Source organism: Phalangium opilio, unplaced genomic scaffold, assembly GCF_054372755.1.
Source record: "Phalangium opilio isolate 3A_F unplaced genomic scaffold, DU_Popi_V2 ptg000061l_1, whole genome shotgun sequence".
NCBI classification, from domain to species: Eukaryota; Metazoa; Arthropoda; class Arachnida; order Opiliones; family Phalangiidae; genus Phalangium; species Phalangium opilio.
Genome location: NW_028324178.1, coordinates 9,184,064 through 9,256,152, shown reverse-complemented (window position 1 = coordinate 9,256,152; position 72,089 = coordinate 9,184,064). Strand labels below are relative to the sequence as shown.

At 37.5% G+C, this 72,089-nt stretch overlaps 3 protein-coding genes across 4 annotated transcripts; 2 read left to right on the top strand and 1 right to left on the bottom strand.

Moving 5' to 3' along the window:
- The first annotated feature begins 16,727 nt into the window (after positions 1-16,727).
- LOC149665043 (ATP-binding cassette sub-family C member 2-like) lies at positions 16,728-20,350 on the top strand. The gene is made up of 8 exons (XM_089842039.1): positions 16,728-16,757; positions 16,869-17,393; positions 17,872-18,071; positions 18,237-18,363; positions 19,042-19,340; positions 19,435-19,559; positions 19,607-19,766; positions 19,836-20,350. Exons 1-8 carry the CDS (start codon positions 16,728-16,730, stop codon positions 19,945-19,947), a joined length of 1,578 nt encoding a protein of 525 aa, XP_089698165.1. The 3' UTR covers positions 19,948-20,350.
- Positions 20,351-29,708: 9,358 nt separating this feature from the next.
- On the top strand, positions 29,709-37,168 carry LOC149665041 (uncharacterized). Of its 2 annotated transcripts, XM_089841929.1 has the most exons (4): positions 29,709-29,921; positions 30,018-30,083; positions 30,162-30,509; positions 36,744-37,168. In XM_089841929.1, the coding sequence occupies exons 1-4, from the start codon at positions 29,728-29,730 to the stop codon at positions 37,021-37,023; spliced, it is 888 nt and encodes a 295-aa protein (XP_089698055.1). In that variant the 5' UTR covers positions 29,709-29,727; the 3' UTR covers positions 37,024-37,168. The 2 variants fall into 2 exon arrangements, with proteins under 2 accessions (XP_089698055.1, XP_089698054.1); XM_089841928.1 differs by having other exon boundaries at positions 30,018-30,509.
- On the bottom strand, positions 30,573-32,525 carry LOC149665042 (uncharacterized). The gene has a single exon (XM_089841854.1). It carries the CDS (start codon positions 32,523-32,525, stop codon positions 30,573-30,575), a length of 1,953 nt encoding a protein of 650 aa, XP_089697980.1.
- Positions 37,169-72,089: the final 34,921 nt, after the last annotated feature.

The window sequence follows — 72,089 nt, the reverse complement described above, 5'->3', positions numbered from 1 at the left end:
AATAAGTCATACTGAATAGCGTGAAGCCAATATGCTTTTGCAAAACCCACAGTACAATAGGTACGATATGGATGTAATTACATTGACGAAAATCTTATTGCATTATATGAAAAACATAACGTAAGAATTTACTAGATACTTGTAAGTCATTTACTGAAGGTTTTAACGTACCCGATTTTTCAGTTGGCAATTTTTAAATAAGGAAGACGTCATTGGTAGTGTTAAAAGATTGAATCAGACTATCAACCGAAAACTTTCAGAAAATATGTTTACTGCGATTAAGCTTGACGTATGTATAGTGCAAATTAAATTATGACAGCACAGAATCTATTTCTTTCGCTCAAGAGGCGATGTTAATAGGCTTGTCTCCCGCGGGCTCCGTCTAATGTTGCCTCTTGGCGAGAATAAACGAGACTAATATGGCGGCCCCGCCCCTGTGCCTTGGATTCTCTCCAATTAAATATTGGAATGGTCTATTATTAATTAATTTGGAAACTGCTGATTTGTATTTACACTAATTTTTGATTACTTTCAAATATAATAGTTTGATAAACGTTCATAAAAGAGCATCGGGGCAGGAAGGGAACTATCAACTGTTAGGCTATTTTGATTATCTTGTGATTTTTTATCTGCATAAACACCTTAAATAGTTGATTGTTAATTGGAAAGTATTCCGAAACGTAAATTTGCTGTAGTTTTTCAATTAGTAGGTGTGCTGGAGCACTATATACCCGTAGTTAATCCTGAAGAAAAATTTGTGGAAACTGTTATTTTTTAAGCATTACAAGAGGGTGTGGGAAATTCGATTTAAAAAAGACGAAACGAAAATAGAAGAGTAAGGCTTACTTGCCTCCACAGTATACTAACTCAAGGATTTTTTGATTATGTTGAGATTGATCAAGTGAACCACTTTGAGTTATAAAGAATGGGAAAATAATTTTTAGAAACTTACAGGTATTGGATACATTTATGTCGTTCTATTTCCTCAATCCGAGTTGCGTAATGACGCATGACGTCTCACCACCAATATCAATATCAGGCTACAGGATATTCAGTACAATATCTCGGGTCAACAACGACTTGGCATCAACATCTATTAGCCTACTAGGAATGAATTCTACTATTTACATTTATACTTTACTAGCTCTTGTTTTTGTATCTCAAGTACTACCCGTTTAAAGAATGAGAGAATATGTTGTAGCAGTTTGTTTCGGATGATGTGGCTCTTTTCATCAAATCTTTTATTAAACTGTTAAGTATTTAATTTTTTCTACGTACATTCTTAAACTTGTCCAAACAAAATCACTCATTTAATGGTATCGTCTAATCTGGTATACTGAACCCCGACTGTTAAATGAGTTTGCAAATGATAGGTAACAGGAAGAATGCGGATTACTCCCTCTACACAAGCCATTCTTATTGCTTACAACATGGCTTTGAAACCACTGTAACATCCTAATTGCAGGCAATCTGGCCTCTTTGGGACGAACACTACCAGCGAGGATTTTGGTTGGATCGTGGATTCTGGCCACGTTTATTCTCATAAAATCATACCATGGTTCGGTGAAAAGCGAAGTTTTGATTTCAAAATCAGAGTTTCTGAACACTATTGAAGATTTAATAAGAAATCCCAATATTGTACCTTTAATTTTGAAAAATGGAAAGCTAAATAAAATGATCAACGTAAGTGCAGGTCATAAATCAATTAAACATGATCAAACATTAAAGTCTTGACTAAACACAGAGATCTGACACTGTGTACAAGAAGCTTCGAAAGCAAATGGCTTTAAATGGATATTATTACGATAATTTTTATGAAGAAAACGTCACCGACATCTTTCTGAAAGGAGAGGGCGTTTTATTGCACGAAATTAAATATATTGACTCTGTCATTTTTAGAATTTACACTCAATTGTTTAAATCGAAAAGGGTATTGCACATTGGAGAAACGGAATTCGAAACGACAGCTCTACATTTGTTATTCAACAAGAAACTACCCTCAAATGTCATTGAAAACCTTAAATATCTGTAAGATCTTTAGCTTTGTTTTGGCATGTGACGTCTCGAAATTATCTGTAATTTGGTTTATGAATTTGAAAAGGTATAAAAAGCCCTTGTCAATAACCGCGAACGTTTAATGAAATGAGCTAGGGAGTAATCACTATCAATTTCTCTGTACACCGATTAAAGATTACATGTACGCATTGTCAAGAGTAAAAGTGCTTTTACAGCGTGCATGAAGTTCGTTTAGTAATGTCAATACTGCGTGTGTAGCGTTTAAATTATTTACATCCAAACTCAATGTTTTTATAAGTGGGTTGTAAATCTATCGCTTTAGTACATTTGATTAAACTTATTTGTCTTTTTTATATCATAGCATATGCAGATTTATTGAAACTCGTCTAAACGAACCCAGACGGAAGGCCATTTTGTTTGGATTTGGAGACTTACTTCATACGGAAAAAGACAATTATATCAATGGACCAAAAGCAACGAGTTTTGGATTTCTTTCATCAGTTTTCTTGGTTCAACTTTATGGAATAATACTCTCACTTATTACATTGTTCATAGAGATGTTTAAAAACGCTTTGATACCGTCTTAATTATTACAAAGTAAGATTCATTAGCTTCGGTCATTTGGGCTACAAAACCCATATGCTTATCAATGAATAATTTTCACAAAGTAAGATTCACTATTACGAAGTCAAGTTTGGTTTAATGAATTTCTTTGCTAAAGAAAGTTCTGGTCTTAGAAGCCTCATGAGTGCAAGGAATCTGCAGCACCCTACACGATGTCAGTATTTTCGACTGGAAAAATAATTTTTAGTGAAATACGATTTTCCCGTCACGGTTTTATTTGGCCTGAAACTATAGAGACTTTATAAAATTCGGTCGAATAGGATAGCGAAACGAAATCAGCACTGTTTTTATTGCACAAAATGTTATCTAATTTCCTTTTCACTTGTAAGCAGGTCCAACACAAAAAAGCGATGCGAAACCGCGTCTTTCAAAATTAAACCATAGCGCAATGAAATACGAACTTCATAGAAATGATTTCTCTATTCAGCCATTGTTAAGTATTTTGGAAAATGTTGAAAGAAAAAAAAAATATTTTTAATGTTTTTACAAACAATTTTAGTAATCAAAATTATTTTGAGTAAAAATAAATTGTGCTGGATCTTTTTGAGGTCAAAAAAACAAAATAAGCAATGCAAACCAGATACTATGCCATATCTTGAAGGTCATTTTATAATGTATGCTAATACCCACATGTTTGAGGACTAACATAAGTCATCGTGCACAGATCGTTTTTCAAAAAGAACATGAAGGTTTCTCAGAACCCAATAGTACTGGTTGATAAATCAAACTAGATCATATATAATATAACTGTATATTGTACTTTCGAAACTAAGCTCGTTTTATAACCCTGTTAATGAATCTTAATTCAATTTTTAACCCTTTTCCACTTTCTTTATTGACATATTTGTTGAACTTGGAAGCTGAAGTTTTTCAATCCATGGCAATCTTAAAAGTAGAAAATTAAAAAACCGTAGTTACGCAATAACATCGATACCTTACAATTAAGGTTTGATTGAACAAGTTAGTAGTGTGTGACCTTGAGAAGGAATGCTAGGTTTTATGAAGCCCACTCCTAAGTACGTTACTCAACATAGCGTACCTAATTTGTTACGGGTGAAGTTTCGGGTGAGGCCCCAAGAAAAACGCCATTACTCCATCACTGTAATTTTTTGGAGAAAGGAATGTTCCCTTTTTTGGTCACTTTCAACCATAAAAAATTTAATTTTATTTTCAACATTTAGGTTTCTTCATTATTTGTTGACTTTTATAAGGTTAATTTCATACAAATTATGCATTTTACTGCTCAGTTTTAACAGGCGTTGCCCAACATCCCATCCCAAACATTCGCCCACTAACATTTATTCACGAATACCGATTTCGATAAGTTGCAACATTAACCTAATCTTTAAAGTAAATGCAACCTTTCCATTGTTTGAAGAATGAAGCAAAATGTCGGTGTTCCTTATTAGTTTGCGCTACTTATTGTTGTCAGTTTACCGTTAGTTTCAACACACTAAATCGTAACATGTTGTTTTACATTTTTGTTCTTTATGAGTCACCAACTGTACAACTATCTACTCCTTAAAAATTTACTATAAACTCTATGGCTATTAGGCCTTTTTTGTTTTAGCTGGCAACCACTAATTTTTAGGGATGAACCGGTACCGAAACCATATCGGTATCGGCACCGATACTCAGGGTTTCCCGATAGTATCGGATCGGTTGGTTCGATACCGATACTCGTTGAAAATGCGTTATATGACGCTACATGACAACTAGAAAAAAATTTCAATATCTGAACTTCAGTCAATTGATAAACCTCACACATATCGTTTGTTTTTTCGGCCTTGGTCCAAACCAAGACGTTTTTATATAATCTATGTATGTCGTCCACTGAAAATCTTTAACATAACGGTTGTACTTCAGAGCAGAAAAATTAAATTTAAAAATGAATTTACCTAAAGTTAATCAAGGCAAAAGTGCTGCCACAGACTTACTGAATCGGTCACAAAATTATGACAAATTGGGCAAGGGAATTGTTCTATTACTTTTGAATGTATAAGTATGAAGAAAAAACAAAAAAACCATGCCATGGTCTTAAATACGACTGGAAGTCGTTCTTAAGAACTTGTATGCAATGGACGCACTTCTTTTTTCTACTATTTATTGCTTCTTAAGATAACTTTGGCAAAAGTGCTGCCACATCTCAGACTAACTGAATCGGTCACAAAATTATGACAAATTGGGCAAGTGAATTGTTCTATTACTTTTTCCTAAATTTCTGAACAATGTAAAAGTATGAAAAAAAAAACAAAAAACCAGGCCATAGTTTAAAATACGACCGGAAGTCGTTCTTAAGAACTTGTATGCAATGGACGCACTTCTTTTTTCTACTTTTTATTGCTTGTTAAGACAACTTTGGCAAATGTGCTGCCACATCTTAGACTTACTGAATCGGTCACAAAATTATGACAAATTGGGCAAGTGAATTGTTCTATTACTTTTTTCTTGAATTTCTGAACAATGTATAAGTATGAAGAAAAAACAAAAAACCATGACATGACCGGAAGTCGTCCTTAAGAACTTGTATGCAATGGACGAACTTCTTGTTTTCTACTATTTATTGCTTGTTAAGCCAACTTTGGCAAAAGTGCTGCCACAGCTTCAACTTACTGAATTGGTCACAAAATTAGGACAAATTGGGCACGGGAATTGTTCTGTTACTTATGATTTCTGAACAATGTATAAGTATGAAGAAAAAATAAAAAACCATGCCTTGGTCTTAAATACGACTGGAAGTCGTTCTTAAGAACTTGTATGCAATGGACGCACTTCTCTTTTTCTTCTATTAATTGCTTGTTAAGACAACTTTGGCAAAAGTGCTGCCACAGCTTCGACTTACTGAATCGGTCACAAAATTAGGACAAATTGGGCAAGGGAATTGTTCTATTACTTTTGAGTTTCTGAACAATGTATAAGTATGAAGAAAAAAACAAATAACCCGGCCATCATCGCTGCGTTTCGGTAGGGTCGTCTCTAGAAAAGAAGCTAGCCTCGCATGCAAATACAATGGTGCTAGGCGGCTGCACCATGAATTTATTCATTTAAACTTGAAATCCCGCCCCCATAAGTAACAAAATAGCAATATGATTGGCACATTCCATTACCATAAACACAACTCCATTATGTGATTTCACTGTGTCATTCTTACTTATGGCTCACTTACGTAAATAACTGAATTTAGTTTTTTTACATCGCCTATAAAAATGGTGTTCAATGTCACAAATAGTTAAGAAATAATTCTCAAAATCCATATACCTTTGGTAGCTGTTAAAGGGGTGAGAACAGAGTTTAGAACTGGAATTAGTGGAATTTTTTCAGGAGATTATGAGTGATCGCCATTCTCAGATTCTGTGTCCGTTTCAGTTCTCGCAACACTTCTAGGATTTCTCTTTTTCCTTTTGCCGCGTCCAGTTTTATTTTCAGTTGTAGAAATAAGCGTCCCCTTAACATATTTGACCATTGTTTCCACGATTCGTCAAAGGTTTCTCAAATAATTGAAATAACGAACATTATGTACCATGAGAACGTTCAACATAAATTTTAAAATAATTACCTTAGGTTATTATAATGGTGATTTCGAAAGTTTACCAATTGTCTATAGATGGCGGAGTTTCTTTCATCGCTTGACGTGACGCAACCTTATCACCTGGCCAGTAACATTTCGTTTTGGGATCCCAAGAGTGCGGTACGACAGCCACGCCACCATGAACGAACTCAACAAGTTTAAAGTTACCGCCCATAAGTGCCTAAAATTCGTAGCAACTGAAAAGGTTTAGAGGAACAAACTTATGCATACATGCATCGATTAAATTTTAAAATTGCAAGTTTTAACTTTTCAAAGTGATAGTTGTGGGACGTTTACACATTTATAAAATATCCGCCCTACCTTTCATTCAGTACAGCTATGTAAAAGTCTCCTTACGACGAACGCATTTGAGCCATCTATCGGGTATTTAATGGCTTTGGCCATTACTTGACAAAGAGTCCACTTCATCAGAGCAAATGTTTGGGTTACACGGTAGACACCGACTCTGGATGATTCACACAGAGATGTAAAATACTCTTGAACTGTCAAGAATTTTCTTCCGACTATTAGTGTTTTTGAGGTGTCATTTTCATCGGAAGTGATGTTTTCAATTATTACGATTGAAGAATCTTTCAATATACAGCTGTGAACTCGCTTTGAGGTTGACAGTTGATAGTCTTGCTGCATAATCTTCTTGTACTGAGGATTACAGCATCCCTCTAAAAGTGGCCCAGTCTCGTGCAACATGTGTTTTGTTTACACTTCGGCTATCAATTCTTCTTTCCTCGCTTATACGATTAATGGCCTGTTTTAAAGCGTGACCTGTGTTGGCTATTTTATTTTTCAAAGTAAAGAGATATTTCTCGAACTGATAAGCACTAAAAGAATCTAAATTGCCATACTTTGTACAGTCTCTAGCTAAATGGAGTAAGCCATGCGCATTATAAGAAATAAGATGTTTGCCATAAAGAATACCAAAGGTTTGCACGAAATACTTCAATAGCTCTGCAGAAAAATTAAGCATTTCAATGTTTTGCTCGGGCATTGCCATAATACGAACGGCCACATGTAGAGTTCTAAACAATTCATAATGAGCTTTAGGAAGTATATTATGCAAAGTTATGATTCCAGAATAATGTAAAAATTGACGAAAATCGGTAGCTTTAAATCTGTCTAAGTCTTTCAATGACCGAGGCTTCCTCACAAATACTGAACATGTCACAGGAGCTAAAGATGCCAATCGAGAGGATACCTCTAATATCTGATCTGGTCTCAGTTTATAAAGTGAGTTTTTGCCCTCACCACCCATCCATAATTTCAAAATTTTCTTAACTACTCCTAAACAAACAAGGTGCATATAATCTAATGGGAAGTCATCGACTATATCAATGTTTGTTAATGTTTCCAAAATACTGGTTCCGTGGTGGTGACCTGGCTGAGCTTTTTTGCTAAAGTTAGCGTCTGTTCGTAACTCAAACTCAACTAACGGGAAACATAGCCTTTTCCTACGCCTTACGCCTGCCTAGGTGCACTTATCGCAACCATAGTACTCATTGTGACCCTTAACTTTCCTTATAAATGCCCTCGCTGGAGTGTCACATACAAATCCAAATATCTCGACTGATTTTGTTGCACCATTTAAAATAAAACCGTTTTCTACCAGATATGAGGCTTCGGTCACTAATGAAGATAAAAACTGAACACAGCTATGAGGTTTACTCAATCCATGATATAGTCCGATAATAAAAGGCTTCGAGTTTGGTATCGTTGAGATTGCTCCTAATATTGGCCAAAAATTACTTCCCTAGTAACACGAGTGTTCCGCGTTCGAGTCGGTTCGAGGTAGATTCGTCGGTTTATGGTCTAGTCGTTAGTTACGACTAAATTCCGACTCTTATCCAACTTCAGTTGCCAACTCCGCTTTGCAGTCGGCCGTGAGAACAATAAAATAGAGTTGGCTGATAGTTGTATTTTAAGTCGGTTAAGGTAATGAAGGATTAGGTCGGCTGCTCGACTCGTTACCAACTAACATGCGTTTCTATCAAATAAAAGAAAACAATAAGGGTCTAGAGGTCGACATATCCGACGGCCTACCGATCACACTGAACATTTCAGATTTCGTTGCAATGAAGCTTCTTCCGCGTTTGAGTCGGTTCGAGGTAGATTCTTCGCTTTATGACCTAGTCAGCACTTACGACTAAAGTCCGACTCTTATCCAACTTCAGATACCAGCTCCGCTTTGAAGTCGGACGTGAGAACAAACAAATAGAGTTGGCTGATAGTTACATTTTATGTCGGTTGGTGTAAGAAAGGATTAGGTCGGCTGCTCAACTCCTTATTTTTATCAAAATAACAACAAGGGACGAGAGGTCGGCATATCCGACTACCTGCCGATCATACTAAAGATTTCAGATTATGAAGCTTCTTCCGCGTTTGAGTCGGTTCGAGGGAGATTCGTCGGTTTATGTTCTAATCGGCACTTACAACTAAAGTCCGACTCTTATCCAACTTCAGTTACTAGCTCCGCTTTGAAATAGGACTTGACAACAAACAAATAGAGTTGGCTTATAGATACATTTTAAGTTGGTTGGTGTATGGAAGGATTAGGTCGGCTGCTCAACGCCTTACCTACTAACGTGGGTTTTTATCAAATTTACAACAAGGGTCGAGGGGTCGACATATCCGACTACCTACCGATCAATACTAAACATTTCAAATTTCGTTATTTTAAGTATAAGAAAATAATATATAGCTCCCTATAAGTATGAAACTCTCCATTTAAGCCATGTAAAAAGCATTTTCTTCCATTGCAATTTGTAAAAAGATTCTAATGCCACCTATTAAGAGCTTTTGGCGTTAAAAAGTTGAAATATTTGTTTAGAAAATTTTCAAATTTTATATCGTAATTAAATAGTTAAAAGTCTTGAAATTATTATTATGATAATTATAACTGATTAAGTACATTGCAAAATTATCATAATAAATTAATAGTTGGCGCCTACACTGGTACGAGGTAAGGTGTATCTTGAGTCTCTGCGGGCGCAGCGATATTTCCCCGGCCCATCGTGCCTACGCCTTAGGTGGCGGCGGTGATTTCGCCCCCTTTTTACTCGTAGTACCGAAACTTCTCTCACGGGGCATAAAAGCGTATGCGCGCCAAATTTGGGAGCAAAGGCTGTAGTATGAAAATGTACTACGTTTCATACTTATAGGGAGCTATATATTATTTTCTTATGTTAGCAAGTATTACGCACAGTGAAAAACAATATCAATGTATCTAAAATGTATTTAAAAAAATTGTGTTCTTTGTGAAAAATAATTTCAGTATAACTAAAGCGCATTTCGGAGCAACAGGTTTGAGTGAGCACCTATAATGTAAATTAAATTTAAAGGGGAATTTAATTCAATAGACCCAAAAGAAAAATGTCTATCGGTAATCAATCACGAGCCTAGTTTTGATCTTATTTTGAAGGAGTACCTAACCCTACAATTTAAAGTTTACAGGGACATCCATACTCTATCCCGACTTGGAACCAATTAAGATATATTTTCCCGCAAGGGGTACGAGTCATATATGAAGATCTTATGACATCAAAATAAATTAATCAAAAATGTCTTGATTAGAATCAAGACCTAAAAAGCATCGATAAGACTGAGGTTATCACTTGTCTGAAGGATCAGATATTAATTTTTCTTTTTAATTGAAACTTAAATGCATGCTTAAGAAAAAACAACGTTCCAATACCGTTTTCCGTTGAAATAAATTATTTTACTGGTAATCAATTTCAAAAGTTTACTTATCTCGGCTTTTCGACCACAATTCCATTCCCCGAAAACATTTTATCATTACATTAATTACTTTTGGGAGAGTACGTGTATGGACTTGTTTTTTAAAAGGTTCCTAAAGACGTTACATTCCCATTCGTGACCGGCACGCTTCGCAGTGGAACATTTTAATTATTCTAAAACCAATGGCGCCAAATTCAATAGGGACAGTAACATTTTTACTCGCGGTTTTGCAAAATGATGTAATATCAAGTGTACTTTAGTCAACCGTCGTATTGTTCTTTCTCATAGTTCAGGGCATGATCAGTGTTACTGCCCAATTTCTCTCTCTAGTTTCTAACAATGGTTAGAGACTATTTGATATGGCACGGCACAACGTTATATACATTTGTTAATTCTAAGTAGCACAAAAGGAAAAAAATCCAATTTTTTTTTATATTTTGGTTTGAATTAAATAAACTCATGATAGTAGTTATAACGAACAGAGAGTCAAGAGAATGGCACCGGTAATGAGCAATTGAGCAGCAAAAAGAGAGGAAAGTTTGCTTCAAGTTAGCATATCGACATGGTAGTGAAAATGGTAATCTAGAATTTTGTTCGTTCAAACCTTAATATATCATGAAAAATTTATGTGAGGAGGCGGCACTACCAAGAAAGATTGATTTTGGCAGATAACAGCGAAAAAATTATGTTCTACACACACTGGGAGAGTTTCAAGGCCGAGGTCGCACATGATGAAATTTCAACTCCAGTTTACATCAATTTTCCCTGGTCGTACTAGTAGCAGGTTAAGCTATAGTTTGCTCAGGTTCTGTTAGTCTCGAAAGGGTAATATAGTGCTTGAAACTTATAAAAGGTTCTTGTCATGGCTAAACAGACCGCTATTACAGTTTTTTATTCTTTTATAGACTATTTTGACACGTTATCTCCCAAAAGTAATTAATGTAATGATAAAATGTTTTCAAGGAATGGAATTGTGGTCGAAAAGCCGAGATAAGTAAATTTTTAAAATTGATTACCAGTAAAATAATTTATTTCAACGGAAAACGGTAATGGAACGTTGTTTTTTCTTAAGCATGCATTTAAGTTTCAATTAAAAAGAAAAATTAATATCTGATCCTTCAGACAAGTGAAAACCTCAGTCTTATCGATACTTTTTAGGTCTTGATTCTAATCAAGACATTTTTGATTAATATCTGTTCCTTCAGTCTTCATTTTATTTAAGAATGTTAAGAATCTGTTTAACATTTTTAAAATCTGTACTAAGCAGAAACATATATAAAGGGGACCATAAATTTAGCTCGATTAGACATTTATTTATAATGATACTTAAAAAACGTAAATCGATAAAAGTTTGTATTCTTATTGTAATTAGCATAATACAATTTTTTACCCTAGAAATAGGACCAAATTGACAATTTTAGAAAATTTTTAAAAATGCTGATTTATGTCCGTTTAAGCTTTAGCTCAAAATTTTCATAAGACCAATATGAAATTCGGATATCCTTAAAACTTCACAAAGACGATCCGAGATTGTCAATTTCAAACTTTTTTGTAGCTTAAACTAACGTCTGTTTGATATTAAGCTTAAAACCTTAAACAAAATATAGTCAGGGCTACCCTAAAAGTTCACTAAGATGATCCAAGATTGTTAATACGCCTAAAAAGTGCCATCTTCAAAATATGTAGCCATGGAAAAGAGAGCGTGATCGAGTGGGCTATGGTAGTGGTTGGAAGTCGCGGTGGTTAAGACTCCAGGCATAGCCGACTCCATCACGCACTCGACAACGCAAAGCAACTCGCGCCAGCGTGGGAAATAAGGCGGTGACACAGGGCAAATGGCCAGTTTAAAAATTGCCTGGTCCAGTTCAAAAATTAAATCGGAGGGGGGGGGGGTCAGTGGTCCACGAGACTACTAAGAAAATTCAAGGGTAACCAGACTCCACACATTAAAATTCTAATATTTTAATTATCCACTTCTTTAGTTTAGCAGACGACGTGCTCTGGTCAATGGTCACAGACCAATTTATTCCAAGTCAGGAAAGTCGCTGGCCTAATGTCCAGTTTAAAAAATCCTTATTTGGTCACGGACCAGAAAACTCACGTAAACGCGACGCGAATGACGAAAACTAAGTATTTTCCGACTGAGGAGAGGCGAAATAGCCCGGCCTCATTTTAAGTCCCCCCTTGTATTTTGAAAGTGTGACTGGGTCTATGGCGCGCGAATACTTAGGCATCTTATACCTTCTCCCTAGTAAACTAGATATCGCTCCTTGGTAAAACTTTATATAACTAAAACCATAAGTTTATAAGATATGTTCCATAACAAGGTTCATACAACTTTTGGAAAACAAATTTCCCTGAGATTTCCAGGGTTTTCCCCATATACTTCCCTGAGTTTTTCCAGGTTTTTCCCGTATATGGAGTATCCTATGGAGCAAATGTTAACGAAGGAGCGAAGGGGCAAATGGGACTATTACATAATCAAAGGATATCCCCGTATCTCTAATATAACCAGAGTTACGAGCTTCCAAAACTTAGTGTAATGTTAATCCTATGGAGGAGGCAAAGTACCTACAAACACCCGGGGCAAGTACCTACAAGCACTCACAAGCACCTACAAGTACCCGGGGCAAGTACCTACAAGCACTCACAAGCACCTACAAGTACCCGGGGCAAGTACCTACAAGCACCCGGAGCAAGTACCTACAAGTACCCGGGGCAAGTATCTACAAGCACCCGGAGCAAGTACCTACAAGCACCCGGAGCAAGTACCTACAAGCACCCGGAGCAAGCACCTACAAGCACCCGGGGCAAGTACCTACAAGTACCCGGGGCAAGTACCTACAAGTACCCGGGGCAAGTACCTACAAGTACCCGGGCAAGTACCTACAAGTACCCGGACAAGTACCTACAAGTACCCGGGGCAAGTACCTACAAGTACCCGGGGCAAGTACTTACAAGTACCCGGGGCAAGTACCTAGAAGCACCCGGGGCAAGTACCTACAAGCACCCGGAGCAAGTACCAACAAGTACTCGGAGCAAGTACCTACAAGTACCCGGGGCAAGTACCTACAAGCACCCGGAGCAAGTACCTACAAGCACCCGGAGCAAGTACCTACAAGCACCCGGAGCAAGTACCAACAAGTACCCGGAGCAAGTACCAACAAGTACCCGGAGCAAGTACCTACAAGCACCTGGCGCAAGTACCTACAAGCATCCACAAGTGCCTACAGGCACCTTCAAGCAACCACAAGTACCCACAAGTACCTGCAAGCACCCACAAGTACCTACAAGCACCCACAAGTACGTACAAGCACCCACAAGTACGTACAAGCACCCACAAGTACCTACAAGCACCCACAAGTACGTACAAGCACCCACAAGTACCTACAAGCACCCACAAGTACCTACAAGCACCCACAAGTACCTACAAGCACCCACAAGTACCTACAAGCACCCACAAGTACCTACAAGCACCCACAAGTACCTACAAGCACCCACAAGTACCCACAAGCACCCACAAGTACCTACAAGCACCCACAAGCACTCACAAGTACCTACAAGCACTCACAAGTACCCACAAGTACCTACAAGCACTCACAAGTACCTACAAGCACCCACAAGTACCTACAAGTACCTAAAAGCACCCACAAGTACCTACAAGTACCTAAAAGCACCCACAAGTACCTACAAGCACCCACAAGTACCTACAAGCACCCACAAGTACCTACAAGCACCCACAAGTACCTACAAGCACCCACAAGTACCTACAAATACCCACAAGTACCCACGAGTACCTACAAGCACCCGGAGCAAGTACCTGCAAGCACCCGGAGCAAGTACCTACAAGCACCCGGGGCAAGTACCTACAAGTACCCGGGCAAGTACCTACAAGTACCCGGGGCAAGTACCTACAAGCACCCGGGGCAAGTACCTACAAGCACCCGGAGCAAGTTCCTACAAGCACCCGGAGCAAGTACCTACAAGCACCCGGAGCAAGTACCAACAAGTACCCGGAGCAAGTACCAACAAGTACCCGGAGCAGGTACCTACAAGTACCCGGGGCAAGTACCTACAAGTACCCGGGGCAAGTACCTACAAGCACCCGGAGCAAGTACCTACAAGCACCCGGAGCAAGTACCTACAAGCACCCGGAGCAAGTACCAACAAGTACCCGGAGCAAGTACCAACAAGTACCCGGAGCAAGTACCTACAAGCACCTGGCGCAAGTACCTACAAGCATCCACAAGTGCCTACAGGCACCTTCAAGCAACCACAAGTACCCACAAGTACCCACAAGTACCTGCAAGCACCCACAAGCACCCACAAGTACCTACAAGCACCTACAAGCACCCACAAGTACCTACAAGCACCCACAAGTACCTACAAGCACCCACAAGTACCTACAAGCACCCACAAGTACCTACAAGCACCCACAAGTACCTACAAGCACCCATAAGCACCCACAAGCACCCACAAGTACCTACAAGCACCCACAAGCACTCACAAGTACCTACAAGCACCCACAAGTACCTACAAGTACCTAAAAGCACCCACAAGTACCTACAAGCACCCACAAGTACCTACAAGCACCCACAAGTACCTACAAGCACCCACAAGTACCTACAAGCACCCACAAGTACCTACAAGTACCTACAAGTACCCACAAGTACCTACAAATACCCACAAGTACCTACAAGTACCCACAAGTACCCACAAGTACCTACAAGTACCCACAAGTACCTACAAGTACCCACAAGTACCTACAAGTACCCACAAGTACCTACAAGTATCTAAAAGCACCCACAAGTACCTACAAGTACCCACAAGTACCTACAAGCACCCACAAGTACCTAAAAACACCCACAAGTACCTACAAGTACCCACAAGTACCTACAAGTACCCACAAGTACCTACCAGCACCCACAAGTACCTACAAGTACCTAAAAGCACCCACAAGTACCTACAAGTACCCACAAGTACCTACAAGCACCCACAAGTACCTACAAGTACCCACAAGTACCTACAAGCACCCACAAGTACCTACAAGCACCCACAAGTACCTACAAGAACCCACAAGTACCTACAAGAACCCACAAGTACCTACAAGAACCCACAAGTACCTACAAGCACCCACAAGTACCTACAAGCACCCACAAGTACCTACAAGCACCTACAAGCACCCACAAGTACCTAAAAACACCCACAAGTACAAGCACCCGAGCTCAAACGCCATGTTTTTCTTGCTTAATATCCCTCTAACGGCGTGAATCACGACAAAAACGCCGTAAGTCCAATATAAAAAATTAGGGCTAATATGCGTGTCTCTAACAGTGGTAAAACGCCGTAATTCCAAAACCCAAAACAACGTGAGTCAAAGTATGTGTTAACAATGATAAAAATCAATACTTAAACTTAATTTATCTTAATAAAACTAAGGAAAGGCACATCTATGGACTATTATCTTTCATTTAAGATGGTTCCCAAACGTAACGAATGATTAGCATTCTTTATACACTAGCGCAATTAAGGTCATATTTCAAAAAAATCCCATGTTATCTCTATGGAAAAATATAGTATTTTTCACAAAATGTCGGATTCATTTTATGGATTCTAAAACCACTCTTAACAACTTTTTTCTTTTTAGAATTAACTATTAATTGGATCTCTTTGAAATTTTAACCTCATAATTAGGGTCCAAATTTTAGTTCACTTGCAAAATTTCAAAGCAGCAAACACAATACGAAAAAAGTTACGGCCACCTTTAGCATTAGAGGCAGTATCAAGTCTTATCTAAGAGAGCGACCGCTCTCCTAGAATTAACCTTTTAATGGTTTAAAGCTTGAAGGAGAGAGTAATGGAGTGGAAACCCCCATACCTTAAGCGTTGCCTTTGTACCCCCACCTACGGCACCATAGTCCTCCCATCATCCCCAGCGGTTAGGTAGGGTCGTGCCAGACGAAATTGTAAAGGACGCTCCCTCTATCTCAAAAATAGAAGCTAGTTCTCATTCAAATAAAATGGCGCTACGCGGCAGCACTTAGCAATCGCCTACGGAAGGGTAGGGGCGTGCGCGAGGTACACTGGTAGAGATATGGTGCCGCAGGTCGCCCATCATCATTTCCAATCCATCTGACTCCCTTATCCCTGTTTAAAGTAACGACGAACAATATCCCATGGGAAAAAGCTGGTGCCATTTCAAAACGTACCGTCGAATCAGACTTGTAAATAGGGGGTACCAGGGAGCCTGTGACACCCAAGAAAATTCACAGGACACCCTGAAAAAATATTTTATGGGGGGTCGGGTACCACCCGGGTACCCTGAAAAATTCGGTGCGATGAGAACTCTCCCCATAACTTCAGACCAAAACAGCGCTCAAAAAAGGGTGAAAATAAATTGGCGAATATTTACCCTCAAATTTGTAGCCGGAATGCATCCTTCTCTCCCTCAAATTTTTTTTGGGCTTGCTCCCTTACTCCTTAGCCTCTGTTCCCTTCCCCAGGCGAGATGTGACGCAGTTTCTAGGATCAAGAGTTCAAGGCTCAGTTGTCCACTAGGGAGCCCCGGGTACCCAAGAAAATTGGGCTTTGGGGGGTCGGGAACCCGCAGGGCTACCGAAGAAATTATCAATATTTACAAGTCTGCGTCGAATGATACAAATATGATAAGGCGCGTGCGTATATTTCCCCCCTTCCCCCTTTTTTTTAGTGAAAAAGGAGTCTTCGTGCAACCCAAGGAAAATCCTCACATGAAGATGAGGCAAAGCTCATGACTAAAGAGACACTCAAAGAAGGAAACGTATGCGCTCTATAATATACGAGGAGAGTTTGGACGTTTCTTGTCTATTTGAGAACTAAAACTCTCTACACACATATTTTTCCTCGTGATAAGGTTATTGCGCATTTGCAGATATCCGTATCAAAATACAAACAATATTTTAAAGCCTACGGTATAACATGGTACGCGATCTTCGAAGCAATAATCACCGGTGTTGTAGTCCTTAATTTCACGTCAGTGTACTGGCTGTCTTTGTGGTGCGCAGACTCCAAGAAAGATTTTCAAGCAAACCTAGACTTGAAGGCAACCCGTATAGCGGTCTTAGTCGCTCTTGGTCTAACCCAAGCCATTCAAACATTTTTGTACGTTATCATCAGCGTTCTTCGCTGTCTACGAGCTGCAAACTGTCTACATGGGAAAATGCTCGATAGAGTATTTCGCTCTCCCATGTTCTTCATCGACACGACCCCCCTTGGAAGGATACGCAATCGCTTCTCCCAAGATATCGACGCCCTAGACCAGCAATTTTCTGCGATGTTAAGAGCAACCAATGTCGGATTGATATTTTTAGTTGTTTACGCCTTAGCAATTGCAATATATTTACCGTTATTCATAATTCCCTGCATTGTCGTGTTAGTTGGATACCTTTTACTTCAGGTAGGAACTCGATTTTAGTCTCCAGTCATAAGTAATTATCTAGTATCACCCTCAATATTAATTGTTGTGGTTAAACACGGAATTCGTAACGATTATGGGGTAGCCACTTTTGATTTTTAGTAATCTGGGAGTTGGTTGCATTGGAGGCTATGGTAAAATAGAAAACATAAAAATAAACATTGAAAAAAGGCTATATTATTTTGGGCATTTAATGATCTTAATAGGCATTACAATTACAGTTTTATTAAGCGTAGAAAATCCCTAAAAGCGACGGGAAAGATGACTTGGTGCCACGACTTCTTAACCCAGCGAAATAACATTCCTTGAATTATTAAATCTTAAAATGTTTTGTCTTTTACGTATTTACATGTTGTAGAAGGCACCCGCATCTTAACCGCGGAGTGCTCGAGCCCACTTCTGGAATGAATTACTTCACAATATATCATTTAAACCGAAGCTTTTCCCATATATTTGGCAGCGTTTCTTGATGTCGAGCAATCGTCAATTCAAGCGGATAACCAGCATGAGAAATTCCTTCTTGTTTTCGCATGTGGGAGGATCAGTGGCTGGCAGCACTGTCATCAGAGCGTGTGACGCCGGACAGAACTTCGAAGGACACTTTTTAAAACTGATCGACGAATGCACTGCCGCTAACTACATGATGAACATGGCACAAAGGTAATTTTGCAATTGCGTCAATAAAGCCTGGTTTCAATCGCGTCTTTTTCGTTTTGGGATGACAGCCTGCTATCCGCACCTACACTTCATTATTACCTTTGGGTTGAAACCTTAATGTGGATGCAAAGCAATTCGGACATTCAATAAAATGCAATTTCTTTCCAGATGGCTGACAGTACGACACAATATCTTGAGCAATTGCTTGATGTTTTGCACCGCAATTTTCATCATTTTGAGCAAAGAGACTCTGTCATCTGATTTTGTAGGATTGATCTTGGCTAATGCCGATCGGGTAAGTGGAGACGAAGCCAGTATGACAAAAAATCAGCTGGTTTTTCTTTTAACTCTTGAACCTAGCTTGATTGTGAAAGATCTCAAAAGTGGGACGAATGAAAAGGACTAATTAACAAAGAGATGGAATTGCATGCGGGGGTTTGAATGACAGATTAAATGAGCAAAATATCACAGCAACCAGACGACAATGTAATTTTAAACCTAGGGCCGCATTTTTGTATGTTTTTCTTTATTTTTGTAGATTGTAGAAGCTATAGTTTGGATAACATTTTGATACGTTTTCAAGAAACCGTTTAATTGTCATTTCATGACATGGCATTGACAAGCTTTATTACTTTTCCGAGTGACGTAAACGCCACGAAGGGGTACTATAATGTATGTGTAATGTCAGGATGGTAACACCTCCTGGAAAGAGGGTACGAAATTTAGGAAACGTGCATGACCAGGTACCCCATCCCCTACTTGATCGGAACTTTTGTTTTAATTTGTATGCTTAAGGTGAAATATCATTATCATTACACTTAAGGCTTTATCAGGTCATATTTATGAATGAAATATATTATTTTTTTTAATTTAAATGTCTCACGAAAAATTCCCCTGAGTATTAAATCACCAAATTGCGCTAATTATTCATTTTCTGCAAATTAAGTACTAATTTAATATTTTGATCTAACAGCTTGTGCAATACCTGAAATTCTTCATCGCTGGCTCTACGGTTTTTGAATCAAATCTCGTCTCCATAGAAAGAGTTGACGAATACTGTCGTTTGGAGTCCGAGGCCGAGTGGGAGAAACCAGAATCACAACCACCTACTGACTGGCCTCAACGAGGACAAATCATATTCCAGAACTACAGCACCAGATACCGCAAAGGATTGGATTTGGTCTTGAAGGAAGGTGGGCGTGTTGGGGCGGACAGGTACCGGAAAGTCGTCGCTGACGCTGGCGCTCTTCCGTCTCATCGAAGGGGTGCACGGTTAGATCGTCGTGGAGGGATTGGGCTTGTCTGATTTTCGTTCGCGACTGACCATCATCCCCCAAGAGCCCGTCCTCTTCTCGGGCACGCTCAGACTCAACCTGGATCCTTTCTGGCAAAAAGACGACCAGCAACTGTGGGCCGCCCTGGAATACTCGCACCTGAAATCCTTCGTGACGTCACTCGAGCAGGGACTGGATCACCCCGTGGCCGAAGGAGGTAACAACGTGGAAGTGGTCAGCGTCAGTTGGTCTGCTTGGCTCGAGCCTTGTTGAGGAACACCAAGATCCTGATCTTGGATGAAGCGACGGCCTCGGTCAACATGGACACCGACGATCTCATTCAAGAGACCATCAAGAAGGAATTCGCCAACTCTACCATCATCACCATCGCCCACAGAATAAACACCATCTTGGACTACGACAAGTTGGTTTACCTACCTATTAAACCGGCTTAAAATGATTGGCTAATTTTATGTTACTCAACTCTTCATAGGGTGATAGTTCTCGATCAGGGCCGAATTGTGGAATTCAACTCTCCAGCTGCTCTCTTGAAGAATGGGCAATCTTTGTTCTACGATTTGGCGAAAGGGGCCAAAATAATCTAGATCACTTTTAAATTAAAAACTTTTAATGTTATGTACAGTCATAAGTGGATCATGTTACAGCTCCCCATAAGTACTGGACGTAGGTTATGCTTTTGTAAACAGCGTTTTCTTCCAAGACATCCAAGCCCGCCATCTAGCTCAGTTTTAAAGGCATAGTTTGCCCATTAACCTGGATCTGGAGTTACCTTAACCTTCGAAAGTTCCGGTTGATGGTCATTGCTGTCAGACCGCCGTCAGTGTCGTGATTAGTGTGAAGCTTGTTATTGCGTAATAATTTTGATTTAGATTGACTTATGTTTCTTTGCTATTTGGGAAAAACGCCTAGGATCAATGTAGCTAATTACAATCGTCGCATGCCCAAATGAAAGATATTAAAAGCACTTAACCGTACGCGACTAAAACGTTTTGTAAAACTGAAAAATATTGACCAGCATCTTTCGCAAACGGGAAACGTTAAAGTATTGTAAAAAATTGTAAAAAATTGTCGTACTTAAAAAAAGGAAAACAAATTTCCATGTCGACGCACATTACCTAATACCTATAATTAGTAATAAATTGGTTTAACTATCCCCGCTAAAAACCTTAAAATCAGTGGAAGCTCAGTGCTGTATTAGGGATGCATTATAAATGTTCTAGCATGATGAAGGCTATTTTGAACATTTGAACTCGTATTAATTTCCTTTTCAACAAAACCGTTTAAAAATCGCGCGAAATACCTATAGTCCGCCAATTATTTTTTAAAATCGGAAAAATAAAGTAGACTTCTACTATTATATTCACAACCCAACACTTTGTATGGAACAACTTGTTTCCTTTCGCGGTCTTCTCTCTCAAACCTTTCCTCATTGGCTACCACTTACTTCCGTTTGCTTGCCCCTCTTTTTAAAAATTTATTTCGCAGCAAAATCATTCCTCTGGTTTAGTTCACAAATTCACCGCTGCGTTTCGCATATACCCTTTCCTCTTCAGTGCTAGGAGACAATTCTGATGCACAGCGATGTTATATCGTCCAGTACTTCTAGGGAGCTGTAATATGATCCACTTCTGCTTTTATACTTGGTTTAATTGTGTATGGCAGACATTGGGATTGCTGCTCAAACAAAGTAAGGGTTATTGTAGATTTAATGGATCTCAAATCAGGCCAAACGCAAAAAGGCGTCCAATTCCGCTTAATTCTACTATTATATTCACAACCCAACACTTTGTATGGAACAACTTGTTTCCTTTCGCGGTCTTCTCTCTCAAACCTTTCCTCATTGGCTACCACTTACTTCCGTTTGCTTGCCCCACTTTTTAAAAATTTATTTCGCAGCAAAATCATTCCTCTGGTTTAGTTCACAAATTCACCGCTGCGTTTCGCATATACCCTTTCCTCTTCAGTGCTAGGAGACAATTCTGATGCACAGCGATGTTATATCGTCCAGTACTTCTAGGGAGCTGTAATATGATCCACTTCTGCTTTTATACTTGGTTTAATTGTGTATGGCAGACATTGGGATTGCTGCTCAAACAAAGTAAGGGTTATTGTAGATTTAATGGATCTCAAATCAGGCCAAACGCAAAAAGGCGTCCAATTCCGCTTAATTACCAAGTAACTCAAATAGAAAGAAAATCGATATTACACTTAATTCCTCAGCTTGTTTAATGTAATGTTGTTTGTCGGCGTACTAGTGCTTATATTCAAACAAGACAATGAAAACAATAGTTTTTTTAGTTGGTGAATCACAAATTGCCTACGCTTTCCTTACTGCACACTTCCTGTTTTTTCTGTTTGCCTTTGCTTCATATTAGTTAGAAACTGAGTGATAATCTTCATTTGACTTGTATTTAATGAATTGCAGTGGCAGTTCAAAGTGATCTACCCAATATTTTTGCATTTCGTATTGTGTGGTCATCTTGGTTGTTATCAGTTTTGGTTATTACCGTCTTTGTTTCCAGTTACATGAAGAGCGACTTTTCAGTCAAATCATATAACGTATTAGAAACGGCTAGTGATCTTTTGAAATATCCAAACATAACACCGGCTTTAGTTAGATATTCCCCAGAAACTAAGTTACACTTTCATCAAGTTAATGAAGTATGAATTACGGTAAACGGTTGTTTCTCTTTCAAAAGGATGGAATTCCGGAATTAGTAGCAAAGACTTTCAAGACTCTTTGTTCCACAGAATGGCTAAAGTTGACAAGTACGAAAAGAACCAAATTCTAGATGGCCTACAATATCGCAAAATTGCATTATTTACTCATGTCAGTGATTTGAAACAAAGCGTCAATAAATTTGTCAAGAAAGACAAAAATTACATTAAAGTTAAAATTCGGAAATCAACAAACAGTGTTGAAACGTTCCTGGAAGTAGTTAAGATACATCGCTTTGATAACGCCTCAAATACTACTGAAAATATACTTCAAGGGTAAGTCCGTAAAGGCATTAAGTTCGTAATTGCAACGTACAGAGAATTTACAGGTCTATTTGCAGGATCATGAGAGTTTTCGAAACCAAACCGTTCGCCTACATGAACAGAGATCAAGGTTACATCTTGGATCGCATGTTATGGAAAACCCCGCAAGAAGAATTTCACAGTTTTAACGTCACTTCAATTAGTGGCGCTTTTCTCTTATACGTTTTGTGTTTGTCAATTGCTTTGATGAGTTTCATCCTCGAATTATTACTATTTGTACTTTGCAACGCGAAAATTAACTTCTGGTTGCTGTAAACAAACAACCGTAATTAAAATTATGACCGATATCTTCATTTTTAACCGTATAAGTTGTGAGTTGAACTTGGGGCACGAACGTCTGGATACAACTTCTATAATTTGAAAATTTCATCGAGTTTGGTTTATAGTTTCATGTTTAAAATGTTCAGTATACATTTTATATTAGCGTTGTTGCTTTGGGTCGGATTATGAACAATACCATATGGTTGCAACGCAGGTATAACTAAAAATAAGATTGGGAACAATGTTTTGTAAGTTTGGCATTTCAACAGTCTGAGTTGATCCACTAAATATTTCGTTACTTTGAGTTATCAGTCTAAATGAACCTTTGTGTAGTACTTATTCCGTGTACAGACAGTGTCCCATTTTATATCACCTACATAAATATTTAAAGTATTAAAAATAAAATAGAGGAACCTTTAGATCGTTATTTTTAATTCATTTGTAAAGCGCTTTGCTGTCAAAACACGTCTCAGTCAGGCTATATCCAAATGGTGAAAGCATGTTACCCATAAAAGACTTAAGAATCAAAAGAAATTAAACGCACAATATTTACGGTTCTAATGTTTAATAATAATAATATAATAGCGTGCAATAATTTATTCGAGGTTAATAATAAACCATTGCGTGTTTAATTTTGAAAACCTACAGAAGGTAAAATTCCTATGAAAGTGAAATAAGATACACTTCAATATACACCATTACATCGATAGAATTTGGTCGTGGAAACAAAGCCGCATTCAATAATGCAACGGCCTTAGAAAAGTTCGGTAAAAAGATTGTTTAAATATTTACTCAAATTCCATGTAAAATAAGGTTCAAAAATTTATAAAGCATAATTCTAAAACGTCAATTTTGTAGGGTCTCCTGTTCTTAAATTCGCCGAGGATTTTGTAAAACTTTTAGAAATTTTTTAGAATTGTCGCTCTCGATGTTAGAAGTAAACAAAATTTGGTAAGAAATATTTTTTGAATACTTTAAATTGTATATGAACCTCGTTTCTACTTCATTTTGCCTTATAAATTTCATTCGGTTTTCTAATTTCGCAGACAAAGACAATTGATCGTTTAACTAATCTATTATGGATAAACCAGTTTTGAGCAGCTATTACCAGTAAGGCTTTTTGCCGTTTCTAATTTCAAATATATTTTCTCGTTTTTATTCATTTAAGTTCTCATTTTAATTTCAGTTTTAAAAATATAAATAAAACGGTAGTCATATTATTATTGGACAATGTAAGTGCGTGTCACTTTTGTAACCCTTCATTTAAATATCATGGCCCAAGTATTAATTAGTAAAATTTTCCTGTTATAAATTAAATTTACTTATTTGTCAAATGTTCTACAAAAAATATTAAGAAGCGTTTGTTGAATTTGGCAACGCTAATTATGCATGGATGGTCTTGCCTTCAAGAGAAACCCCCGGATAGAATTTTTACTCTTAATCGAAAGAGAATTTAAAATAGTGAATATATCAAGTGGAACCGTGTTTCTAAATACAACATTAAAAAAGATACGAGCAATTAAGTTTCCGTAATGGCTCGTATATATGGACACTACCCGTTACGTTTTCCCACGAAGGACTAGAAAGTACCCCTTTTGGACGTCTAGTACCACCTGACGGATTCATCCAATGGCGTACTTCCCAGTGCGTCGCGGAAAAGCCTAACGCGTAGTGTCCATTACGGAAACATTATTGCTCTTATCTTCTTTACTATTGCAGATAGAAACATCGTTCCAATTGTTAAATTAATTTTTTTAAACACTCTTTTGATGATAAAAGAAAATATTCTAGTCCTAAGTATCCCTTTGAGTAATCCAGATATTCATGATTTGCTTAGGAACTTGACGAATTTAATACCAAGAATGATTTTGTTACTGGCATGTGGTATTTCTTATACAATTTCTTGAAACACCGGTTAGGAAGTACCTAGACCTTTTTCTATGCCACTTTTAATTTAACAATCACGTTATGTGTTTTCAGAAATATAGATGTTTTCAGCAAGACAGCGAGGGGGAGTACAACAACTTGTCGCAAAGTAAGGTTCAAATAGCGTTGTCACCCTTTACTTTATAAAAACGTCTTAGTTACTAAGAGTGTCATTCAAAAATTATTTTTAAACAAGTTTTTTGTGCTCTGATCTATCGGTTTTTTCGCTTCACGATCAAACTCAATTAAAAGTGGGCGAAACTCCAGTGATATTGTCATTCTTCGAAGTTTTTCTGTTTACGGGAGAACCACCCATGAAACTCGTGACATCATTATCCTTTCTAAGTTTCGAAATACGGGTATATTAATTGTTGGAAAGTTTTCTCAAATCAAGTCATTGAGAGGGTTTATTTTCAGCTCGTTGGTTACTTCGTATTAGTAATATTTTTGTGTCTTCGTTAAAATGCTTCGTTTCATGGTTTACAATAAGAAAATTTCAAGATTTGTTGAAAAGATTTAGAACGAAGTTTCCAAGAAATAATAGAAGCACGAATCATCGAAACGCTTTACCGAAACAGCAAAATATAGATTCGATTAAAAGGAGAGAGTTTAACCTATATGTTTGGTTTAATTGTGTATGGCAGACCTTGGTATTGCTGCTCAAACAAAGTAAGGGTTATTATAGATTTAATGGATCTCAATTCAGGCCAAACGCAAAAGGCGTCTAATTCCGCTTAATTATCAAGTAACGCAAATAGAAACAAGTTGGGAAAGCCAAAATATTACCTCTCCGAGTGGAGATGACTATCACTACCCCTTAAACAACCTAAATATATGCATCTATCGCTTTTTTTAATTCTTTGCAAGTGCAGGAATTCAATTTTAAAATAGTCAATTGCTGTGGAAACTCTACTCTCTCGCTATACCTCAACCGTATTCTTAGTCTACCAGTATGATTTGTAACATTTGTCCATATCAAAGCTGAATCATACCTCGCCACACAAAAAGCAAATGTCCCCAAAACATGGAAGCCACAACCCAATCACACATAAGCTAGGCTCCCACTTAACCAAAATAATTATTAAACAGTTAAATACTCACAAAGATTGGCAAAATCAATCTCCTTCAGTAATACGTAGCGCTTAAATATATTATTTTCCGAACAAAATTAATCGAGCAAATTTAACGTTTAACTTCTGCCTTTGAAATTCTATCATCAAAGAGTGATTCAACTGTTTAAAAAAAGGTTTTTTTCGCAAATAGGGCGCTATCATATCTACCGCAATTCCGTCATATTTAAAAAATATACATACGGAACAGTCTGTACCAAGTACCCAAGCATCCTTCAATAAACGCCTGGCAACATTGTGGTACGCATGGTACAACTAAAATATAGGATGTGTATTTATCTTTCGACTCACTCAATCGCTTCAACACTTACAGAGAGACGAAGTATTGAAATCCATATTATGTAGTGAATTTAAAGGTTGCGTTTACGCTATATATAAATGTAGTAAAGCTGAATTAAAAAGTAAACACCAAATTTGAAATGTTAATATCAAAAGATGTTCTTGGAATATTGAGATGAAACAGAGCTTTATAGCTACACAACTACTAAAAGAATCGTAATGCCGAAAATTATTTAAAATATTTCCATTTAATATTCTGCAAAAAGGAAATGTTATCGTTTTGTAAGAGATCTTATCATCCTACTCGCTTTATATTAACTTTGATATGCGTGTAGTGTTTCGATTCAGATGTAATCTTCATTACTCGTTCTATATAAACTCTCACTTGTGTCACTTCAAAGAAATAAGTTTATCTTTAATATTTAAATAAATATAATTATTTTTAATTATTTTAATCGCCAGTAAATAGCTTTAAAAATAGTTAAATCGTTTAAAATAAAGTTGTTCATAATATCTTTAGAAACTTTGCTAATATTGACGTTTAAAGTGAAGGGTACCCTTCTTGCCCGCTTTCTTCAAATTTTGGGGTATATATACGATCCGTTTCCATTATAACAATAGATAAAAACGCATTCGCGTGAACCTTTGGTGGAAGCCCTGCCATTGGGAGGCTAGACGTTTCTCGTAACCCTAGCTGATCGCCGCGTATATCTTAAAACCAAATAATAGATAAAAACGCATTCGCGTGAACCGATGGTGGAAGCCCTGCCATTGGGAGGCTAGACGTTTCTCGTAACCCTAGCCGCTCGCCGCGTATATCTTGAAACCAAACGATGACGAAGGAAGAGAAGCCAGAATGGACTGACTGGCGTCCATGTGGAATGGACAAAGACCTGAAGATGGTGGTGCATAGAAGCTGGTGTCAATGTGGAATTGACGAAGAACAGAAGATGGTAGTGCATAGAAGCTGGTGTCAATGTGGAATTGACGAAGAACAGAAGATGGTGGTGCATAGAAGCGGGAGTCAAGGTAAAATTGACGAAGAACAGAAGTTGGTGGTGCTTGGAAGCAAGCACGTACAGACTAGTGTCCATGTGGAGTGGACGAAAACCAAAGCTGGTGGTGTTGGAACTCAAGTAGAATAGCCAGAGGAGACAAACCCAAATTTCCGTGAACTGTCAATGCAGTCCGGAAATTGGGAACACGTTTGCTCCGATACGCAAACTGCGAACGCGGACACGTGGGGTCTGACAGACAGCATCACAGACACAGACACACACACACACAGACAGACACGGCCGGTGTAATACCTCTCACGTGACATACGTCACTCGGAGAGGTAAAAAACTCTGCAGCTTAGCCCTATACCATAAGGACATCATCTCTCTAAGGGCCCAAGCGCATCTATTAGCAAAAACATCTAGTTCTGCTAGATGTGACGTAGATTTTGTATTGGGGCTCCTTCCGAATTTTTCGTGAAATTCGCGGGAGAGAAAAATAATTTTCAAAATCAGCCGGTCGGGGTCTAGACGCGAGCTCTGAGATAACGCTCCCAAGCGGTTGGGAATCAAATTAAAACAGGCGGGGAGGCGAGAGAGGAAGGACTGAGGGGAAAAAATAAGTAAGAGAATTTCCAGAATCCCCCAGCTCTCTCAGACACAAGAGGTAAATTCGCGCTTAGTAAAAATCACGAAGAGCTGTCGTGAGAAATCTTTGAAGGAGGGAAAATGTTCAATGCCGGGTTACTCTGCAGCGAATGCGCTCGGCCTCTGTTTAGGCTATACAATTATTATACCACTTGAGATGAGACGGATGGCTGACCAAATAGGACATACATACATTTCAACCGTAACATAGAATCTTGGGCCCTTAGAGAGAGATAATGTCCTTATGTTAGTACTTAGTTTTCACAGTGATGTCAAGTATTTAAACTTCGGGTCACGCCTAGGGTTCAACTTCATTATTTTTACCTCTCCGTGTGACGTAGTCCAGGAGAGGTTCTGTAACGGCCGTGTCTGTGTGTGTGTCTGTCTGTCTGTGTGTGTGTCTGTGTGTCTGTCTGTGTGTCTGTCTGTCTGTTGTTACACCCACGTGACCGCGTTCGCAGTTTGCGTATCGGAGCAAACGTGTTCGCCATCTCCGAACTGCTTTCACAGTCACGGAAATGGCTCCTCTACTTGAGTTCTCACACCACCATCTTCTGGTCTTTGTCCATCCCACACGGACACCAGTCTGTTCTTACTGGCTTCTAATCACCACCATTTTCTGTTCTTTGTCAATCCCACACTGACACCAGTCTGCACTTACACTGGCTTCTAACACCACCATCCACTGGTCTTCCGTCTATTCCACATAGACACCAATCTGAATCATCGGCTTCTACTCCATTATCATCGTTTGGTTTTAGGATATACGCGGCGATCAGCTAGGGTTACGAGAAACGTCTAGCCTCCCTAAAGTGGGATCGCCACCAAAGGTTTTCGCAATTGCGCTTTTTCCTTACTATTATAATGGAATCGAATCGTATATATACCCCAAAATTTGAAGAAAGCGGGCAAGAGGGGTACCCTTCACTTTAAACGTCAATATTAGCAAAGTTTGAGATGATAATAGGTATAACTTTATTTTAAACGATTTAACTATTATTAATGTTAATTATTGAAGATTAATATAATTAAAAATAATTATATTTATTTAAATATTAAAGATAAACCTCTCGTACAAAGAGAGATTATCACTGCCTCCTGTATCAACCAAGGCCCGTGCATGCGATATATTTCCTTCATTGCCTCCTATATCTACCAAGGCCCGTGCATGCGATATATTTCCTTCATTGCCTCCTATATCTATCAAGGCCCATGAATTGTGATATATTTCATTCATTGCCTCCTATATATATAAAGGATGAGGGCAAAAGTGTTTTCATTGGATAATTTTGTTTATATAATCTTCTCGACACGGAGAGGTAATATTTTGGTTTTCCCAACTTGTTATATTATTTACATTAATTTTTCTGGCCTATTTCTGAGATAGCGTCTGTCTACGAGATCGTTAGCTATGTCTGTCCGGATTCGCATCCGATGTTTTGGAATTACAAAAGGAACTCTTATCGTGACTTATGTGTATAATTTACGAGATATGACGTGTCTTTAATCAAACGTTGCGCCATTATGATATATGATTAACAAAATATCTAAATTTCAGCTTTTAGTATCCCTTTTGAAAATATCACACACACCCATACACGTTGCCTTTACATTTTGTCACGTGATTATAGGAGCGCGTGATTTTGAAATATTTCACCCCCCCCCCCCCAAATCACACGCGTTTCAAAATTGCTAAGCCTAACTTCAGTTTCAAAATTGTGTTCCAAATTTTTCCTTAAGTCAACAAAATTTTCCAGCAAAGGTAAGACCTTCAAGTTTCTATATGAGCGGCTAAATGTGCGCCTGTTTTTGTTATTATCAAGTTAAATCAACTGAATAAATTTCCCCCTTTTCCAAAATTGTATGTTTTACTCCAAAATATTGCTACATTTTCTAAATAATTGCTAATTAGCTTGTTTATTGCCACCTTTTCTAAAATATTATTCTATCTTAAAAAGAGGCGCACTTTTAGCCACTCGTGACTCACATCACACCACAGTGACCACACGTATTGTGGTTGCGTATTGTGAAGTTGCTACTCTGCTGGGTCTGGTAGGCACTTCCTGCAATTATATCAAAAATGGGAAAATATGCCAAGAAATTAGGAAATAAACCAAACTCACGAATGGCGCAAATGGTTAATAAGGCATTGGGCCGTGAAGTATGTAGAGTGGACCAGTTGGTAAGAAAAGACATAACATATGTAGCTACCCCGCCGAAGAAGAAACTTATACCATGTTATACCCGTCTAATTTCACAACCAAAGAAGCAGAAGTAAGTAGAAAATCAATCGTGAAAGTAGAGTTAGAAATCAAATTTGGCTTCCCCCACAATTTTATAATGTTGTCTTGGTTTAAAATTCACTCTTAGGAAAATTTCTAAATGTGAAGACAATTCCGTTACAAGAAAAAACCAATTTTCACCGGAGATTCCTAGGTGCTCTAGAACTCCAAGCCCTCCATTGACTACTTCGTCTAAAAATTTCTGGAGTAAAAGCACTGTGGAATATTTTAGGGAAACACCTAGTCCTCCTGATCAAGACCAAGATGATGACAAAACACGTTTACCCGTGAAGCAGCAAGAAAAATGTCCTGCTAAACAATGCAGGAAAGCTTGGACCGGGGATGAAGAAGATCGTTTGTTTATTGGTGTTGGGAAATATGGTGTTGGTTCGTGGTATAAAATTGCCCATGAATTCGGAATTAAAAGATCGAGCAATCAGCTGTATGGAAAATGGAGGAACTTTTCTAAAGGCAATAATATGTTAAAGGTTAAAATGAGGGTTTTAAGCAAACCACTTTCACACGCAATATTGAGTCCAATTTCAAACGCACAAAGTGCAATATTTAATTGGACAACAGGGTAAATAATTGCATTTAAATATAACGAGTTAATATTTAAACTATGTTTGCTTATTAATTGCTTTTAAAATTTAGTTTTCCAAATACTGGCACCACTTGTTTCATGAACAGCGTAATCCATGGAAAAGTGAGGTCCTTGAGCATCCAAAGTCGGAAAAGTTAGATCCGGATCCGGGATACTGAAGCATTTATAAAAGAAGTCGCCAAACACACGCGCCACCATGGAAGGACAGGAGACTTCGCCAAAATCTCCCGTAAAGGAGGACGGTGGCGGTAGTTGATTCTTAGAGCGTATAAAGGTCCAAAAACGTTTAGGGTACATTGCGAGGGTTTCATGAAGACCCGCTACATAATGGTCGTAAGCGATACGCGTTCTACGTCGTAAACCATTGCTAAATACTTTGTAAGCGCTCCAATCCGACTCACGTTGTCTTCGTTTGGCTTTATTAAATAGCGAGTTCTTCACATGACTTTGATGCACGAGGTCACCAGTGATCCAAGGTGATCGTTTATTGCCTCGTAGCGTAGTGCTTGGAATATTGTCCTTAACAAGAGCCCAAAAAAGGTCCAGGAAAAGGTCCCATGTTTCATTGATGTTTGTCGAGAACGCCAACTCCCATGGAGCATATCTGACTGAGTCTTGTAGATCTGCCGAGACGATGTTTTTGTAGTTTAGTATAGTTCTGTTGACACGCTGAACGAAGTTACGGGGAAGGTCCAATACACCAGTGACAGCGAGATGATCACAGCCAGGAAGGTTGTCACGGACCAACGTCTCTCCCAAAAATCTAATGTCGTTAACAAAGACTAGGTCTAGCCTGCTAGAGCCACGAGTTGGTGCTAATACAGTTTCCTGAAGACCCAAGTCAGTGATCGTGTCGAAGAATAACTGTTCAGCAGCGGATTTCGGAGAAGGGTGTAACCAATCAATATCCATGTTAAAGTCTCCCATCAAAACGAAGAGATCATGCGGAGGTAGAGTTTCATGGAGCTGACCAAGTAGGTCACACATCGTAAGTAGAGTAGACATAGAAGATCTAGGAGGTCTATATAGGCAGCCAACAACAGCAGAGCGAGTCCCACAACGAAATGACGCAAAAACACCCTCGATGGGCGTACCATCTTCCGCTATTAAAAGTTCCTCAGGAATCTCGATCGGTAACGGACATAAAGAATCATGTAGGGCAAGCAGTACACCACCACCTCTAGTGGGTCGATCCCGACGAAAGATAACATAGTCTTGGGGGAAAATTTCCGAGTCTAAAATGGAGTTGTCTAACCACGTCTCAGTGAAAGCGTAGATATCAGTGGGAGTTGAACACAGTTGTAATGAAATGTCCACAAGCTTGTTCCGAACACTTCGCACATTTGAAAGAACAAATGTAATTTTCTTAGAACGAGATGGCCCCACAGCGTGTGGTAAGCTGTCATCACTGGATGAATCTGGCACAGCAAAAAACGAATCACTAAAGGCCGGAAGTGAACATGTTGGGCAAGTGTATGGTTCATCCGAAGAGCTTAAACGAAGGTATTCATTCTTGCACATATTAACGCACTTCGCGTGGAACCATCTGTGGCAGTGTGGTGCTTCGCAAAAGATACCCATCTGATTATCCCGTACCGTCTTATCGCAATGCCCACATTTGGCAGTCAACGCCGGACCAGGATTGGATTCCACGTCCCCGCATCTATCTAGGCCATTAAAACGTACTGCCAAAATCGGAAAATCGTCGTGATGCACATCTAAAATAGATTGGAGTGAAAGCGAACGAAAGCGACGTCTATGTCCAATCTTATCGTCGAAAAGTGAAGGGGAGTATTTTTCCAATGGAGCATAGTAATGGGCAATATCCTGAAGATGCACGCTAGAGCACTGTAACCGTGTTTCCTTGCAAATACAAAACCCGTGGATGAGGTAGAGAACGATGAGAACTCGAAGAAAACCGCAAGTAAAAGAAAAAAACCTGGTACTGGAAAGTGAAGCCTCTAAGCCCCCACGCCAATTTGGGGGCCGCATTACAACTTATCCAGTCCACTCAGCTAATTTAGGCAAATAAAATGTCTAAAGTTATGAAAAATACTAAAATTTAGAGCTAAGCCTAACAAAAATTGAAAAAGTATTTGAAAAGTAAAATTTAAAACCGAGCGCGAGCGAAAAAACATGCGACCACGCGGCACGAGACATAAATACCAATCAATTATTTAAAAAATGGGAAAATATGCCAAGAAATTAGGAAATAAACCAAACCCACGAATGGCGCAAATGGTTAATAAGGCATTGGGCCGTGAAGTATGTAGAGTGGACCAGTTGGTAAGAGAAGACATAAAATATGTGGTATCAGGTCAAAATATCGAAAATAAAATGTCGAATGCTAAAATAGCGTGTTGATTTCGTCGAAACAAACAATAGCGAAATGCAATAATAGCGAAAACAAAAAGAGCGAAATGCAATAATAGCGATAGCAAGGTTAGAGAAGTGCAACAATATCGAAAACAAAAACAACGAAATGAAATATTGGAGAGAACAACAATAGCGAATTTCTTACGGTACCTTAAAATATTTTTAACAATGCATACCTACTCCATTCTAAAAGATAAAACACCGAATAATCCCCCGTAACAGGAAATGCAAAAAAGAGGGTATACGGACTAAATACCCCCAAGACAAAAGACCCCCGGGTCATAATCCCCCATTTTTGAAAACTTACAAAATTCCCGCTCTCTCATGTCAAAATCCCCAGGTCATTTTTCCCCCTATCCGACGAAAGAGTACAAAATCCCCCCACGCTCTAGGCAAAATCCTCCGGTCATAATCCCCCGACAGTGTTTAATAAAAAGGTCGTAAATAATACAATATCAAAATTATCTAAAACACTAGCAGAGTCAGCGATCTGGTGGCATAGTGGGTAAGGCGATGAACAGCGGAGTGAAGGATGGTGGGTTCGTTTCCCCGAAGGTAAATAACTATTATTAAATTAAAATTTGACTTATTTCTAATTAATTTGTGACTTTCATACAGTTCTAGGGCAAAAATAGGTGTACGTAAAAGTTATTAGCGTAAATATGGTGAATATTTGCAAATACGAAACATTTTTTGCTTTGCTTTGGATTGGTTAATTGGTGGTGTCAATGACATGCAATATTTACGTTTAGTTTGTCAATATTTTAATTTTATTCGGGTTGGGTTGGATTAGTTTAGGTTGGATTAGGTTAGGTTTTGTTCGGTTAGGTTGGGTTATGTTAGGTCCGGTTCGTTTCGGTTCGATTGGATTAGGTTAGGTTGGATTAGGTTAGGCTAGAGCTAGGTTAGTAATATTTTATAAATAACTTTAATATTTTTCGCCTTTTCCAAAATATTGTATTTTATTTTTATTGATTTCCCAAAATAATATGCCTTTTCCAAAATATTGTTCTTTATCTTCATTCACTTCCCAAAATAATATGCTTTTTTCAAAATATTGTTGATTATTTTCATTGACTTTCCAAAATAATAGGCCTTTTCCAAAATATTCTTGATTATCTTCATTCACTTTCCAAAATAATATGCCTTTTCCAAAATATTGTTCTTTATCTTCATTCACTTCCCAAAATAATATGCTTTTTTCAAAATATTGTTGATTATTTTCATTGACTTCCCAAAATAATATGCCTTTTCCAAAATATTCTTGATTATCTTCATTCACTTTCCTAAATAATATGCCTTTTCCAAAATATTGTCCTTTATCTTCATTCACTTCCCAAAATAATATGCCTTTTCCAATATATTGTTGTTTATCTTCCTTGACTTCCCAAGATAATATGCCTTTTCCAAAATATTGTTGTTTATCTTCATTGACTTCCCAAAATAATATGCCTTTTCCAAAATATTCTTGATTATCTTCATTCACTTTCCTAAATAATATGCCTTTTCCAAAATATTGTCCTTTATCTTCATTCACTTCCCAAAATAATATGCCTTTTCCAATATATTGTTGTTTATCTTCATTGAATTTCCAAAATAATATGTCTTTTCCAAAATATTGTTGTTTATCTTCCTTGACTTCCCAAGATAATATGCCTTTTCCAAAATATTGTTGTTTATCTTCATTGACTTCCCAAAATAATATGCCTTACCCAAAATATTCTTGATTATCTTCATTCACTTTCCAAAATAATATGCCTTTTCCAAAATATTGTTCTTTATCTTCATTCACTTCCCAAAATAATATGCTTTTTTTCAAAATATTGTTGATTATTTAATTCACTTCCCAAAATATTATGCCTTTTCCAAAATATTGTTGTGTATCTTCATTGACTGCCCAAAATAATATGCCTTTTCCAAAATATTGTTGTTTATCTACACAGACTTACCAAAATAATATGCCTTTTCCAAAATATTGTTCTTTATCTTCATTCACTACCCAAAATTATATGCTTTTTTCAAAATATTGTTGATTATTTTCATTCACTTCCCAAAATAGTATGCCTTTTCCAAAATATTGTTGTGTATCTTCATTGACTTCCCAAAATAATATGCCTTTTCCAAAATATTGTTGTTTATCTACATTGACTTCCCAAAATGACATGCCTTTTCCAAAAAATTACTTAATATAATAGAGATTTCCCTCCCTGTCAATCACGGTTTGGTGGGAATTTGTCCTGGGGCTGGGGGGCATTTGTAGTGGGGTTCGGGGGAAAATTGTCCGGGGGATTTTGTCGCCTACGAGAGGTGATTATGTCCATTTTTTCTCTTATGGTGGGATTTAGCTCTGAAGCATCTTTCGACAGTCTTTAAACTATGGTTTCAAAAGGTTCTCAAAACAGTCTAGACCTTTAATGGCGGGCTGCATTATAGTCTGAGAATTACTCGACCAATGCTTTGATTATGTTATAATAACGATGCTATCTTCATCGCATGTGCATTCAATTTGGTAGTTTTCGAATCTTTACTACTTTATATTAGGTTTCGTTGTAAAGGTATTTAGCTGTTATTAATTTCGCTAAAAATGTATTTAGCGTTTAAAGATTTCGAGGTAATTGTAATTCGCTAACTTTGCTATCGCTATAAAGATATTTCGCTATTATTGCATTTCGCTGTTTTTGTTTTCGCTATTTTGACCGTCGATATTGTGCCTTCGACATTTTGGATTTCACTATTTTGACCTACAAGCAAAATATGTAGCTACCCCGCCGAAGAAGAAACTTATACCATGTTATACCCGTCTAATTTCACAACCAAAGAAGCAGAAGTAAGTAGAAAATCAATCGTGAAAGTAGAGTTAGAAATCAAATTTGGCTTCCCCCACAATTTTATAATGTTGTCTTGGTTTAAAATTCACTCTTAGGAAAATTTCTAAATGTGAAGACAATTCCGTTACAAGAAAAAACCAATTTTCACCGGAGATTCCTAGGTGCTCTAGAACTCCAAGCCCTCCATTGACTACTTCGTCTAAAAATTTCTGGAGTAAAAGCACTGTGGAATATTTTAGGGAAACACCTAGTCCTCCTGATCAAGACCAAGATGATGACAAAACACGTTTACCCGTGAAGCAGCAAGAAAAATGTCCTGCTAAACAATGCAGGAAAGCTTGGACCGGGGATGAAGAAGATCGTTTGTTTATTGGTGTTGGGAAATATGGTGTTGGTTCGTGGTATAAAATTGCCCATGAATTCGGAATTAAAAGATCGAGCAATCAGCTGTATGGAAAATGGAGGAACTTTTCTAAAGGCAATAATATGTTAAAGGTTAAAATGAGGGTTTTAAGCAAACCACTTTCACACGCAATATTGAGTCCAATTTCAAACGCACAAAGTGCAATATTTAATACACCTAAAAATAAATTCATTCAAAATTTACAACGGCCTTACGAGTTTCTAAACCGGGCTTTCACGAATGAGGGGTGATCTTATTGGTTCGCTTAGAAATGCGCAGAGGCAGAATTTTAGTGTCAGAATGTTTTCAGCCAATGAAAAAATGTCACCTTTGAGTTTGTATTTCTGTTCACTAGATGGCGCTTGCTTCATTTAGTGTCAGAATGTTTTCAGCCAATGAAAAAATGTCACCTTTGAGTTTGTATTTCTGTTCACTAGATGGCGCTTGCTTCATTTTCAATTTGCCCCTTAACGGGCGTATATATGGCCAGCTTGTTTTTTTTTATTTTTAGGTCTATTGGACAACAGGGTAAATAATTGCCTTTTAAATATAACGAGTTAATATTTAAACTATGTTTGCTTATTAATTGCTTTTAAAATTTAGTTTTCCAAATACTGGCAACACTTGTTTCATGAACAGCGTAATCCAGTGCATTTTAAGAATCCCAAAAGTGCAAGAAATTGTGAAAGATGATACTTTGAAGGGGAATTCTTTACCGAAAGGAAGTGTTATCAGGAAACTTTTGGGTATACTTAAAGGAGACGGTAACTTGGCCAGCAATTTGAAAGAAATTGCCAATGTGTGTAGTGTAGGATCTGCCACAAAATTTAAAGGGACACTATTGGCAAAAATTAAGTATTTTTATTCCGATTCCTTATGTTAAAATATGCCGCCTTGAATTTTTTCAGATTTTTTGAAGCGCTATTTATAGTTTTAAACAATATTTGAAGTTTTGTATCCAAAACATGCATTTGAATTTTGATAAAGCGACCTACCGGCCAATCAGCGCCCGTGATTTATAAGAGTCAACCCCCCCAAAGGTTTTCTCGGGCGAGTCTCATTTGCGTCGTCTGCATTATGTTCAGAAATATGTATTCTACATTTTAGCACTCGAAAGAAATACGCGTTTTCGATCGTCTAACGATAAGCGGATTAGAAACTTTAGTAATTAGCAGGTTTATGCTTTTATACGTTTCACTTAAACTCAAATTACTCTCGTAATCTTATTATATTACAAGTTGGGAAAACCAAAAGATTACCTCTCCGAGGCGGACTACTTACAAACTTACTTACCCAGATATGGAAATGTTTCTTTTTTTAAGAACAAATAATGAAGTTAAAATTTATGAAATATTAAAGCAGTATACAAAGCATAGCAAATATACTGTAAATCAGACGACATTTTACATCCAATAAGGATATACTTGTACACATTAAAATCATCCGATGGGGGAAAAACGGGAAATGAAGAGCTAAACCTTTGGAGGGATATTACCTTTACGTTTTTGTAAAGGCCGAATTTTCTACTCCTCAACTGTATACCCTCTATGTTCAAAGCCATATTCACAACAGGGTTGCCATGTAAACACTATCCTCTCGTTTCACCTCAACGACTTTCTTAGTTTGTCAACATGACTGTTAACGTTACATAACACCAAAGCTTATTTCTGGCTACACACACTGGATGTAAATGCGCACCATAAATAGCATGAAAACACGAAGCTATAATCCGATCACGATCAGACCTTTAACTGGTCTGGGCTGCGTCCAGCAGAGCTCCCCAAAATGACAGCGGATTTTGGAAAACGGTTACCGGTGAGATCTGTCGTCATAGCTTTTTTCCGGTCATCGGTGTTTTAAAAATGAAGCTAGCGCAATAAAGCGTGCAAGGTACCAAGGCTTAACAAAAATTGTATCATAACATATTTAAAGAGATAGATAACAACGTCTTTTATAATTAAAATTAGAAAGTAACATGTCTCTTAAAATTCTCGCGTCATCAAATGGTTTCACGCCAATTAAATAGCTATAGTCCCATCAGAATCAGCAAGAGCTAATTGTATTAATTCCTCCATGTTTTTTTCGCCAAGCTGAGAACTACGCGTTTTACGTCACGTTTTCCCAAAACCCGACTATTTTCTTTGGAGACCGCGCTGGCTCAGCGCTGAGCACCGTGACGTCAAATTCAAAAGCAAAATCCCGTCCTGTACGACACTGCTAACAGCGCTAAGCTCTGCTGAACGCGACCCAGATATCCACCATGATTATAAAATCTAAGCCTAATTATTTAACAGTGTATTTAACTTTCGGCTCACTCTGAACCGTTAATGTCTCTGCATCACAGAAACGAAAACCAAACCCAAGCGTTAACTTTTGGGTTCACTAGGCCTATTGACAAATAAAAGTACATTTGACCAATATCGTTGCGTTCGTTTTGAAATCACTATAGAAAGGATTATGTTATAAACAGATGTAGTATAGCTTAAGTAATATATAAACATCCATTTCAAATAACAATATTAAAAAACATTCTTGGAATATCAAAATGAAACAGAGCTTTAAAGCTACAAAAGTACTAAATGCATCGTAATTACGAAAAAGATTTCCACATATTCACTTTATATTATGAAAAAGTGAATATTAAGGTTCTGTAGGATTTCTAAACACATCAAAACAAAGCGAACTGCTAACTCGGCGCACTAGTGTGACAACGGACAGACACACACAGACAAAAAAATAGACTGCTTTTTAACTCTTCCCGTTTTCATTTTGAGTTTAGAAACAAGATTATCTTAAATATTAGAATAAATATAATTAATATTAAATATTTTCTTCGTTAGTTGTTCGCCTTATTGAGCGTTACATCGTCTTGATAAAGAACAATTAAACATTCTTGAGAGACTTGACTAATATTGGCGTTTAAAATGAAGCATACGCCGGTTGCTTCGCCTTATTCTAATAGGTAGTATATAAGGATTTCGAATCGCAGCTATGGATAAGAACAGCGCAATTGCGTGAACCTTTGGTGGAAGCCCCGCCATTGGGAGGCCGGACGTTTCTCGTAACCCTGGCCGATCGCCGCGTATGTCTTAACCTTAAGGATGATGATGGAGTAGAAGCCAGGTGTGCAGACTGGTGTCCATGTGGGATGGACAAAAACTATGACCAGAAGATGGTGGTGTAGAAGCCAGGTGTACAGACTGGTGTCCATGTGGGATGGACAAAAACAATGACCAGAAGATGGTGGTGTAGAAGCCAGGTGTACAGACTGGTGTCCATGTGGGATGGACAAAAACAATGACCAGAAGATGGTGGTGTAGAAGCCAGGTGTACAGACTGGTGTCCATGTGGGATGGACAAAAACAAAGACGAGAAGATGGTGGTGTAGAAGCCAGGTGTACAGACTGGTGTCCATGTGGGATGGACAAAAACAAAGACCAGAAGATGGTGGTGTTAGAAGCCAGCAAGTACAAACTGGTGTCTTTGTGGGATGGACAAAAGCAACGCCCAGAAGGTGGTGGTGTTAGAAGCCAGTGAATACAGATTGGTGTTCATGTGGAATGGACAATTGACTAGTCAAATGAAATAGTAGTGGCCAGTTGAATTGTGGATAGCCTCAAGTTTTGAATTTTCCGGGAACTGTGAATGCGGTCCGGATATGGCGAACACATTTGCTTCGATTCGGAAACTGCGAACGCGGTCCCCTGGGGTGTAAGTCAATAACAACAGCCTGACACACACACACACACACCCCACACCATCGCAAAGCTAGGTCCAGTTATATAACCACACCTAGCAAAAATCGCCCACTCGGACCTCTTCTTTCTCCTTTCCCTCTCTCATATAGCTCACTCAGCTCAGCTCAGCCATCTATGTGCTTTCTCTCTTTCTTGTTGGTGGGGCCGCTGGTCCGTTGGGCCAAGACTCATTGGAAGAAATTTCCCATTACACCAAATCCCGTTGGACCGGATATAGCCGAAATGTGCGGTTTTACGATCATAAAATTTTCAAATGAATTCTACGATTGATATATTTTTAATGCAGATTTTTCAAACGGAATTAAAAAAAAAAGCGTCTTTTAGTTACCAAACGAAATAAAACCTAACCTAACCCTACCCTACCTAACTTAACCTAACCTGATCAAACCAAACCTTAACCTGACCAAAACCTAACCTTAACATCACCAAAACTAAATCCTAACCCCACAATAATAAAACCATATTAAAAAAATCACTTAAAATGTTTCAATTACTCATATGGGTGTATATTTTGATTACTTTATTGTAGCTGCAATTAAGTTAAAGTTAAATTAACAATCAATAGCATGAAATCAATAATAATCAATATAGTATGAAACCAATAATAATCAGCATAGTATGAAACCGGAGCCCCCGAGATATCTCGACCCGTGCCTATCGCGATGCGAGAATATTTTTCGATCTAATTTAGTTCACCGTGTTTTCTCACTTTGGGGCGCTTTTAGTATCGTAAAATAAAAATTAGTTCAGCCTCGTGACCCCGTCGACTGTTGCAATATGTAAGAAAATGTTTCAGAAAATTTCCGAAGACCTTTAGACCTATTAAACAATCATGCCAAAGAAGTAAAGGATAAAAAAGATAGGCTAAAAAATTAAAAGTTACGAAGGAGTAAAAAAATCCTCTTATGGTATAAAACTGTGAATTAGCAACTTGAAGAAGTTTAGTTTTACTAAAAAAACCAAAATGTTAAAATCTGACAATTAATTTTGATGTCCACATTATCTAACTAAAAGATTCAATAAAAAATAAAAACCCATAAAACAATTACGTTAATTTAAGGGTGAAACCTTTCTCATTCATAATTTTTTTTATAATTGGCCCCTAAAATATCAACGACAATTTATGGAAGGACCCTTTCGCAACAGTAATAAAAGCACCATATAATACACATGAAGGGTGAAAATATTTCCTCTATGAAACAGGAAATTTCCCCACATAAAAATAGACACGCACGGGCCTAGATATCTCGGAGGCTCCGATAAAACTAATAATAATCAATATAACACGAAACCAATAATAATCAATATAACACGAAACCAATGATAATCAATATAACACGAAACCAATAATAATCAATATAACACGAAACCAATAATAATCAATATAACACGAAACCAATAATAATCAATATAACACGAAACCAATAATAATCAATGTAACACGAAACCAATAATAATCAATGTAACACGAAACCAATAATAATCAATATAACGCGAAACCAATAATAATCAATATAAAGCGAAACCAATAATAATCAATATGACGCGAAACCAATAATAATCAATATAAAGCGAAACCAATAATAATCAATATCACGCGAAACCAATAATAATCAATATCACGCGAAACCAATAATAATCAATATCACGCGAAACCAATAATAATCAATATAAAGCGAAACCAATAATAATCAATATAACACGAAACCAATAATAATCAATATAACACGAAACCAATAATAATCAATATAACACGAAACCAATAATAATCAATATAACACGAAACCAATAATAATCAATATAACACGAAACCAATGATAATCAATATAACACGAAACCAATGATAATCAATATAACACGAAACCAATAATAATCAATATAACACGAAACCAATAATAATCAATGTAACACGAAACCAATAATAATCAATGTAACACGAAACCAATAATAATCAATATAACGCGAAACCAATAATAATCAATATAAAGCGAAACCAATAATAATCAATATAACGCGAAACCAATAATAATCAATATAAAGCGAAACCAATAATAATCAATATCACGCGAAACCAATAATAATCAATATCACGCGAAACCAATAATAATCAATATCACGCGAAACCAATAATAATCAATATAAAGCGAAACCAATAATAATCAATATAACACGAAACCAATAATAATCAATATAACACGAAACCAATAATAATCAATATCACGCGAAACCAATAATAATCAATATAAAGCGAAACCAATAATAATCAATATAACACGAAACCAATAATAATCAATATAACACGAAACCAATAATAATCAATATAACACGAAACCAATAATAATCAATATAACACGAAACCAATAATAATCAATATAACACGAAACCAATGATAATCAATATAACACGAAACCAATGATAATCAATATAACACGAAACCAATAATAATCAATATAACACGAAACCAATAATAATCAATGTAACACGAAACCAATAATAATCAATGTAACACGAAACCAATAATAATCAATATAACGCGAAACCAATAATAATCAATATAAAGCGAAACCAATAATAATCAATATAACGCGAAACCAATAATAATCAATATAAAGCGAAACCAATAATAATCAATATCACGCGAAACCAATAATAATCAATATCACGCGAAACCAATAATAATCAATATCACGCGAAACCAATAATAATCAATATAAAGCGAAACCAATAATAATCAATATAACACGAAACCAATAATAATCAATATAACACGAAACCAATAATAATCAATATCACGCGAAACCAATAATAATCAATATAAAGCGAAACCAATAATAATCAATATAACACGAAACCAATAATAATCAATATAACACGAAACCAATAATAATCAATATAACACGAAACCAATAATAATCAATATAACACGAAACCAATTATAATCAATAGCATTAAACAATGAATTAACTAACGCTATTGGTTTTTCACTAACGGCGTTTCCCATGTATTGCTACCACCTGCTACATGTTCCGAATTATTCCTTGATTTCCTTCTTCATTCGCACTGTGGGAACCCCACAATTTATTGGACCAAAACGGATGTAGATATAGAGCCATGTCTAGGAAAATAAATCGTTTTGGTGGACTTTAAAGATGGCGGCGCCGAAATTAGGGGGGATTTAAATTTCGAGACTTTTTTATAATTAAGAACTTTATTCATGCTTAATGAGTTAGTGGAAATTTTTAATTAGTAGTTATATATTAGAAACCTCTTAAGTATAAATAGATTGGTGATTGTGCAGTACTAATAACGGTATTTCAGCAATTATGTTTTTTATAGATTGTACAATTGATTTTAACGTCCTAGGACACGTGATATTTTATTTGGTCCAATTTTGTTATGACTTCCTGCAAGGGATAGAAGCTGCTAGTGGGCGTTTGGAACATGCATACTTTATATTTTAGGGGGAGTTAACAATCCCTTAGCGTTATTTAATCCATGATGAAACCAATAATAATAAATAGCATGAAACCCATTATAAGCAAAAGCATGAAACTACAAACAATCAACATACTTTGTCCTTCGGGGATTCGATCCTTGGTCTGTTGCACGATAGTCCGATACTCTTCTTCTATGCCACTGAATTAACTTCTGATGAAGAATGAAATGGCAAGAAAAAATGCCTAATATAAAAATTTCCAATAGACAGACACCGCACAAACGGAAAGGATTTAAAATCATATTTCACATAAAATCGGTCGAATTGGATTCTATCCAGTAGGAGAACACCCGGGGGCAGGGTAAATAAAGCCCGCACTCGTATGGATCCTATCTCATCTTTAAGGGTTTCTTTAGTAACTGGGGCAACTAGAAAATTATGCCTCTAAAATGGTTACGTAGATAATAGTATGGACTGTGTTCAGATCTATGCAACATTGTACTAACAATAGTATTTGGACATAACGTTAACAAAGTTAATTTTGTCTGTTTTCCATCGAATAAAATGAAAATGTGGGGAATGTATTTTGATAATTCGAGGAAGAGTGTAATTCTGTAGCCAGTAAAGACAATTTTAATTCAATATTACGATAATTTTAGTTAATTTTTGCATTTCAAAATGTGTTTTGATCCTAACTTAGCTAGACCAAAATGGATATACATACTAAGCCAAATCATCTCCACGGCACCGAGCTCAGTATCCTAAGCTTGGAGCAGGTAAATCCTGCTGCCTCGAAATCGAGGCTTTAACTGCTGGAGTGGACCGAAAGTTAAAAACACTACCTACCTAACCTAACCTAACCCAACTTATACTATGTTTAGTGATTGGTGCGTTCAGAGGTTTATTCACCTGCCAGTTAACCGATGCACTAATACCATTATCACAACCCAAAAATTATACAAGCGAACGCAAACATCGATTTTTTAAAGCAGGTATATATAAATAGGTCCAGTAATTTAATGTACACGTACATTAGCGCAAAATGTTCAATCACCGGCAGTTATCGCGTATACTAGACGATAAGAAGAAGCTTATTCCTTAGCTTCAGGAAAAGCAATTATTGTTAAAAAGGAAAACGTGTACTTGCGGGAATGAGTCATCCTCGTTGGCGTTGTCGCAAACGCACCGTGCATGATCCTAACCACAATTTTATTGAAAGTATTACGAAAAACACAGTATTTGAAGAAAGCAAATTCGGCATAGACCGGTAACTTGAATTTTTTTTATTTCTTTTCAATCGGCAAAAACGGAATATGAATTTTTGTGGCGAGAAACATCAACATAATCCGTTGTAACATTGAACGCTACTATTTGCCATTGGTTAATCTATTGCCGTGAAATATGCTTCGTCGCTTTAGATAAAATGATGGTGGAGGAATACCAAATTGGGGAAGAGGGTTTGGTGGTAGAGATGGACGAAACCAAAATTGGCAAAATGAAGTACCATCGAGGCCGTAAAGTTGACGGACAATGGATAGTTGAGATGATAGAGCTTCAAACTGGAAGCGAACGCCGTGGAGGAAGGTTCCGCATCGAATTATGTCTGGATAATCGCCGCGATAGTACTACATTATTGACTATTATAAAAAAACACGTTAGACCTAGTACAACTATCATGACCGACTGCTGGAAAGGATACTTCAACTTTAACAATCACGGTTTCAACCATCTGACGGTAAACCACGAAGAGGCTTTCGACGACCCTGTAACATGGGCTAACACTCAGACCATCGAATCCCAATGGCGCCCATTGTAAAGAAGTATTTGTCGAGATGTTCAAACCAAGGACTTGGACATGTACCTATGCGAGTATTTGTGGCGCAGTGAAGCTTTACGATGTGGAGATGACGTGTTTTTTCACTTTCTTAAATGTGTTAAAAATGTGTATGACTCTAATAACCCTGATATAAAAGAGGCTATGTAATGAAATCTGACTATTCCATTAATCTTAAATGTAGGCATAATTTAAGTGTGTAATTAACTATCGGTCCACTCCAGACCGTTAAAGCCTCGATTTCGATGCAACAGGATTTACCTGCTCCAAGCTTAGGATACTGAGCTCGGTGCCGTGGACATGATTTGGCTTAGTATATATATCCATTTTGGTCTAGCTAAGTTAGGATCAAATTCATTTTGAAATGCAATAATTAAGCAAAATTATCGTAAAATTGAGTTAAAATTGTCTTTTCTAGCTACAGAATTACATTCTGCCTCGAATTATCAAAAAATATTCCGCACATTTTCATTTTATTCGATGAAAAACAGACAAAATTAAATTTGTTAACGTTATGTCCAAATACTATTGTTAGTACAATGTTGCTTAGATCTGAACACAGTCCATACTATTATCTACGTTAGTATATTGGCTTCATAATTTTCTAGTTGCCCCAGTTATTAAAGAACAGCCCATCTCTGCAACTCTCTTTCTCAACAAACGTCTGTAAACCAGTGTTGAGGATAAGATATTGTAGACTCCTGTTGAGCGGAACATGTTTGTTCGTTGTTAATTAAATTTTTTTACATGACTAATGTAATTAATTATGTTTTAAATCTTCATATTATATACCCTAGTTAAAATTCTAAAATAGTAATTCAAACTTCCAAACCTTAATCAATTGTAACCGTTTAAAATTTATTTTCTGTTATTGCAGATAGTCTCAACTTGAGAACTCAAGACCTTCATCAAAGATATTTATTCTCTCAATGTCCACAATGACATTTTTTTTGTTAGCCGTGTTCAATGGAAATCTTCAAACAGACTATGTGGTAGACAACAGAGCCCGTATAAGAAATGTTGATGAAATGAAAGAAGCAGAAGGCCTTCGAGTTTATCTTTGGCTAGGTGATGTTTTAGGTAGAGACTATAAGAGGCAACTATTGAAGGTTTGTTTATATATTTCCTAAAATTTTCGGGAGACACACTCATGAGAACACACGTAATGCGCATGACTGTTCTCATGGAATTTAGGTCACAATGCATCTTGGACATAAACCCCGGTCATAATCCCCACAAGAGCAAATATGGGCCAAAATCCCACGGACAATACCCCCAAAGACGAAATACCCCAAGCCACGGGACAAATTCTAAAGTCCGTAAAGTATGACCAATAGCAAAATTAAAGGATTTGTTATCGAATTTTCTCCTAATTTTACGATGTATCTGCATAGTGAAATAGCCATGCAGTATCTAACCTAAAATTACACGGATACAAAACTCCAATATTTCGCGAATGACACGTAAATTTAGAGATTATGGGGATTAAATTTTAACCTTACCTTAACAAGAATAGCAGCAAAATTTAATCTAACCTAACCTAACCTTAATTAACACAAATAGCAGAACAGTTTATCGTAGCCTACTCTACCAAAATATGAACGTCAGTCCAACACAAAATTGCTTCATATTTGTGAATTTTCATCATTGTTTAATCTAATTACTCATTATTACAATTTCAACATATTTATTACACATGAAATAATTATTAATAATAATTTTTAATTAACGATTAGTTTTTAAATTTTATAAACATTCAAACAACATTCTTCGCTCCTTCCTTAGTCCAACGCCTTATTAATTACACCACCGGGAGGCTGAACCACATACCTTTTTACTTCCTCTATGGGATTTTGTGCTTTTTCTATGATGGGTGATAATAATGAGGGATTTACCAAACTAATCTTAAAAGCACCACACCAGATTTATGAAACACGATCTATTTGCTTTTTTGTAGGTTAAAATTTATGTAAATATGGAATCTTATGAAAATTTGAACATCTCAGTGCTGGAAAGAAACTTCTTTGTAAACCATTTCCAATTTGACAGTTTCAACAGAGCAATTTTTAACCAGGAAGCCGTTCTTTATGCGAAAAAAGACTCGGTTCTGAAATTTTTAAAGTTCTCCAAACCTTACTATAAACACAGCCCTAATGAAGCATTATATTTGGGTGAAGCAGCAAATGATCGTGGTGTTTCACTTCTGTTCATAAATAATGCATCTCGTAGCATAAAGGAAAAAATAAATCTCGAGTGAGTCTGAGATGTATATGTTCTTCTCAAGCAACGAGGGTTAAAACCATTTGATCTAATCCAAAATGATCGTCATATAGCGTATTTTTTAACTTTAAGGCAACTCCTTCGCAGCAAAGCACGACAATCTTGACACCTGAATTATCAAACCTATAGAATCTTTACAATACCCTTTTCTTATCTTAACTTAATGTCGGATTGCATCCGGAGCTCCTTGCTACAAATAACTTAAAAATTTCTTTAACATCTGAGTTCCCATCACTAACACTGGCACTATTAGGGGGTAGGGAGTTCATTAAATAGGTCGTAAGGTATATAAATAAAAACTGTCATTGTAGACAAAGACGAGGAACCGTAAAAGATTAGTGCAGAAAATTAATTTCCTGAATATACCAGTCCCAGATATTAAAATTTTCACTTTTGAAGATATGTTCATAAAACATATATTTTAAAAAATCTATCTAGCTTAACTGCCAGTAGTCGGTAAACTAGCCAAATAGCCAGTAATCGGTAACCTAGCCTAATAGCCAGTAGTCGATAGCCTACCTTAATTGCCAGTAATCGGCAGTGGCGTCGCTAGGCCTTTTTTGGGGGGTGCTATAGCCCCCCCAAATTCCAAACTTAGCCCCCCCCCCAAAATAATCCGTAAACCCACCAAATAATTGCTGTTAGCAACCTAAAATTCTGTAGCAATATATAAAAGATTATAATGATAGATTCGTTAAGTTTAATCTCAGCAGAGATGAATTTCAATATCAAACAGTACAATTTTGAGGAAAAGAACAGATGGAGACAGGTAAAATGTTTCATGTTCTTTCGAAGGGAGTCCCAATAGTGTGGACTAAAAGCTAACCAAAACTAAAAATAAACTTAAGACGAGTTCGGTTCCGATACTCTTTATCAATAAAAGGTTGTATATCTTTAAAATACGAATAATTTCACGTTGACACAAATTTAGGGATAGTTTTTAAGGTCTACACATTTTCCAATGAACCCATTATGCAATTTTTTTATTAAGTTCTTATAATAACTAGTTTGCCCAGATTTAGCCCCCCCAAATTTCAAACCCTAGCGACGCTACTGGTAATCGGTAACCTAGCATAATAGCCAGTAGTCGATAGCCTACCTTAATTGCCAGAAGTCGGTAATCTAGCTTAAATGCCAGCAGTGGGTAATCTAGCTTATTTGGCAGTAGTCGGTAATCTAGCCTAATTGCCAGTAGTCGGTAAATTAGATTTATTATCGGTAGTCTGTAATCTAGCTTAATTTCCGGTAGTCGGTAATCTAGCTTAATTTCCGGTAGACGGTAATCTAGCTTAATTACCCATAGTCTGTAATCTAGATTAATTAAAGGTAGTCGGTAATCTAGCTTAATTTTCGGTAGTCGGTAATCTAGCGTAATTTCCGGTAGTCGGTAATCTAGCTTAATTGCCGGTAGTCGGCAATCTAGCTTAAATGCCAGTAGTCGGTGATCTAGCTTAAATGCCAGCAGTGGGTAATCTAGCTTAATTGGCAGCAGTCGGTAATCTAGCCTAATTGCCAGTAGTCGGTAAATTAGATTTATTACCGGTAGTCTGTAATCTAGCTTAATTTCCGGTAGTCGGTAATTTAGTTTAATTACCGGTAGTCGGTAATCTAGCTTAATTTCCGGTAGTCGGTAATCTAGCTTAATTTCCGGTAGTCGGTAATCTAGCTTAATTGCCGGTAGTCGGTAATCTAGCTTAAATGCCAGCAGTGGGTAATCCAGCTTAATTGGCAGTAGTCGGTAATCTAGCCTAATTGTCAGTAGCCGGTAATCTAGCCTAATTGCCAGTAGTCGGTAAATTAGATTTATTATCGGTAGTCTGTAATCTAGTTTAACTACCGGTAGTCGGCAATCTAGCTTAATTACCGGTAGTCGGCAATCTAGCTTAATTACCGGTAGTCGGTACTCTAGCTTAATTTCCCGTAGTATGTAATCTAGATTAATTACCGGTAGTCGGTAATCTAGCTTAATTTCCCGTAGTCGGTAATCTAGCTTAATTTCCCGTAGTCGGTAATCTAGCTTAATTTCCGGTAGTCGGTAATTATCTTAAATTCAGGTAGTCGGTAATCTAGGTTCATTTCCGGTAGTCTGTAATCTAGGTTAATTTTTGGTAGTCGGTAATCTAACTTAATTACCGGTAGTCGGTAATTTAGTTTAATTACCGGTAGTCGGCAATCTAGCTTAATTACCGGTAGTCGGTAATCTAGCTTATTTTCCCGTAGTATGTAATCTAGTTTAATTACCGGTAGTCGGTAATCTAGCTTAATTTCCGGTAGTCGGTAATCTAGCTTAATTTCCGGTAGTCGGTAATCTAGCTTAATTGCCGGTAGTCGGTAATCTAGCTTAAATGCCAGCAGTGGGTAATCCAGCTTAATTGGCAGTAGTCGGTAATCTAGCCTAATTGTCAGTAGCCGGTAATCTAGCCTAATTGCCAGTAGTCGGTAAATTAGATTTATTATCGGTAGTCTGTAATCTAGTTTAACTACCGGTAGTCGGCAATCTAGCTTAATTACCGGTAGTCGGCAATCTAGCTTAATTACCGGTAGTCGGTACTCTAGCTTAATTTCCCGTAGTATGTAATCTAGATTAATTACCGGTAGTCGGTAATCTAGCTTAATTTCCCGTAGTCGGTAATCTAGCTTAATTTCCCGTAGTCGGTAATCTAGATTAATTACCGGTAGTCGGTAATCTAGCTTAATTTCCCGTAGTCGGTAATCTAGCTTAATTTCCCGTAGTCGGTAATCTAGCTTAATTTCCGGTAGTCGGTAATTATCTTAAATTCAGGTAGTCGGTAATCTAGGTTCATTTCCGGTAGTCTGTAATCTAGGTTAATTTTTGGTAGTCGGTAATCTAACTTAATTACCGGTAGTCGGTAATTTAGTTTAATTACCGGTAGTCGGCAATCTAGCTTAATTACCGGTAGTCGGTAATCTAGCTTATTTTCCCGTAGTATGTAATCTAGTTTAATTACCGGTAGTCGGTAATCTAGCTTAATTTCCCGTAGTATGTAATCTATATTAATTACCGGTAGTCGGTAATCTAGCTTAATTTCCCGTAGTCTGTAATCTAGCTTAATTGCCGGTAGTCGGTTATCTAGCTTAAATTCAGGTAGTCGGTAATCTAGCTTAGTTGCCGGTAGTCGGTAATCTAGCTTAATTTCCGGTAGTCGATAATCTAGGTTCATTTCCGGTAGTCTGTAATCTAGGTTAATTTTCGGTAGTCGGTAATCTAACATAATTACCGGTAGTCGGAAATCTAGCTTAATTTCCGGTAGTCGGCAATCTAGCTTAGTTGCCGGTAGTCGGTAATCTAGCTTAATTGCCGGTATTCGGTAATCTAGCTTAATTGCCGGGATTCGGTAATCTAGCTTAATTGCCGGTATTCGGTAATCTAGCTTAATTTCTGGTAGTCGGTAATCTAGCTTAATTCCCGGTAGTCGATAATCTAGGTTCATTTCCGGTAGTCTGTAATCTAGGTTAATTTTCGGTAGTCGGTAATCTAACTTAATTACCGGTAGTCGGTAATCTAGCTTAATTTCCGGTAGTCGGCAATCTAGCTTAGTTGCCGGTAGTCGGTAATCTAGATTAATTGCCGGTATTCGGTAATCTAGCTTAATTGCCGGTATTCGGTAATCTAGCTTAATTGCCGGTATTCGGTAATCTAGCTTAATTTCCGGTAGTCGGTAATCTAGCTTAATTTCCGGTAGTCGGTAATGTAGCTTAATATCCGGTAGTCGGTAATGTAGCTTAATATCCGGTAGTCGGTAATCTAGCTTAATTTCCGGTAGTCGATAATCTAGGTTCATTTCCGGTAGTCTGTAATCTAGGTTAATTTTCGGTAGTCGGTAATCTAACTTAATTACCGGTAGTCGGCAATCTAGCTTAGTTGCCGGTAGTCGGTAATCTAGCTTAATTGCCGGTATTCGGTAATCTAGCTTAATTGCCGGTATTCGGTAATCTAGCTTAATTGCTGGTAGTCGGTAATCTAGCTTAATTGCCGGTATTCGGTAATCTAGCTTAATTGCCGATAGTCGGTAATCTAGCTTAATTGCCGGTAGTCGGTAATCGAGCTTAATTGCCGGTAGTCGCTAATCTAGCTTAATTGCCGGTAGTCGGTAATCTAGCCTAATTGCCGGTAGTCGGTAATCTAGCTTAATTGCCGGTAGTCGGTTATCTAGCTTAATTGCCGGTAGTCGGTTATCTAGCTTAAATTCAGGTAGTCGGTAATCTAGCTTATTTGCCGGTAGTCGGTAATCTAGCTTATTTGCCGGTAGTCGGTAATCTAGCTTATTTGCCGGTAGTCGGTAATCTAGCTTAGTTGCTGGTAGTCGGTAATCTAGCTTAAATTCAGGTAGTCGGTAATCTAGCTTAATTTCCGGTAGTCGATAATCTAGGTTCATTTCCGGTAGTCTGTAATCTAGGTTAATTTTCGGTAGTCGGTAATCTAACTTAATTACCGGTAGTCGGTAATCTAGCTTAATTTCCGGTAGTCGGCAATCTAGCTTAGTTTCCGGTAGTCGGTTATCTAGCTTAGTTGCCGGAAGTCGGTAATCTAGCTTAGTTGCCGGTAGTCGGTAATCTAGCTTAATTTCCGGTAGTCGGTAATCTAGCTTAATTTCCGGTAGTCGATAATCTAGGTTCATTTCCGGTAGTCTGTAATCTAGGCTAATTTTCGGTAGTCGGTAATCTAACTTAATTTCCGGTAGTCGGTAATCTAGCTTAATTTCCGGTAGTCGGTAATGTAGCTTAATATCCGGTAGTCGGTAATGTAGCTTAATATCCGGTAGTCAGTAATCTAGCTTAATTTCCGGTAGTCGATAATCTAGGTTCATTTCCGGTAGTCTGTAATCTAGGTTAATTTTCGGTAGTCGGTAATCTAACTTAATTACCGGTAGTCGGCAATCTAGCTTAGTTGCCGGTAGTCGGTAATCTAGCTTAATTGCCGGTATTCGGTAATCTAGCTTAATTGCCGGTATTCGGTAATCTAGCTTAATTGCTGGTAGTCGGTAATCTAGCTTAATTGCCGGTATTCGGTAATCTAGCTTAATTGCCGATAGTCGGTAATCTAGCTTAATTGCCGGTAGTCGGTAATCGAGCTTAATTGCCGGTAGTCGCTAATCTAGCTTAATACCGGTAGTCGGTAATCTAGCCTAATTGCCGGTAGTCGGTAATCTAGCTTAATTGCCGGTAGTCGGTTATCTAGCTTAATTGCCGGTAGTCGGTTATCTAGCTTAAATTCAGGTAGTCGGTAATCTAGCTTATTTGCCGGTAGTCGGTAATCTAGCTTATTTGCCGGTAGTCGGTAATCTAGCTTATTTGCCGGTAGTCGGTAATCTAGCTTAGTTGCTGGTAGTCGGTAATCTAGCTTAAATTCAGGTAGTCGGTAATCTAGCTTAATTTCCGGTAGTCGATAATCTAGGTTCATTTCCGGTAGTCTGTAATCTAGGTTAATTTTCGGTAGTCGGTAATCTAACTTAATTACCGGTAGTCGGTAATCTAGCTTAATTTCCGGTAGTCGGCAATCTAGCTTAGTTGCCGGTAGTCGGTAATCTAGATTAATTGCCGGTATTCGGTAATCTAGCTTAATTGCCGGTATTCGGTAATCTAGCTTAATTGCCGGTATTCGGTAATCTAGCTTAATTGCCGGTATTCGGTAATCTAGCTTAATTGCCGGTATTCGGTAATCTAGCTTAATTGCCGGTAGTCGGTAATCTAGCTTAATTGCCGGTAGTCGGTAATCTAGCTTAATTTCCCGTAGTATGTAATCTATATTAATTACCGGTAGTCGGTAATCTAGCTTAATTTCCCGTAGTCTGTAATCTAGCTTAATTGCCGGTAGTCGGTTATCTAGCTTAAATTCAGGTAGTCGGTAATCTAGCTTAGTTGCCGGTAGTCGGTAATCTAGCTTAATTTCCGGTAGTCGATAATCTAGGTTCATTTCCGGTAGTCTGTAATCTAGGTTAATTTTCGGTAGTCGGTAATCTAACTTAATTACCGGTAGTCGGAAATCTAGCTTAATTTCCGGTAGTCGGCAATCTAGCTTAGTTGCCGGTAGTCGGTAATCTAGCTTAATTGCCGGTATTCGGTAATCTAGCTTAATTGCCGGGATTCGGTAATCTAGCTTAATTGCCGGTATTCGGTAATCTAGCTTAATTTCCGGTAGTCGGTAATCTAGCTTAATTTCCGGTAGTCGATAATCTAGGTTCATTTCCGGTAGTCTGTAATCTAGGTTAATTTTCGGTAGTCGGTAATCTAACTTAATTACCGGTAGTCGGTAATCTAGCTTAATTTCCGGTAGTCGGCAATCTAGCTTAGTTGCCGGTAGTCGGTAATCTAGATTAATTGCCGGTATTCGGTAATCTAGCTTAATTGCCGGTATTCGGTAATCTAGCTTAATTGCCGGTATTCGGTAATCTAGCTTAATTGCCGGTAGTCGGTAATCTAGCTTAATTGCCGGTAGTCGGTAATCTAGCTTAGTTGCTGGTAGTCGGTAATCTAGCTTAATTTCCGGTAGTCGGTAATCTAGCTTAATTTCCGGTAGTCGGTAATGTAGCTTAATATCCGGTAGTCGGTAATGTAGCTTAATATCCGGTAGTCAGTAATCTAGCTTAATTTCCGGTAGTCGATAATCTAGGTTCATTTCCGGTAGTTTGTAATCTAGGTTAATTTTCGGTAGTCGGTAATCTAACTTAATTACCGGTAGTCGGCAATCTAGCTTAGTTGCCGGTAGTCGGTAATCTAGCTTAATTGCCGGTATTCGGTAATCTAGCTTAATTGCCGGTATTCGGTAATCTAGCTTAATTGCTGGTAGTCGGTAATCTAGCTTAATTGCCGGTATTCGGTAATCTAGCTTAATTGCCGATAGTCGGTAATCTAGCTTAATTGCCGGTAGTCGGTAATCGAGCTTAATTGCCGGTAGTCGCTAATCTAGCTTAATTGCCGGTAGTCGGTAATCTAGCCTAATTGCCGGTAGTCGGTAATCTAGCTTAATTGCCGGTAGTCGGTTATCTAGCTTAATTGCCGGTAGTCGGTTATCTAGCTTAAATTCAGGTAGTCGGTAATCTAGCTTATTTGCCGGTAGTCGGTAATCTAGCTTATTTGCCGGTAGTCGGTAATCTAGCTTATTTGCCGGTAGTCGGTAATCTAGCTTAGTTGCTGGTAGTCGGTAATCTAGCTTAAATTCAGGTAGTCGGTAATCTAGCTTAATTTCCGGTAGTCGATAATCTAGGTTCATTTCCGGTAGTCTGTAATCTAGGTTAATTTTCGGTAGTCGGTAATCTAACTTAATTACCGGTAGTCGGTAATCTAGCTTAATTTCCGGTAGTCGGCAATCTAGCTTAGTTTCCGGTAGTCGGTTATCTAGCTTAGTTGCCGGAAGTCGGTAATCTAGCTTAGTTGCCGGTAGTCGGTAATCTAGCTTAATTTCCGGTAGTCGGTAATCTAGCTTAATTTCCGGTAGTCGATAATCTAGGTTCATTTCCGGTAGTCTGTAATCTAGGCTAATTTTCGGTAGTCGGTAATCTAACTTAATTACCGGTAGTTGGTAATCTAGCTTAATTTCCGGTAGTCGGCAATCTAGCTTAGTTGCCGGTAGTCGGTAATCTAGCTTAATTGCCGGTATTCGGAAATCTAGCTTAATTGCCGGTATTCGGTAATCTAGCTTAATTGCCGGTATTCGGTAATCTAGCTTAATTTCCGGTAGTCGATAATCTAGGTTCATTTCCGGTAGTCTGTAATCTAGGTTAATTTTCGGTAGTCGGTAATCTAACTTAATTACCGGTAGTCGGTAATCTAGCTTAATTTCCGGTAGTCGGCAATCTAGCTTAGTTGCCGGTAGTCGGTAATCTAGATTAATTGCCGGTATTCGGTAATCTATCTTAATTGCCGGTATTCGGTAATCTAGCTTAATTGCCGGTATTCGGTAATCTAGCTTAATTGCCGGTATTCGGTAATCTAGCTTAATTGCCGGTATTCGGTAATCTAGCTTAATTGCCGGTAGTCGGTAATCTAGCTTAATTGCCGGTAGTCGGTAATCTAGCTTAATTTCCCGTAGTATGTAATCTATATTAATTACCGGTAGTCGGTAATCTAGCTTAATTTCCCGTAGTCTGTAATCTAGCTTAATTGCCGGTAGTCGGTTATCTAGCTTAAATTCAGGTAGTCGGTAATCTAGCTTAGTTGCCGGTAGTCGGTAATCTAGCTTAATTTCCGGTAGTCGATAATCTAGGTTCATTTCCGGTAGTCTGTAATCTAGGTTAATTTTCGGTAGTCGGTAATCTAACTTAATTACCGGTAGTCGGAAATCTAGCTTAATTTCCGGTAGTCGGCAATCTAGCTTAGTTGCCGGTAGTCGGTAATCTAGCTTAATTGCCGGTATTCGGTAATCTAGCTTAATTGCCGGGATTCGGTAATCTAGCTTAATTGCCGGTATTCGGTAATCTAGCTTAATTTCCGGTAGTCGGTAATCTAGCTTAATTTCCGGTAGTCGATAATCTAGGTTCATTTCCGGTAGTCTGTAATCTAGGTTAATTTTCGGTAGTCGGTAATCTAACTTAATTACCGGTAGTCGGTAATCTAGCTTAATTTCCGGTAGTCGGCAATCTAGCTTAGTTGCCGGTAGTCGGTAATCTAGATTAATTGCCGGTATTCGGTAATCTAGCTTAATTGCCGGTATTCGGTAATCTAGCTTAATTGCCGGTATTCGGTAATCTAGCTTAATTGCCGGTAGTCGGTAATCTAGCTTAATTGCCGGTAGTCGGTAATCTAGCTTAGTTGCTGGTAGTCGGTAATCTAGCTTAATTTCCGGTAGTCGGTAATCTAGCTTAATTTCCGGTAGTCGGTAATGTAGCTTAATATCCGGTAGTCGGTAATGTAGCTTAATATCCGGTAGTCAGTAATCTAGCTTAATTTCCGGTAGTCGATAATCTAGGTTCATTTCCGGTAGTTTGTAATCTAGGTTAATTTTCGGTAGTCGGTAATCTAACTTAATTACCGGTAGTCGGCAATCTAGCTTAGTTGCCGGTAGTCGGTAATCTAGCTTAATTGCCGGTATTCGGTAATCTAGCTTAATTGCCGGTATTCGGTAATCTAGCTTAATTGCTGGTAGTCGGTAATCTAGCTTAATTGCCGGTATTCGGTAATCTAGCTTAATTGCCGATAGTCGGTAATCTAGCTTAATTGCCGGTAGTCGGTAATCGAGCTTAATTGCCGGTAGTCGCTAATCTAGCTTAATTGCCGGTAGTCGGTAATCTAGCCTAATTGCCGGTAGTCGGTAATCTAGCTTAATTGCCGGTAGTCGGTTATCTAGCTTAATTGCCGGTAGTCGGTTATCTAGCTTAAATTCAGGTAGTCGGTAATCTAGCTTATTTGCCGGTAGTCGGTAATCTAGCTTATTTGCCGGTAGTCGGTAATCTAGCTTATTTGCCGGTAGTCGGTAATCTAGCTTAGTTGCTGGTAGTCGGTAATCTAGCTTAAATTCAGGTAGTCGGTAATCTAGCTTAATTTCCGGTAGTCGATAATCTAGGTTCATTTCCGGTAGTCTGTAATCTAGGTTAATTTTCGGTAGTCGGTAATCTAACTTAATTACCGGTAGTCGGTAATCTAGCTTAATTTCCGGTAGTCGGCAATCTAGCTTAGTTTCCGGTAGTCGGTTATCTAGCTTAGTTGCCGGAAGTCGGTAATCTAGCTTAGTTGCCGGTAGTCGGTAATCTAGCTTAATTTCCGGTAGTCGGTAATCTAGCTTAATTTCCGGTAGTCGATAATCTAGGTTCATTTCCGGTAGTCTGTAATCTAGGCTAATTTTCGGTAGTCGGTAATCTAACTTAATTACCGGTAGTTGGTAATCTAGCTTAATTTCCGGTAGTCGGCAATCTAGCTTAGTTGCCGGTAGTCGGTAATCTAGCTTAATTGCCGGTATTCGGAAATCTAGCTTAATTGCCGGTATTCGGTAATCTAGCTTAATTGCCGGTATTCGGTAATCTAGCTTAATTTCCGGTAGTCGATAATCTAGGTTCATTTCCGGTAGTCTGTAATCTAGGTTAATTTTCGGTAGTCGGTAATCTAACTTAATTACCGGTAGTCGGTAATCTAGCTTAATTTCCGGTAGTCGGCAATCTAGCTTAGTTGCCGGTAGTCGGTAATCTAGATTAATTGCCGGTATTCGGTAATCTATCTTAATTGCCGGTATTCGGTAATCTAGCTTAATTGCCGGTATTCGGTAATCTAGCTTAATTGCCGGTATTCGGTAATCTAGCTTAATTGCCGGTATTCGGTAATCTAGCTTAATTGCCGGTAGTCGGTAATCTAGCTTAATTGCCGGTAGTCGGTAATCTAGCTTAATTTCCCGTAGTATGTAATCTATATTAATTACCGGTAGTCGGTAATCTAGCTTAATTTCCCGTAGTCTGTAATCTAGCTTAATTGCCGGTAGTCGGTTATCTAGCTTAAATTCAGGTAGTCGGTAATCTAGCTTAGTTGCCGGTAGTCGGTAATCTAGCTTAATTTCCGGTAGTCGATAATCTAGGTTCATTTCCGGTAGTCTGTAATCTAGGTTAATTTTCGGTAGTCGGTAATCTAACTTAATTACCGGTAGTCGGAAATCTAGCTTAATTTCCGGTAGTCGGCAATCTAGCTTAGTTGCCGGTAGTCGGTAATCTAGCTTAATTGCCGGTATTCGGTAATCTAGCTTAATTGCCGGGATTCGGTAATCTAGCTTAATTGCCGGTATTCGGTAATCTAGCTTAATTTCCGGTAGTCGGTAATCTAGCTTAATTTCCGGTAGTCGATAATCTAGGTTCATTTCCGGTAGTCTGTAATCTAGGTTAATTTTCGGTAGTCGGTAATCTAACTTAATTACCGGTAGTCGGTAATCTAGCTTAATTTCCGGTAGTCGGCAATCTAGCTTAGTTGCCGGTAGTCGGTAATCTAGATTAATTGCCGGTATTCGGTAATCTAGCTTAATTGCCGGTATTCGGTAATCTAGCTTAATTGCCGGTATTCGGTAATCTAGCTTAATTGCCGGTAGTCGGTAATCTAGCTTAATTGCCGGTAGTCGGTAATCTAGCTTAGTTGCTGGTAGTCGGTTATCTAGCTTAATTTCCGGTAGTCGGTAATCTAGCTTAATTTCCGGTAGTCGGTAATGTAGCTTAATATCCGGTAGTCGGTAATGTAGCTTAATATCCGGTAGTCGGTAATCTAGCTTAATTTCCGGTAGTCGATAATCTAGGTTCATTTCTGGTAGTCTGTAATCTAGGTTAATTTTCGGTAGTCGGTAATCTAACTTAATTACCGGTAGTCGGCAATCTAGCTTAGTTGCCGGTAGTCGGTAATCTAGCTTAATTGCCGGTATTCGGTAATCTAGCTTAATTGCCGGTATTCGGTAATCTAGCTTAATTGCTGGTAGTCGGTAATCTAGCTTAATTGCCGGTATTCGGTAATCTAGCTTAATTGCCGATAGTCGGTAATCTAGCTTAATTGCCGGTAGTCGGTAATCGAGCTTAATTGCCGGTAGTCGCTAATCTAGCTTAATTGCCGGTAGTCGGTAATCTAGCCTAATTGCCGGTAGTCGGTAATCTAGCTTAATTGCCGGTAGTCGGTTATCTAGCTTAATTGCCGGTAGTCGGTTATCTAGCTTAAATTCAGGTAGTCGGTAATCTAGCTTATTTGCCGGTAGTCGGTAATCTAGCTTATTTGCCGGTAGTCGGTAATCTAGCTTATTTGCCGGTAGTCGGTAATCTAGCTTAGTTGCTGGTAGTCGGTAATCTAGCTTAAATTCAGGTAGTCGGTAATCTAGCTTAATTTCCGGTAGTCGATAATCTAGGTTCATTTCCGGTAGTCGGTAATCTAACTTAATTACCGGTAGTCGGTAATCTAGCTTAATTTCCGGTAGTCGGCAATCTAGCTAAGTTGCCGGTAGTCGGTAATCTAGCTTAATTGCCGGTATTCGGAAATCTAGCTTAATTGCCGGTATTCGGTAATCTAGCTTAATTGCCGGTATTCGGTAATCTAGCTTAATTTCCGGTAGTCGATAATCTAGGTTCATTTCCGGTAGTCTGTAATCTAGGTTAATTTTCGGTAGTCGGTAATCTAACTTAATTACCGGTAGTCGGTAATCTAGCTTAATTTCCGGTAGTCGGCAATCTAGCTTAGTTGCCGGTAGTCGGTAATCTAGATTAATTGCCGGTATTCGGTAATCTAGCTTAATTGCCGGTATTCGGTAATCTAGCTTAATTGCCGGTAGTCGGTAATCTAGCTTAATTGCCGGTAGTCGGTAATCTAGCTTAATTGCCGGTAGTCGGTAATCTAGCTTAAATGCCGGTAGTCGGTAATCTAGCTTAATTGCCGGTAGTCGGTAATCTAGCTTAATTTCCGGTAGTCGGTTATCTAGCTTAATTTCCGGTAGTCGGTAATGTAGCTTAATATCCGGTAGTCGGTAATGTAGCTTAATATCCGGTAGTCGGTAATCTAGCTTAATTTCCGGTAGTCGATAATCTAGGTTCATTTCCGGTAGTCTGTAATCTAGGTTAATTTTCGGTAGTCGGTAATCTAACTTAATTACCGGTAGTCGGCAATCTAGCTTAGTCGCCGGTAGTCGGTAATCTAGCTTAATTGCCGGTATTCGGTAATCTAGCTTAATTGCCGGTAGTCGGTAATCTAGCTTAATTGCCGGTAGTCGGTAATCTAGCTTAATTGCCGGTAGTCGGTAATCTAGCTTAATTGCCGGTAGTCGGTAATCTAGCCTAATTGCCGGTAGTCGGTTATCTAGCTTAATTGCCGGTAGTCGGTTATCTAGCTTAGTTGCCGGTAGTCGGTAATCTAGCTTAGTTGCCGGTAGTCGGTAATCTAGCTTAATTTCCGGTAGTCGGTAATCTAACTTAATTACCGGTAGTCGGTAATTTAGTTTAATTACCGGTAGTCGGCAATCTAGCTTAATTACCGGTAGTCGGTAATCTAGCTTAATTTCCCGTAGTATGTAATCTAGATTAATTACCGGCAGTCGGTAATCTAGCTTAATTTCCCGTAGTCTGTAATCTAGCTTAATTGCCGGTAGGCGGTTATCTAGCTTAAATTCAGGTAGTCGGTAATCTAGCTTAGTTGCCGGTAGTCGGTAATCTAGCTTAATTTCCGGTAGTCGGTAATCTAGCTTAATATCCGGTAGTCGGTAATCTAGCTTAATTTCCGGTAGTCGATAATCTAGGTTCATTTCCGGTAGTCTGTAGTCTAGGTTAATTTTCGGTAGTCGGTAATCTAGTTTAATTACCGGTAGTCGGTAATCTAGATTAATTACCGGTAGTCGGTAATCTAGATTAATTACCGGTAGTCGGTAATCTAGATTAATTACCGGTAGTCGGTAATCTAGATTAATTACCGGTAGTCGGCAATCTAGCTTAATTATCGGTAGTCGGTAATCGTTTTAAAAGACCTTTATTGTTACTGTCCCAAAGGCAGTTGGTAACTTAATAAATTAGTGTCGGGGTCTTTTTCCAACTGAACATGTTAGCTCACACAAGGCTAGGCTAACATCATAAACTGGCACTTTACAGTGACTATCCATGCTTAATATCGCAGATTGGAATGGTTTTGATAATTTCAAATTAAACATACTTAGACATAATAATAGACAATGAAGATCGCTTAGCGCCCACTAAAAACTCTTACAAATGGTAGATTTTATTTTACAAGGGCCTGGACAAAACTCGAGCACAAACAGAAGTCGCAGACTCACGCACAAACAGAAGTCGCAGACTCGGGCACATACAGAAGTCGCAGACTTGCGCACAGTCCAGAGAGTTGCAAACAAAAAGATTCCAGAGAGTTGCAAACAAAAAGATTCTTGTTACTTGTAGACAAACATGTGTCATAGACCTGTGCACAAATAGGTTCCATAAAGCTCTGACAAAAAAGAGAATAATCCTATAGAGCTGTTCAAAAAATATTATATACCTCTTTGCACAGAATTATTCCGTAGACCTGTGCACAAAGAGATTCCGTAGGTCTGTGCACGAAAAAGATTTCATAGACCTCTGCACAAAAATATTCCTTAGATCTTAGCACATAAAGATTTCATACCCTTTTTTACAAAAATATTTTGTAGGTCTGTGCACGAAAAGATTCCATAGACCTGGGAACAAAAAATGCCATACACCTGTGCACAAAAAGATTTCATACCCTTTTGCACAAAAATATTCCGAAGACCTGTGCACAAACAGTTGCCATGGATTTAAACAGATTTCATAGATAATGACATTATAGTTTAATTATCTTTAATCGAAAATATAGTTTAATTATCTTTAAGCTGTAATCTAGTTTAATCTTCAATCGGTAATCTACTTTAATCTTCAATCGGTAATCTACTTTAATCTTCAATCGGTAATCTAGTTTAATTATTTTTAACTTTTTTTCTAGTTTTTCTATATTTAGTCTTTAATCTAGTTTATTTATATTTAATCGTTAATCTATTTTAATAAACGTTAATAGGTAATCTAGTTTAATAAACGTTAATAGGTAATCTAGTTTAATAAACGTTAATAGGTAATCTAGTTTAATAAACGTTAATAGGTAATCTAGTTTAATTAACTTTAATTGGTAAAAATGGCTCTAACAATTTGACTATATCCGCGATAAAACGACGAAAGTCCAAGAGTTGGTTTGTACACTACTTAACCCATGCTAGAAAGCCGTAAATTCCACAGTTTGAGGGTAAACCCCGTTAGTCAGAGCATGTAATTAAAATTATGAAAAACAATACTTAACTGAATTTTTCTCAATCTCAATGAGAAAAAGTAGGCGCCAATTATGAAATTGGGACTTTCATTTAAAACCGTTCTCAAATCTATCAAACGTATAGTTTTCTTTGTAAGGGTAGTTACAAAATGGGTAAGTTGCTAAAATTTTCCATATTATTTTTATGGGGATTTTCTAGTTTTTTGCCATAGTCTGCGATTCATTTTATTGAAATGAAAACCACCTTTACCAACTTTACTCTTTATAAAATGAACTATTGGATGGATCATTTTGAAATTTTAACCACATATTAAGGGCTTGAACTTTAGTTCAGTGGAACGTTTTCAAACCGTAAACATAATACGAAAAAAGTTACATCCAATCAAGCAATTTATATTAGAGCCGCCATCAGGCGTAACCGCTCCCTTAGAATGCACAAAAACTAATGATATTTGATAAAAACTGGTACTACAGTCAGTTGGTTGTTCAAATAGAATGCGTAAACGATTCTCACATAGGCCTATAGGTTCTTTAGATCGATTGTGTAAATGAATATGTTCATTAGATCGATAACCACCCTACCCATAATGAGTTATAAAATGTTTTTTGTTGGAAATGCGTTTTTCTTGATAATTTGGATTTTTAAGAATAGCAAAATGAGCGAAAGTTCGGGGCGAATTTTACAGTTGTTGTTTCATGGAATGAAGGCATGTTTTCCTTGTCCAGTATAGGTGGGAACTGTAAAGTTAGTTAGGTTTAAAATATTTCTATGGTAGTTTATCCGTTTTCTCGGAAATTGATTGAAAATTATTTAATGTTCAACATAGGCCTAATGATTCTTGAAAATAATGATATGACGATATTGTGTTAGATGTTATCATGTGCAAACAGGAATGTATGGAGGGGTTGGAATGGCTAAGGTCAAATCCTAATCGGCGTGAAATGATCTTGGAAACAACTGGAGTCGCTCAATTTACGCCAGTGACGTCATAGCCTGACGTAAAAATCATATTTACCACTTAAATTATTTTCATTCATTCATTGGCTGTCAAAAAAGCTTGTTTGCTATAATTCTCCAACTTCTACCCTAGGTCCTCTGCCTACAACGGGGGCTTGTTCCTCTAGAGATTTGGCGTTTCTTTCGAAAATGGTGCGCCGCGCGTATGTATATGTGAATGTCAATGAATGTCTAGGATTAGCTAGAAACAACAAAAGAGAGTCTTATACTATAATGGAATTTTGTCAGTTAATTTTACGGGTATCTTTTTACTTGTGAAATTCTTACCACTACACTACCCCAGAGGAAGAATTTAAATAAAATTATTTTGCTAATCTCTTCTTTTCGAAAGTAAATAAGAATATGATTAAATTCTGAAATAAAAAAACAACTCGGCCTAGGATTGAATTGTTTTTTTTTAAATTACTATACTGATATGAAAGAAATATTTGACTCTATGTGAATAATTGTTTTAATTTATTCCATCAGCAATACATGACATTGCCATTTAATAAAACAGTAACACAATCTTAATAACTCCATATTATGGCCGCTGCTTAAGTATTAATTTTTTCACTCTTAAAGTTAACATTTCATAATCATTTTTATTTGCTTAACTTTTTAATTTTCTTTTCTTTTTTCTCTCTTGGGCATCTTGATTAGATTTATTATTGAGATATTTCATTCTAATAAGGGTTCGCATTTTAATATATGATAAAGTGATCTCTCTGGGATATTCTGGGAATAAGAGAGCAGGGAGCACATAATCCAAAGGAGAGTCAGAGATAGAAGGGGGAAGGTACTTTATAACGGCCGGGCACCATGGCTCTTACGCGCATGCGCATCTACCTCGGCACACCGCCGAGGAGTAAGACGTCACGTGATCCTTTGAGAGGGAAATTCAAAATGGGCAAACCCGAAAATGCGGTTAGAGAGAGGCTAACATTACACACTAGAGATCAGCATTCAGCGTGGTAACTGTAGCTTTGTCTATGGTTAATTTACAATTTTTAATCATTTGTAAGCCTAATAATGGTTTCCTATAAGAAATGTTGTTACAAAAACTGTAACAATAATACGAAAAACTGTAGCTCCGATATTAAATTCATTTCATTCCTGCATTCCCCAAACATAAAACTAGATTTGACCTATGTAAAGATGGATTATTTCGTACGGTAGAACTGATTTAACCACGGAAAAGATAAAAAGGACACATGTGCGCCCCTTGAACAACAGAGCAGTGTCCCAATGCCTCGAATTATTGCGACAGCCACGGTAATAACAATACTTTATTATAACCATATTTATTATTTTTCTTTGAATATTGAGAGGTTAAAAAATAAAACACTGGAAAGGGTCAGTAGGTTAAAAACAAGAAACAAATTTGATAATTACCGTCGCCGAAGCACTGTAGGCACGCACGCGGTACGTATGATTCGCGAAGCGGTTCGAGTATCGGAGTATCACCGAGACACCGACACCGTAAAACTCAAGCCTCGGCCGTAATAATGTAAAAAAACTTCTCTGACTTTTTTCTCTCTCGGTTGCGCCGATTGCGCATGTGCGCCACGCTCCTAGAGAGCCAGTGGCACTGGTAACGTTTTTGAAAGGGGGGCTGACGGACAATTTGGTCTCTCCGACTCTCCTCAATTTTTGTGCTCACTGAAGAGAGTTAAATAATCTGTTAAATTGTTAACAACGCCCTTTTCACTTCTTAAAATACTGCAGCTATTTTTGGTTGATGCGGCTTGATTGTGATATGTTAAGAAATGGTTTTCAAATTTTCTAGAGTTATTCAAAAAACTTAAAGATGGTACAACGATACCACCATAATTTAAACTTCAGACCCAAGTGATCCATCAAATGCCCTGACTGACTTTTAAGGCTGATATCAGGGTATTTTTGTAGTATTTGTTTGCCACCCAGCCAGCGAGGTACTCCATTGCAGACTCTTCATAATCCGTGAAAACCGTTTCATTTTCTTTCCCGAAATGCACATTTTTGTTTGGTGAAAGAAACGCTTTGCAAATTAATGAATTAGTATCTGGTTTACCAATCTCGCATAGACATTGGGACTGGGTTGGCGTTCTAACAGATTTATTGTCCTCGGGTATAATATCAGATTGAAACATAACATCAGTAATAAAATACTCATCAGTAATTTGAGAAACAGTATTTGTATTGCGCTGCACAACCCCTGGCTTTTACCTAGAATTATCATTCTAATTCGAAACAAAGTATTAAGGGGTGTTGGCTGGTCGTCCAGCCCCCCTCTTGTTCAAAGCTGGGAAAAACAATTCTCTAAACAATCTTGGTTTACCCTATAGGTTAATATATACGAAATGCCATATTTGTTATTAAGATCATGCCAAAGATCTCTTAAGGACGTGTTGCTTATAATTGTTCCCTTTTGAAAACCTTGAAGCGATTGATAAACTTCAACGGTTGGGCTAGGTTTCCTTGGATTGGGTTTTTTATGCATTTCATATTTTTCACTAGATTTGTCATTTTATCAAGAATCTCATCTTGTTCTTCCACATGAACCCCATAACCGCATTTAGGATTTGACAAATCATATTTGATATAACTGTTCCTTACGTCGAACCATTGATTTACTGTTTGAATAAATTCAGCCGTGGTATCACTTAACCCTGACCTCTTAACAGCTATGGCAACAATATGGGACATAAGTTCCGCTGCCAGTCGAACATTTTGGCGTTGAGTGTTTATGCATTCTAAATGTCATTTTGTTAATTTATGACAAGTTTTGAGTTCCCCTTCATCTTTTTTTTTTTAAATTTCCTCCACGGGTTTTTTATTAATTATTCTCTTGTCAATAAGAAAGCCAGTATCGAGAAACCAATTTCGAACTAATTTTAAAAGATAAGGAGTATCAGCGAAACAGTATATATATTCTCCTTGTTTGGCTGGGTTATGAAACCATGTTCTTTTAATACTGACTCTCAATTCCCTCCACAGACCCTGATTTTCACCACCGATATCGTTAACACAGGCAACTACTGTAAATTCTATTTTATTTAGTTCCATAATTGCTGACGTAAGAATCGATTTTGTCATTTTTTGATCAAACCCTAAATATATAGGTTGTTTCCAGCCTGAGAAAAGACCACGTGCCATTATTACTTGTAACTGGTTATGGGGACCAATAACCTGATCTCTTTTAACATCGTACTATCTCGTAGCTGTCACCTTAACTCCTTCAAAAGTTAGAACGACTAGTTTGTCTTTTATTTTCATGCTGTGAGCATTTGCTTGCATTAAGTTTAATATGTCCTTGAGTTAAATCTATTTGAGAGGCGTATCTTCTCAGTGTTAATAAGTGAGGTAAAGGAATTCCACGATTTTCCCTTAAATAAGTGTACGCTCTTTTGCTTAAGTACCTTAAGGCAAAGGCATTTGTTAAATCTTCCTTCGACCACCTAACTTTTTTCTTCGCCATTAGCATTTTTATTTGACTAGGTGTAAAAACCTTTTCAACTATGGAATTGTATCTTTGGTGGAGTTTCTCTAGTTCTCTATTTCGTTTTGTTAATACTTAAAAATCTTTTTTTGATTTTTCTACTTAAAAACGTTTCTGAATGTCGTTGCGCATTTAACCTCTTTAACTTCTGGTTTTTCATAAACAACCCACAAAAAACTTTACCAACCCTTTTATCAGCTTTTTTTAGCCTTAACCCAAGTTTTTCACATTTATCCCCCCACTCCTGAACATTGCAAGTACATTTTCTCGGGGTTGAAGAATTGGGTGGTTTTTCTCTCTCATCATAGTATTGAACCTTTGTATAAGGTTCAATACTATTCCTAAATACAGAATCTGACTCTTTAATTTTACATTTCTCTTGTGAATCAAATTTTGAAACACTTTTGGATGTACTGTGATCCTCAGTATGATCATTAACCTGATCTCTGGTCTCTTTATGACAAATATCTAATGCTGAAAAGCTTCCGTCTGATGCCACGATTCACTCCTTGTATCTTTCTCACTATTAATTTGATTTTGAAGGAGTACTTTGACAACCATTGAAAAATAAAAAGGTATTTCGTTCATCAACAATAGACTCCTTTATCTGGCTGTCGCTAATATCAAAGAAAGCTTGGCTCTCACTAACATCGTTATTAATATCACATATATTTTGACTCTCCTCAATACTGAAAATATCACAAGAGTTATAGCTCTCACTAACATTAATATTACTAACAGTTTGGCCCTCCTTAATATTGACACTCTTATCACAAACAGTTTGCCCGTCATTATTGATACTCTTATCACAAACGGTTTGCCACTCATTATTGACATTCTTATCACAGACCCAGGTTTTTAGAACATTTTCTTTGGAATGCGCATGAAATCGGATTTTGAGATGTGCGGTTCGATTTAACAGTATTAATAAGTGATCGAAACGGCTGACGTGAAGGTCGTTCTGAGGCTGGCGTTGTTTGACATAAAGATTATTTTTCCCCCAAATTTAGTAGCGGGAAAGCACCTGGCTTTAGAATTTGTTTTAGTTTTGAATTCATTAGCTCAGCTTTTAAATCTCTTTCAAAATCCTCCTTTTGAAAATGAACAGAGCAAATCCTCGCGTACCGGTGATTAAACTTTGCAGACGTAAGTTCATTGCATTTACTTAACCATAAATGCCTTGGGTTCTTCTCTGCTGGAACCTAGTATACGAGATATCCTTTCCTCTGATATTATTAAAATAGTTATTACATCCAAATACGGCACAATTTAGTCCAGGCATGACGATGGGGGTTGATTTGCTATAATTAATTCTGATTACAATATCCCTTATACTTCAATAATCGTGAGCCCTGGATCTAGCATTAGCTTTTTTACAATTTCATTATTTATCTGCAAGAATTACCCATTGTTATTATATTTCTAAAAGATTATTTAAATGTTTAAAGACAATCATTATATTTACCTTGAATTCTGATCTAGTAGTTATAGTTTGTCTGTCAATAATTGACACTTTTCGAGTTAAGCCTTTGTTACAGTTTCCTTATTCCTTAATAATAAACATGTAATAATTTCAGTATAGGAATGTATGAACAAACTAAGCAAAACAGTTATTTAATTTAAATATTTACCTTGGTTCCAAATCTAGTTTAATTAAGATCAGTTAAGATTATTTAAGAAAGCCAAGTCCGAAGCCCGGCTGCCCGAGAAAAACTACACAATTCTAAAAAATGGGACGCGTCAGTCGTCGCGCCTTGTTTCTTTTCTAGAGACATTCAGTAACGTCACTCGTAGGGAATAAGTGTGTCTTTCCCCTCGAGCTCGTCATTTTGAAAACTGGGTCTCGGAGACCCCCTATATAAGCGTACCTTATAATGCGAAGAATTATTTTACGAACCTTGCTCTGCCTAGGCAGAGAGAATCGAATATTAACGCGAACGGCGGCGAATCAGCGCATTTAACTTTAAAAATCTGAATGGTCACTTCTGCCATGACTTTTTTAACGAGTCATGACATTATTCGCCTTCGGTAGACAGCTAAACAGGTCGTAGGGGGAGGAGCTACACTTCTAAAAAAATCCGCCTTATGTTTCCACCATCAAGGGTACATCGAGAGCCCTCTTAGCCATTCCAGCCCTTCCATACATTCCTGGTGCAAATTATTTGACGACTAACAAAATGACCCCTTGGATTTGAGTCAAAAGAACCCAAGGCTCGGAAAAAACAGACACGGGATGACAAAAATAGATGTATAGAGACTTTGTTTTTCAGGCTGATGCATTACCGTCAAAATCGTCTCGCCCATTTCGTGGAATTCAAAGAGATGTTCCCCATAAGACATTACTTTCGTGAAAAAGAATCTGCTGACTTGATGGCGTTAAACTTGGACTATCTAAAGGTTAATTTAAAGGATTTATATATAGTTTTAATTTGCTTGGCGGCAATATTACTTGGAATTGAATGGATATTACACCTTATTCATCAAAACGTTTCGAGAAAACCAGCACGCCGGCTCGAGGGAAGATTAAGACATTCAAGCCTTAATTTCTGGTACATAGAATGAATGGCTTAAAGAATATCTTTAGCTATATTTATATGCAGTGAGTCCAATGTAAATTTTACTTTCTTCTTAAAATGTCCATTAATATTAGGCTCAGCATTCGCACGACCAAAAATGTTAAAATTTTGATTGGGTGAAGAGAAAGTTTCATTTAGCTCATACTTACGTATATACCTTTCTGAAGTATTTCTAAACTTTGTTAATTTTCGAAATATGTTCACTTTAGGGTATTATTTATTTGCATTTGGTCATTAGATATTAAACTTAAATTAAAAATCGGTACCTACACATAACGATACTGTTAAAAGAATTAAAACCACTTATTATTGCGTAGTAAAGAATTGTATTTATTCACGTGTTCTTGTTAATTAAAATTTAAAAACTAAAAACATCGCGGACTAGTTTCACGCTCTGTACAGAGGCATCATCATTCATTGTGTATTAATTTATTGAACATTTAATATTTTATCGAACATTTATTATTTTATGGAACATTTATTATTTTATGGAACATTTATTATTTTATCGAACATTTATTATTTTATCGAACATTTATTATTTTATCGAATATTTATTATTTTGTCGAATATAACATTTGACTACAAATTGCATATTTTGAAATAAAAATATTTTGTTTAAAATGATATCTTGCTCTTTTTACTAGTCGCGTGCTCTTAATCCAAACGCGTTGCGCACTTTTCCATTATACTCGTTATTGGATCGCGTTGTAGTGGAGACAGGGTACTCGTCTTTCCTATATTAGCGCGTGGATGATTGAAGTTTAATTTATTTTATCTCGAGAACTGGAACTATAATACAGGGTGTATCTGAAATGGACGTAGGAGCGGAAGTATTTGGGTTCCTGGGGCCAATATAAGGCGAAACTGTTCTATGACATTTTGTCGTACGCCAAGCCATTTGGAAGTTACTTGAACCTAACACTTGCTAGTTTGCATAAATCACAGCATGTTGACTTTGTCTAAAACAGTAGGAATTAAGTTCAAGATAGGATGATTATTGCAAATTAGTGGTTTCCAGCTAAAACAAAAAAAAGCCTCATAGCCATAGAGTAAATTTTTAAGGAGTAGAAAGTTGTACAGTTGGTGAATCTTAACGAATATCATTGTAAAACAACATGTTACGATTAGTTTGTTGAAACAACTGACCGATACTAACGGGAAACTAACAGCGATAACTAGCCGAAACTAATAAGGAACACCGACATTCTTCAAACAATCGAAAGGTTGTAAAAGCGTTCATTTTGGTTTGTGTACATGACTACATATCCGGCGACGTCTTGTTTCCATTAAATTTGTAAATTATTTTTTAGATGCTTTACAACACTTTGAACCGTTAAAAGAAGTAGCTTTTTTACCGTTTTTAATGGCAATTTTCATAGAATAATTCTAAGGAGTAAGAATGTACATTTTCTTATGGGTACATTACATTGCATCTAGCATTGCACGTATGTCTCCTGTCGTTCTCAACGCTGGCGGATTGCTACCAGTTAGTAAACGTCATAAGTCTAAAGTTTTAGGGTGGTCTGCAAATTTACTAAGGTTTATTCGTTTATTAATTTATTTGCGAAGTTTTTTCTTAGTTATAAGTTAACCCTCCACTTTTGGTTTTTTCTCAAATTATCTTTAGTTTTATTTGCGGTCATCCGTTCGGTTCCGAGGTGAAGAACGAAAATTTCTTCTTAAAATGTTTTCTCTCCTATTACCTATGCTAATACTTTTGGTGGTACCTCGTAATCAGTGTAGGCCAATCACGAGCCTTATAACCCTTTCTTGAACAGTTAGTAGTGTGTGACCTTGAGAAGGAATGCTAGGTTTTATGAAGCCCACTCCTAAGTACGCTATTCAACATAGCGTTACGGGTGAGGCACCAAGAAAAATGCCATTACTCCCTCACTGTAATTTTTTGGAGAAAGGAATGTTCCCTTTTTTGGTCACTTTGAACCATAAAAAGTTTTAATTCATTTTCAACATTTAGGTTTCTACAGTATTTGTTGATTTTTATAAGGGTTTAATTCATTTTCAACATTTAGGTTTCATCATTATTTGTTGATTTTTATAAGGGTTAATTTTTGCAAATTATGCATTTTACTGCTCAGTTTTAACAGGCGTTGCCCAACATCCCATCCCAAACATTCGCCCACTAACATTTATTCACGAATACCGATTTCGATAAGTTGCAACATTAACCTAATCTTTAAACTAAATGCAACCTTTCGATTGTTTGAAGAATGAAGCAAAATGTCGGTGTTCCTTATTAGTTTGCGCTACTTATCGCTGTCAGTTTACCGTTAGTATCGGTCAGTAGTTTCAACACACTAAATCGTAAGATGTTGTTTTATATTGATGTTCCTTTATGAGTCACCAACTGTACAACTTTCTACTCCTTAAAAATTTACGATAAACTCTATGGCTATGAGGCTTTTTTTCTTTTAGCTGGCAACCACTAATTTGCAATAATCATCATTCTTGAACTTAATTCCTACTGTTTAAGACGATGTCAACATGCTGTGATTTATGCAAACTAGCAAGTGTTAGGTTCAAGTAACTTCCAAATGGCTTGGCGTACGACAAAATGTCATAGAACAGTTTCGTCTTATATTGGCCCCAGGAACCCAAAAACTTCTGCTCCTACGTCCATTTCAGATACACCCTGTATAATGATGGTTCCTTTTATCATCCTTTCAATATGGCCGTTAAAGGGAGAGTGAAGTAGAAAATGAAGTGTTTTTTTATCGATTTTTCTGCTTATTATAAGACCAGTCTGCAAAGTGAAACATACAGGAAATATCTCCGAACGATTTTATAAATATCTTGAAATAAGCACCTCCGACCAATCGCGAAACGCCCTTCCTTAGACGTCAACCTT

What these genes read in the sequence shown, in the direction of transcription:
- LOC149665043 (XM_089842039.1), top strand. Translation starts at nt 16,728, where the DNA reads ATGACTAAAGAGACACTCAAAGAAGGAAAC. An exon ending in TCTCATCGAAGGGGTGCACG is followed by an intron (nt 19,341 to 19,434) that starts GTTAGATCGTCG and finishes GGGCACGCTCAG; the next exon opens with ACTCAACCTGGATCCTTTCT. An exon ending in ACCATCTTGGACTACGACAA is followed by an intron (nt 19,767 to 19,835) that starts GTTGGTTTACCT and finishes AACTCTTCATAG; the next exon opens with GGTGATAGTTCTCGATCAGG.
- LOC149665041 (XM_089841928.1), top strand. Translation starts at nt 29,728, where the DNA reads ATGGGAAAATATGCCAAGAAATTAGGAAATAAACCAAACTCACGAATG. An exon ending in TCACAACCAAAGAAGCAGAA is followed by an intron (nt 29,922 to 30,017) that starts GTAAGTAGAAAA and finishes ATTCACTCTTAG; the next exon opens with GAAAATTTCTAAATGTGAAG. An exon ending in ATATTTAATTGGACAACAGG is followed by an intron (nt 30,510 to 36,743) that starts GTAAATAATTGC and finishes TTTAAAATTTAG; the next exon opens with TTTTCCAAATACTGGCAACA.
- LOC149665042 (XM_089841854.1), bottom strand. Translation starts at nt 32,525, where the DNA reads ATGCGGCCCCCAAATTGGCGTGGGGGCTTAGAGGCTTCACTTTCCAGT.